A 72,089-nucleotide genomic window follows, 5' to 3' on the forward strand; every position below is an offset into this window, starting at 1 on the left:
GTTCATCGGTAAACCGTGAATTCTGCCCAGTACATCATCACCGACGTGAGATCGGGCGCGTTTATACTAAGGTTCGATGAGTTATGACGACTTGCAGCTCACTTTAATTTTACATGTACGCTGTGAATTTTCATTGTTTAGAAAACCATTGCTTTCGAAAACATCTGGCGTCGTTCGTTAAGCAGCTGGCATCTTTTCGTTTTGCTTTAGAAACATCTGGCGTCTTTTCGTTTTGCTTTTAAAAAAACATCTGGCGTCTTTCGTTGGTTTATTTCATCAATCAACGGCGTTTTGAACAAAATTTTTATTGTTTAATCACGCACAGGAGAAATCTCACCAGGCACTACCTTGGAGGTAAACAATGGCTGCTAATGGGAATGAGAGACAGAAGAAGTCGGCTTTTAGCTAACACTTACACTTCTACTTCTACTAACGTTTCCTACTAGAACATGCCAATGGCTGCTAATGGGGAATGAGAGACAGAAGAATTCAGCTTTCAGTTAACGCGCACGCTCCGAATTTTTTATTGTTCAACAACGCACACTAAAAATCTCCCACCGGCACCACCTTGGAGGTCAAAGCGTAAGACTGGTTACGCACTACGACTACTACGACTACGACTACGACTACGAGGGACGAACGGGTGCCGCCATAAGGAGCTTCGCCTCTAAAAACGAACATGTATTCTCATGCTGTATTGCTTCGGGATTGCAAATGCATAAAATGGAAACAATCCTGCACATCGGCTGGTTATTAATGATGCGTAGATACGCAGTGTGCGTATTTTGCGTAGTTTTTCTTCCATGTTATACGTTAAGTGAAATGATAGTGGGCAGAAGTGTGGTAAGGAGACAGTCATTGCCACCGTATACTGCATTCTATAAGGATATATGAGTGTAAAAATTGAGATGCGTATAGCGTAACGCTCTTTTTTAGAGCGCAGCTCTTAGGCGCCTGTTCCTGCGTCGTGCGGTGTCGCCGTTGCCATCGGTGGCGTAACCGATAGACATGAAAAAGTAACCGATAAACACGGAAAAAATAAAATGAGCCAAGAATACCCCGGATCAAATTACATTTGAACCCGGGCCCTCTGCGTGGGAGTCGAGTATTCGACCACAGAGCCACGCTGGTGCTTGCAACTCATTTTCAAAAAGGCCCTATACACGCGCCATATCGTGTAAGGAATCGCGTTAACCTGCGGAATATAGTTTGGTAACCCTATACTCCACAGGTTAGGAACCAGTACCCCCCCACACACACACACACAATAACAACCAGTCCCCACGCAATGGCAATTGTGCAACTAGTGTGCGGTTTAATGCTTCCCACCCACTGCAAAGTGCTCAACCATAATTCTTCAGCCTCATCCGCCACATGTAACATCAACAAAGGGCACATAATACCTTACAGATGCGTAGCGGGTACCTTGCTCATCCACAGAAAAAAAATAATGGCGTAGTGGGTGCTGTCCTACCTCACAAAAATTATGATTTATGGCATAGTCGACACCATGCGAAGTCTAAAACTTCAAACACAGTTGGCCTTGCCCCAACAGGAAGCTGCCCTGAGAATTCGCATTAGGCAGTATTGTAAACGCCGGTGCATTTTTTTTTCTTTGTGTGAGCATTGTGATTCTCATATCTGAAATGACAGTAAGATAAAGCGCCAAGAAAAGGAGACCATGAAATGGTAGGGAGGCAGGTCGGGCCAGATGTGATAGGCAGAATTGATGCGAATCTTCGTTGATGTGAAGCGAATACAAGGGATTAAGCGTTAATTGTTATAATAGACAACTTGTTGATATGAGGACCCCTCTGGATATTTTATAAGTGAGCATTCAGATTACTAAGGCGAGATCAGGTGCCTTTTTGAGAGTTAAACATAGTCTTATCATCATAATTGCACAGGAAAGACAATTACATAATTATTCATTATCAAATGTAAAGAAAATAAGTGGCCCCCGGACATAGGCTTAGAGTACGCAAATATCAGTGGTTAGATACCTGAAATAAACGTTGGAAATAGAACATGAACACGGTCATATAAACATGTTTTCAGAACTGAGTGATAGGACCACAAATGCGAACTGCGTTGAGCTTAGGGAATGTGATATTAAGATTTATGCTATGAAATGTCTATTTATTTATTTATTTATTTATTTATTTATTTATTTATTTATTTATTTATTTATTTATTTATTTATTTGTAAATAGCGCAGGCATGATGGAAACTGCGCCTACGCAGTTAATGTCGTGCCTAATGACTCACGTTCCGGCGCCGACGCCGGAACGTGATGTCATGCGCTTAAATCAAGGCAACAATGAAATTTGGCAACGTGAAAGGACATGTGACCTCGAGAAGAGATCAGATTGTCATATTAGAAACGCTTGATCGCGGACAAGCGCAGGATCGACACAGCATTAATTAGAAAACAGCGCATACAAATATGCACCTACAAGGGCCGCATTTCTGTACGCTGAAAGAATGAAATCGTAACGGTGGCCTCACCAGGTTTATTTCGTACGACAACGCCGCCATCGAAACGTGTAACTCATAACGAGCCTCGCTCGAATATTAAATTCTTGATGGATTTGCCAAAAATACAATGTGACCGCGAACCACATGGTAGGGCTGTACTCGAGATTACTTTGTCCACGAATGAAACCGTGAGTGTCATTCAATTATTAAAGAAAAAACGGATACGTAGATAAATATTTCACCATCTCCCACTAAAGGGAACTAAGGGGGAATGCGAAGGAGTGCATGGGTCGACTTAAAGTTCCGTTCAACACCGGCGCCTTGCTCGATGTTAACGCGCCCTTGCCTGTGGAGCACACCATGAATTCACTGTAGTTTCTCTTGCTGTTACTTGTCCCGAACTCTTGTTGGAGCACGCCACGCGGGTTTATCGCGCGTCCGCAGAATCTCGTTTCCCGACGCCATCACGTGATTGCTGAGAGAGTGTAAGGGGGGAGAGTCCACGGTGTCTTACCCAGCCCCTTACACAGGCCCGAACGCGCTAGCGCACGCCAGCACACGTGGTTTTGTCTGCGTTACGCCAAGCGCGGGCAGCATACGGCAGCCCGGGCTCCTAAAATGCTCTGCACGTATCATCATCAAGGCGGTCGAAGAACGAGACGAAGAAGACTTCTCCTTGGCGCGAGCGTGCGCTCAATATGTTACACATGGCTATGGTAGGTTATAGAAAGCGGACGGTCGCCAATAGAACTACGGACAATGCCCAGCGTAAAAGCTGCTTCGCATCTAATAATTGTTTTTTTTTCTTCTTCCCTTCAGGTATTTTTCTCGCCCTTTCTCTCCTGCGTAAATTCTACGGCGGCACTGCTAATATAACTAATTTTTACTACCTCCACATGTAGGTGGAACCTAGCGGCACAAAAGTACGGAGCAGCCGCGCAAGGGAAACGCACGTGTGGCAGACTCTGCTGCAAACGACCATCAGCAACAACGGGTGCCATGCAGCAGTCGTGCAGTCACGTAATAGCTCTGAGTTCGGGTCATTACTTGTTCTACTCAAGACTTTTTCAAGAACTCAATAACTGTCCAGTGTTACCGGAGTAGTCTATTTCCCTCCTTGATGCGACAGTCCTTCTTTTCTACTATCTCTCTCTCTCCGCAAATGTGAAAAAATATGGTAGAGGGTAACCTGGCTACATAAGTCACGATCCATTAGTTGGGTCTTGTGAATCTATAGCAAAAACGAGAAAAAAAAATGCAAGCATCTCCACGAAGTGAATGATGACGAGCTAGTGGGCGAAGCTCTGGGTATCGTATGCGTGAGTAACCGTACGCTACCCGAGCGTTGCCCCATAGAATGTAAATTGAGTGAGATAAAGTGATCTAAAGAGTCGACGACAAAGCTAGGCCCTAAGATGCATAATGTCTACGTTGAAGTAGCCGACTAGTACAGATGCTTTGTGCTTGTGGGTGTTTTATATTGTTTTGTCACAATTATGATTGATATTCGTCTGTTGTAAACCTTTTTTTTTTACTCAAATGCACTCATATATTTCGACTAAAGCAACGGTTTTCTATATGCCGTGACAGCGGACAGTGAGAGTCAACGACAAATCTAGGTCCTAATGTACCCAATGCGTGCGTTGAATTTGCCGAATAGTTTAGTGTTTGTGCTGGTAAGTGTTTCATATTGTTTTGTCACAAGTATGAGTGACTTTAGTTTATAGTTAAACCTGATGTTTCGATTTTACAAGGTGCTGTGCCGTGCGCACGGACGCCATAGAGACAAGCCTTGGCCTTAAGATGCTTCGCCCCTAAAGAAAAATATGCATCTCAGAGCTTCTATTGGGAATGTCTCACGTTCTGACCACCTCTCGTAGTTTTTGAAGCGCGCGGCGTCCTGGCTTCACACTGTACGTGTTGGCCGCTTTGTGGACCTATGCTTGAGATTATTAGTCACAGGTGGGCATCGTACTGCGCGGGAATAAAACGTCTAGAGCTGTGATGGCTATTTGTTGGCATAGCATATTACAATAGAAATGTTAAAGGTTATAATTGCATGAAGTGCACACCGAGATGCTTTCGCAGGTCACCGCCATAAGGCAGCTTATTGTTGATGCAAATGGAGGCCGTGTTTCAAGCAATGTAGGGATAGGATTATGCTATTTCTTTATTTTCAGTAAGAACAAATTATGTTAAATTTGTATTCGATACGGTTTGTTGTGATGGTCATTGCGTGTGTGAACGACCACTCGAACACCTATAAAATTTTGAGATGTTCATATAACATCTGGGCAATGTATGTGTGCTTCAACAAAAATATGCCATTTCATTTCTTGTTGTACTCGTAAAAGCAGAAGTCTGAAAATGTCATTGATGTGGCGTAAACTAAAAATTTCCCGGAATAGAAATTATGAATGTTTAATAAAAAAAATAACGTAGCTTCCACCGGAGGTGCTATGCAAAAGAGACAGCGGAGCTGATGGCCAACTAGGTAGACCTGGCTGTTGCTGTGTTGTTATGTTTTGCAAATTTTCCCTCTCTATCTTTTTCTATCTTCTCTCTGTTTGCTTTGTACGTAATTTTCGTCTTTGTTTATTGCTATTTCTTTTTTTTCTCTCTCTCATTTGCTTTATTGGTCTTTTATTCTTTATTTTTCTCTCTTCCCTCTCTCTCTCTGTATTTCTCGCTTCCTTCTTTTTCGATTTCTTTCTCTCCCTCTATCTTTCTTTCCTCCTGTTTATTTGATTCTCATTCTTTCCGTCCTTTTATTTCCGCCCTTAGGCCTCTCTATCTCTTTCTTACTCGTTCACTGCGATGCATTACTCTCTGCCTCCTCCTTCCTGTCCTCCTCTGGCTCACCTACGTTGCCTACTCCCTTGCTATACTATACAACGCTATGCTATGCTCTTCTAGCGTGCCTGGATAGCCGAGTGCTTGACACGAATGTTCGGGTATTCGATACCTTCAGGCATCGAATCTCGCCTAGCGAAGAAATTGTCCGTATATTTATCTATCTTTATTTCTCTTTATATATATATATATATATATATATATATATATATATATATATATATATATATATATATATATATATATATATATATATATCACTGTCTCTTTCATTCGCGATCTCTCCCGCGGCGGAAAATTCTGCGCCATAAAATCGGTGCACGTGTTCCGGGAGCAAAGCAGTAGATAAAGCAGAGGGACTAAGAGAGCGCGTGCCGCGAGGTGCTCCTCGGCGGTATTGTGCGGACACCAAAGTTTTTACGGCCGGCATAAACAGCTCTGCTGTTAAAACCGAGCAGACGAAATTGAGCGTATGCTGGCAGTTACTAAAACACCTTTATTGAGTTGACGTCGTAGGTCGCAGTGCAAATTCTTATGACACAAAGTACAGTAACAGCAACCAGAAAGACGATTGAGATTTAGTGGGAAACAGTTGGTCCTTCGCAGGTGAATGATGTAAGTTCGCGCACCTTCGTCCAGGGAACATCAGTGATCGCGGCAGTACAGACGTCCTTGATAGTCTGAAAAGAAAAAAATAAAGAGTGCGATAGCGGCTTAACCATTTTTTCTATACATAATCAACGAACTATTAATATTTTCCTGTGTCAGGTGCACGAAGTGTGTGGGAAAAAGGCTGTTAATCTCAACCGCGATGGGCTTCTTCAACTAGTCTGTCTAAATATCTAACTTCGTCTTGCCCTGCCTTTCCCCTGCCTGTATAGCAGGCTTAAGTCAAGATGGCAGGTCTACTTTAACACAGCAAATAAAAGCGTGGGCTGTCTCAGTTGCATTACAAGCAGACCGCTTTGAAATGGAGGAGTGTTTCAGGGTGAGAGAAGAGTTCATGGTAATTGTCAATAATTATCATCTTACACGAAGATTACCATCATTCCCCAGCGAAGAGAGCCCAAAGCGGCGACCGCGGTTACTCCAAAAGTGAAAGCGACCGTAATTGAGATCTTCCGAATATTGTGTCGTTGTCACTTTATAGCAGGCTTATACTTAGAGTAAGTTGCCGAAACCACTCCGCAAGATGTCATTATGTGGCACTTGTAACGAATGAATCTGCTTCCAGCCACGGCGACTGTCCTGCATAAAATTTGCTGGTTCTGAACTGATGCGATGATGCTGCTCCTGCGGCGCCCTTCTAGTCAATCCACACATTTTCTAGGGAATATAGCATGTTAGGCAAAGCTAATGCGCAAGAGCGAGCGCAGCACACCTGGTACCTGTTAGTAGCCGTAGAATTTAGAATAATAACCTCTTTTCCACCTAGTATCTTGTACTCCACCATTTGCATATACGCGTGCCATCACGTTGCACCGAACTGTTATTCTAACATAACAAACAATTACATTGTGTGTAAATTTTACATCAGCCTGTCACATTACATCATAATAACTACGACCAATACAGGTAGCAACCATTTTTTTAATTAACATCCGTAAACCTACGTACTATAAACATTCTTTAAACGTTAATAACGACCAGTACCATTACCTCGTCTGCTTGGTGCGTCATTACGTTCTTTTTTTTAAGAACGGAAAGCGCCAGCAGCAGCATAAAGAAAACTAAGTACAGAAAGACACCTGAATGCGTTGTGCTAATAATTTTGGACTTTTGTTTGTATTTTCTAGTGCTAGTCTCGTAATTTTTTTTGAGGCAAGCTTGTAGAATTGAGGAGTGCTCTTTCTTGGGCGAGTTGGAAATTCATACTTGGAAGGGTAGCGCTAGTAGACACGGACTAGAGGAAGACACACGGACACACAAACGGAACCGTTTGTGTGTCTGTCTTCCTCTAGTCCGTGTCTACTAGCGCTACCCTTCCAAGTATGATTGTAGAATTGACAATTTGAAATTTTGCTATTACGCAGCCTCCTATGTTGCTGCTGCCTAATTAAGAAAATCTCCTTTACAACTTAAGCAGTGGTTATGGTATACTCTTCATATCCACTCGCGTTGTGATCGCATCGCTAAAGTGCCTATAAATGATCTTTTTTTTTTACTTTTGTAGCAACCGTGAATAGTCAGTATTTCATGAAGTATCTGCAGGACATCAAACACCATTAGTCGCTCCCAGTATACAAAATTATTCTAATAAGTTTTGAACCCTAAGTTAAATTTGTGCGCCATGCGACATTTAGTCGTGCTGCGATGCATTTCTCGAGAGCTGTGATAAGCGATACATTTGTAGACTCGAATTTCTATTGTTCATCACTTCAGGTATTCAATTAAGTAAGACGGACATACCACAGCTGCGAATCAATAATAATAATAATAATAATAATAATAATAATAATAATAATAATAATAATAATAATAATAATAATAATCAATCAATCAAACGTTTATTAATGTGCCCAGGAACAACCGTAAGGTCTTTGTACTGGCGCACGAAAAAAAAGAAAAAAACAAACAAAGGAAACATTCATAATAAAATATCAAGGATAAAAAACGTTATAAAATTGCACATATATAACTATGCGCAGGCAGAAACAAAAATATCAACAGTGTACGAGGCTATGTAAGTACAGAGCAAAGCTCGGAGCAGAACAACGAATGGGAGCTGTGAAAAACATCGAGCTCCAAAAAGTAAGCATTGTAAAGACGTTGTATCCTGCCAATGGTCGAATGTTCACAGAGGCAGGCGGTTACATGAAAAGGTCTATTCTCTCTGGTCAGCTTACGTGGAATTCGGAAATTAAGACAGTTGAGCAGTACAGGGCAGGATATGATACCATGCACAAGCTTGTAAAGAAATAACAGATCAGCGCGATTTCGTCGGCAGCAAAGTGATGGCAATGATAATAATCCAGCAGCGTTAGAACGAGATCCAGAGTCATTTCTAGCGAAACGATGGTTGTAAATGCTCAGGAATTTTTTCTGGACTCGCTCAATGGCGTTGCTGCTGGAAGTAGGAATGCCATTCCAGATCACAGATGCATACTCTAGTTGAGGAAGACATAGCGCGGTGTACAATTTTCGGAAGGGCACAGGAGAACGGAATTCTCTAGACATTCTGCAAACACAGCCTAGGGTGCGAAGACCCCGCAAAGCAACACGCTTAGCGTGAGCACAAAAGTGTAAGGTGCTATCAAAAAGAACACCTAGATCATTGATCTCACATACCTTACACAACGACACAGAATTGACAGAATATAAAAATGGCACACTAGATGTTTTTCGAGTGAAACTCATTACCTTGGTTTTTGAAATATTTAGGGAGAGGTTATTGCTCCTGCACCATTCAGAAAAAGAACACAAATCAGATTGCAGCAAGCGACAATCGATAACTGAATGAATTTCCTTAAATATCTTTATGTCATCGGCATACAAAAGGAAAGAATTCCGAATGACAGAAGAAACATCATTAACATCAATTAAAAAGAGGAGTGCGCCAAGTACCGACCCTTGAGGAACCCCACTAGTAGCTTTATACAAAGAGGACGTTTGGCCATTAACGGCAACGTAACATAATCTATCAAGAAGATAGCTATGGAGGAGATTCACAATTGAAGAATCAACATCAAAATGTGCAAGTTTATCCACAAGCAGCGAATGACTGACAACATCAAAAGCTTTGCTAAGGTCACAGTAAATAGCGTCAACCTGTCCTCTCTGCGAAATAGGCGTGGAGACTTGCATCATGAAACTGGCAAGATTAGTGACAGTTGAGCGGCCAGCGAGAAACCCATGCTGATTCACAATCAATGAATTTTTTACATCAGAAGACAATATTTTGTGAAGAGCGAGCTCAAAGATTTTAGATGCGGCGCAAAGAAGGGAAATAGGGCGGTAGTTCGAGACGTCACTTTTACAGCCAGACTTAAACACTGGGAAAACACGAGCAGTTTTCCACATGCTAGGAAATGTTGAAGCATGCAGACACTTATTAAATATGGTAGTCAATACTGGTACAAGTATACTGCCATAGGCTTTTAGTATGGCAGAGGGGATGCCATCTGGGCCAGCTGAAAAGGATGGTTTCAATCGCTTAATGCATTCTGAAATGGAATCTTCATCTAGCGACACAGCATCAGCTGTGCCAACTGCCTTAACCTGTCGAGCGTTACTAGCTACAGAGGCTGGAGACTTATAGACAGATGAAAAATGCATGGCAAAACAGTCAGCGACGGCTTGAACTTCTACTCCATTTGGGTCCAGTATCCTGAAGGACTCGCCATTTTTGCTCGACCGTTTGCGCACATACTTCCAAAACGCAGCCGGCCTGTCAGACGCGCTTTTTTCTAAAAATGAAATATATAGACTGTGATCCCGTTTATAAAGGAGTTTACAAAGAGTACGAAAACGATAGAATTCTTCCTTCAAATGAGTTGATGCAGAACGTTTATACTTCCTGTGTGCACGATCTTTATGTTTCAGTGCACTTATAAGTTCTGATGAGAACCAGGAGGGATATTTACAATGATGAGGTGTATACTGGGGAATGAACTTGCGCATGCTGGTCAAGATAAGCTCCGTAAACTGATCGACTTGATCAATAATAATAATAATAATAATAATAATAATAATAATAATAATAATAATAATAATAATAATAATAATAATAATAATAATAATAATAATAATAATATTAATAATAATAATTCTATTTCTGCCTCAAGAAAATACATGGAGAGGGGAGCTGCAGAAAAAGCTGTAATAGACAGCTTGACAGAGCCACAGCCCCAAAATACGAGACAACAGCGAAGGCAGTTGAAAAGGTAGTTGAAAGCAAAAACCGTCGCATACACAGAACTACAAAAACACTGCATATCAAAGCAGCCAAGAAAATGAACAGACAGTGTTATCTACACTTTCTACACACAGCATCAATTGCTTTCTCAAAGTAATGATAATAATAATTGTAATAACAATAATAACACATTCCGAAGACCTTCATGTATCAAATAAGAGCACAAATAACGATACGGATAGAGAGGAAGGAAGAATTTGAATTTTACGAAACATAACTATATGTGGGGCTACACCTTATACATAGAACGAAGTTTTTTTTGATGATTGATGATACATATAACAATTATCTTTCTGGCAGAACTCGCGGGAGTTCTAATATCTCCACTGCCTCCACCGTTTTTCATCAGGTAGAGCCATCTACGAAGCGTCTGATACATGGACGCCTTAGTGGAGTCCTAAATAAAAGCACGAAGAAAGCCTCACTGGTTAGTAACGGCAGACGTAACTAGCTTTACTTGCTCTCCACAAGTAAAGAGATGCCGCGAAGGTACTAAAATTCACTCGGTACTAGTAAATACATGGATTTACTAACTGTTTACTGAGCTGTATTTTGAGTGTGTAAGGTGTATAAGTGCCATCTGAATGGAAACATGTGACTTGCACATATGAAAACAAAGCAGAAGCATTTTTGTTAGTGTGATTTGCGTGACAACTTTGCACCCTTTGTCATGACGCAAACGTGTGCTCATTCTCTTGGAAGCATTTGCGTTCACTGGCAGAAAATATGTAGAATAATTTTTCGGATATTTTTTTTCGGCAACGCGAATGCACTTCCCGGTTATTTTCATCAAAGCATATCAGTGCCTACAAAGCGCTTACCTCTCGGGACTTGGGTAGACACGTCGCCTTGTTGTAAGCAGCCGTGATGGGGCAAGTCGATTCCGTAATCTTGAACTTGATACGGTAGTTCGTGCCAGCTACCGTCTGTTTGATCAAAAACAGGAAGACATAACAAAACATTGTTTACGAGGGCATATTCTATGGGACTGCGAGAGAAAATTCAGTCAAACAGAATATTCAGTCAATCAAAGATTCCTATATCTCTTACTACACGCAGCGATTCCATGGTCCCGAGCGTGGTTCCGAGTAAAGCTAAATGCAGACTAAGACACCTTCATAATGGCACCCTGATGATAACTACTCTGTTAGTAAGAAGAATAAAGAAACAAAGGTCTACTCATTTAGGCATACAGAAGACGTAAATAATGCATTGAAGTGGATTTGGCCGCAGAAACTTCATGTTAACTCCGGATACTAAGTCAAAAAAGCTCGCGATCGGCAGCCATGCTGCAGCAGTTCTAATAGAATTTGCGCAGCAACTTTTTTTCTTCTTTTCGTTTAACCATTGCATCGTTCAAACACCGCTTCTTTTTCTAAATGCAGGAGCAGATAGATAATTTGCGCGAACAGGCGACGTATATCTACGTTGAGCGAAGGCTGTGATAATGCATGTTTTTACTATTTATTATGGACATGTTCTTGCTGAGCGAGACAATTTGGCATAAATAAGGCTCTGCATGGCCCCATGGGTTACGACATTGTGTTGTCAAAGAGAGTTGTACGAGGTGGAGGGGGGTACACAAACCAAACTGACTGAGGATTCAGTAATACGCTCACAAATTAAAAATATATGTGTCCTACCTGCGAGAAGCATTTGTGACTTTTAGCAAGGTTTACGTATATTGTATTTCTCAAACAAAATGCAAACCCAAATCAGAGCTGCTCATGTACGCGGCCGAGAAAGGGCCAGTGTATTTCTCCGTTTCGATTCCCCCCCCCCCCCCCCACATCCTCCCCGTAACGGAAGCCTCTTTGCGCACGTAATTTTTCTTGCTTTACCATTATACCTTACCACATACCTTCCACGTCTTTCCGCAAACAGATGTCCAAATGAGCGCGAAATGAGGGTGTACGCAGACAGCACTTCTGGCATTATTTCGACTCCTTCTTTGTAGTATGTGCGCAACGTGACAAGGTTTTAAATGCAAGACAATGAAGACCGTATTTTCTTCCACAGAAAAACAGAGCGTCTCAAGATCGCGGCGTGTCTAAATACTTTGTAGGGGAGTTGCAAGCGATTCTTCGGTGATTCTAAAAAAGGAACCAATTATCAAGGACGCTTACAGTTTAAAAAGTATTCCTTTGCTGAAGGTTGGGCATTGTCTTGACCACCGCATCCAACCTAATTTGCGTTTCCTTTGTATTCGACCACTTGCGCAAAATATTTTTGTGGTATGCGAAACATTTGTGTTATAAATATTCCTTTTCTTTCCTACATCACCTCTGTCTATGTGTCGCTATTCGATGTGGTAAATGCACGCATTGTATTTTCTGTGAGAATATAATTAGCGTTTCTTGCGAGGCAGTGACGTCAATAGGGCTCATACTTTGAAACACGGTTCTTTTTCAATAGGACCTTTCAGGATGTTCAACATCATGTAGCTTCTCTTCATTTTGAAGAAGAATACGTACTTGGCTCTCTACATCAACAATCTCGAGCACGGTGTCGAAAAACTCCCGGTTTTCCACCTGCTTGGAGACGGCAAAGTGTGCCAGCTCCTCGTAGATGGCATCGTCGCTCACGTTGTGCTTCTGCCAGCCGCCAAGCACTGGTATCTGCTCTTCTGCGCTGCAGGCGATAACGGCCAACGCAGCCACCACAAGCCCATGGAGGGCGATTTTAGAGGAAACCATGGTCACCTGCAGATGTGTCTTTTGCGGAAAAAAAGAGTTAATTGCTTTAGACATGTCAGCGGTCCTATCAAATCGATCGAATTCACGAAGGGCACCATTTTTGTTCAAGAGCTTTGTAAAATAGCTAGTAAAATTTCGACTTCCTCTATTCGGTTTGCATAAAACGATCGCTTAAGGTGCATTTAGCCGCAGGTGTTACTCAAATTGCAAGATCACACCTATGGAAATATTTGTTCAGTGGATCGGCAACTCAAGTTGGCATAGTAGAACGACACTGGTTGAAGTAATCCATCAGTTATCTTCTTTCGGATCTTGTTTTCCGCATGAATAACATATACATGGCGTGCGAAGTGGTGCACGGTACGTAAATCTGCGCGTGCACACTGTCGTTTATTTGGAAGACTAGCTATAAGGAATAATAAATGCTATACGAACATGTGCTGTTAGGGCCTCCTGGAGGCTTCCAGAAAACCGCCAGAAGAAACTCTAGCCAAACAGCAAAAAAAATTATATTGCAAAAAATTTACACAATTTCTTTTATATTTGGCGCTTTTGCCACTGGCCCGAGAGGTGCAACAGTTAGTTTATCAACACGATCATTCGCCTTGAGCTGAACATTGCCAAACAAGAAAAGTGAAGCAAAAAAGGTATTGCACCTTACGAGCGCTTATAACAAATAGCTCATCGTATAGCCTAATTCCATGTAACATGGTGGAGTTCTCTCTTTCCTGGTGGTAGTAGTAGTAGTAGTAGTAGTAGTAGTAGTAGTAGTAGTAGTAGTAGTAGTAGTAGTAGTAGAAGAAAAACTTTATTATGCACAGAAACCACAAAGGCTAGAACCCCAGCGCCCAGCAGGGAATATTGGAGTGAAAAGCCTAGTGTGTCCGGCAGGGTGGTGCCCCTATTCCAAGGCCCCACTGGCACAAGCCATACGTTCAGCTCTTTGGATCAGTGGTAGCCGATCTCTCAGGGCCGGGCTAGACAGCAGCGCCTAGCCCGGCCTTGAAATATGTATTTCAATGCCCCGAACCTGCAATTATACAATATAATAAATTTGTTAGTGGAGAGACAGTCTACCAGCAATATTACTGAACATCAATTTAGGATTGGAGCTAGATTTCGGATTATTTCTGCGGTCTCTTTACAGTTGCCTTTGTAACATCAAATTCAAGCCTGCATAGGCTAAACTTTTCATTCATTCAGGGGTGTATTTTCTAGGGCTAATAAGCTTTCCCTTTTCTTATCTGTTTGTTTTGAGAGATTATTATGTGCTGCTATTGTATAGCTAATCAACCATACCAACAAAGATCTCTGCGTTTTTTATAAAAGTTTCAGGATTGCGCACCCACTAAATTATTCTTCCTATTCAAACTCTACGAGTTCTAGTTCTTATGGCTCAGGCTAGCTACGGAAGAAACCGCTCAGGCTAGCTACGGAAGAAATTCGCTCAGGCTAGCTACGGAAGAAACCAGCGGTATTTAAAGACATCGAAATGTATAACAGAAGCTTCAAAGGGGGATGCTTTTCAACAGATAGGTCGTAGTTGGCCGTTAGGGTATATCCTTTGGTTCATGCTCTCATGGTTTGAATGCGGCATGGACATAGTGGTCCACCTTTTATAGCGCCGTTTACAGGAACCCAATGAACGCATAACAAAAACAATTGTCCCGATATTGATTGCACATGGTTTACATAAAAAATGTAAGGAACCTAGGCGCGATAAAATGGGGCAGCGACAATATTTTACAGCTAACTCATCATGAATGAAGCTACGCAGCGTTTTCTTTTTGTGTGTTTTAGGGAGCTCTAAGTAGCCAATTTTCCTACAAGAGAAATATTTTGCGAGAAAATAAATGGCAGACGTACATCGACAGCTCCAGAACTGAAAGTGGAAGCCTCAGCGATAAGACTAATAAAAAACATAATATAGCGAGAGGCTTCTTCAATCGCTAAAAACTTTAGGCAGTGGCTGGCCTTCTCTTGTCTTTTTTTAGTAAGATACATCATAATGGACAAATTTGCCGATGAGATAACTGCTGCACCAATTTGAATGTTCTGGTGCACCGGGATCTTACAAATCTAAAATTATAGCAGCTCGATATAACAGTGTTCTTATTCAGAATAGCCAAACTATCTTACTACCTAAGTTAAAAAAATTGAGAAGTATAAAATTAATTGAATACCAATGCTTGATATGCGTAGTTGCAAAAAATGGACAATGCAGTTGTAAATTGCGTATGCTACAAGATCGCAAAGTACAGTTCTTTTTCAAGAGTCATGTAATACCGTTGAGATTTCTTGAGCGGGTTTTCCTCACTACTGAGAAACTAGTGCAAAATATCATATCTGCGTTTACAACACCGCCACCTTACATGCCTTAGATTTCATGGGAAGTTTTCTCCGGGAGTGCAAAAGTGATTGTTGGGAGTAGAATTCTGCATCCCTTCTTATATCTTACCTGACGGAAACATCCATTACACTCGCTCAGCATTCAAGTATCCGCTATGACGGATAGACAAATGAAGCTTTAATTATAATACAACTATTTACCGCAAGAAGTAACGCAGAAAGTTGAAGAAACTCACCGTTTCTTCTAGCGTCACCAACCGGAAAGCTTTCTCGGCTATGTTGCTGAGAAAAACAGAGTGATGTTTGAGTTTCCGCGGTAAATATACTACGACGTCCCCTCTGTTTTCGTTTTCTTTTTATACTTACTGCCTACAGCCAGGTGGGTGGGGAGGAAAACCCTCACAAAACCGGATAGAAATGGCCACCTCAGCTTTATGCGCCTCTATGCACTCGCAACTTTTATTTTCATGCAGCGGCCAAGTATCACGGCCATCACGGTGCCAGCTTGTTTCTCGATCGCGAAAGGCTCGCATGTAAGACGATGGATGATTACTCCCGCCGGGTAAACTGGTTGCCACCTGTTGTCGCCATGTGGATTCCTAATGGCTCTAGACAGGTGAAGGTCTTCTGCCGCACGTTGGTATAGCGAATTCCGCAGTGTGCCTATATTAAGACATTGAAGCAGGAGAAAAAGACATAAAAATGTAACCACCTTAAATAGCGCGCATGTTCTGCTGGCGCCACAGCCTTGACAGAGCATATTCATACCTTAAGTGGGTAGCCTGGCTATTTATTTTTCGATAGTCCAACATATCGTTCGAAAGTGACCGCTAAAGGCCAAGAAAAATTTCCGCTATAAGACTCACAGCCCAAATCAAAATTTTATTATTGAAATCTTGCTCATATTACGAATATTAATGCGCGAAATGAGGACCCATAGTCAAGATTTTAGCAGGGCATCAGCGTCTCCTGTAGAAAAAGACAATTGTGGCAGTTCATAAGCTAAAGAACGGCCGCGCTTAATAAAGCAGCACTCAAGCAAAAATGAAAGAAACATTAAACGGCAGAAGATGCGCTTAGACGCATAGAATTGCACGATTTTGGCATATCACATAGAAGCATCAAATGTATGAGGAGAAAAAAAGTACAAAGACTAGAAAAAAGAACAGTTTATTTGCATTGTTCTAAGAACACTGAAAGGTAAAAAAAAGATACAGTAAGCACTCTCGTTAGTCTTCTCGAAGTAAGTGCTTTTTAAGATAACTTTTAAATTAGTCTAAAGACCTTCCAGTTTTAATTGTGAGAGTAAGAGTGTTGCATATATAAAGTGAAGTGAATTGTTTAGCTTGTCGCCAAAATCATTGCGGTGCTTTGTTAAATGAAGATGGTTATTGAACACAGCATTTGTAGCTTTATAGATCGTCACGTTAGATGGTGGAAATGTGATAAGCGGTGGCTAATTATTCATATATCTCTCGAAAAATATACCTAGATTGTACTTACGGTGTAAGAAATAGAACAAAAATTGGGGGACGCTTAAGCTTCGCCTTTAAGAGTTGAACGCGATAGCAATATCCTGCCCTAGTGCGCGCTTCGAACAGTACGAGTGTTTAACAGAATGCGCACAATAAGGCGTGTGCCTTATGTAATGGGTAGCATGCTTTAAACCAGGAGCAATTATGCGCGAGAACCTTTTTCGAAGCTGCGATGCACCCACTACGTGGTCTTAAGGGAATACGCGCTGTAATGTGTGTGCCTTTTGTAATGGGTGGCTGTCTTTAAACCACCAAGTCGTTATGATATTGACGTGGTGTGACGCCCGATGGCAATGTACGCTTGTACCACGCAATATTACTGCCATATTACATCTCGTACTGCGACACCTGTATACAGGACGCGTATCTTTGGGAATCATCAAAGTTACTTTCAGTGCAGCTCCGAGCAGAGGCGTGGCTGTGTGGTAGAACACCTGCTTGCCACGCAGACGGCCTGGTTCGATTCTCAAAACATATATTCTCATGCATTAGGGCTTCAGGATTGCGAATGCATGAAATGGAAATAATCCTGCACATGGCTTGGTTATTAATTATGCGTATATACGCAGTGTGCGTATTTTGCGTATTTTTTCTTCCTTGTTATAGGTTAAGTGAAATGATAGTGGACAGAAGTTCGGTAAGGAGGCGGTTATTGCCATCGTATACTGCATTCTATAAGCATATAAGAATGTAAAAATTGAGATGCGTGTAGCGTAAGGCTCTTTTTTAGAGCGCAGCCCTTAGGCGCCTGTTCCTGCGTCGTTGCCGTCGGTCGTGTAACCGATAGACATGAAAAAGTAACCGATAAACACGGAAAAAATAAAATGAGCAAAAAATACCCCGGACCAAATTGCATTTGAACCCGGGCCCTCTGCGTGGGAGTCGATTATTCTACCACAGAGCCACACTGGTGCTTGCAACTCTTTTTCAAAAAGACCCTATACACGCGCCATGTTGGGTAAGGAATCGCGTTAACCTGTGCAATATACCGTGGCAACCATATATTCCACAGGTTAACAACCAGTCCCCGCACACATACAAAATAACAACCAGTCCCCATACAATGATAATTGCGCAACTAGTGTGTGGTTTAATGCTTCCCACCCAAAGCAAAGTGCTCAACCGTAATTCTTCATGCTCATCCGCCACATGTAGCATCAACAAAGGGCACATAATACCTTAAATATGTGTAGCGGGTACCTCGCTCATGCACAGAAAAAAAAATAATCGCGTAGTGGGTGCTGTCCTACCTCACAAAAATTATGATTCATGGCTTAGTCGACACCTTGCAAAGTCTAAAACTTCAAACACAGTTGGCCTTGCCCCAACAGGAAGCTGCCTTGAGGATTCGCATTAGACAGTATCGTAAACGGCGATGTATTTTATTTTTCTTTGTGTGAGCATTTTGATTCTCATATCTCAAATTACAGTAAGACAAAGCGTCACGAAAGGAAGACCATGAACTTGTAGGGAGACAGGTCGGGCCAGAACTAATAGGTGGAATTGATGCGAACTTTCGCTGACGCGAAGTGAATACAAAAGGTTAAGCCTCACGTGGAATGATAGACAACTTGTTGATATGCGGACACCTCTGAATATTTTATACGTGAGCCTTCAGATTGTTAAGGCGAGATGAGGTGCCTTTTTGAGAGTCAAACATGGTATTATCATCATATTTGCACACGAAAGACTGATCTTTTGAGTACATTGATAATCGATCATTATCGAATATAAAGAAAAGAGGGGGACCCCGGATAGAGGCTAATAGTACGGTAATATCAGTGGTTCGATGCTTGAAATAAACGTTCGAAATAGAAACAACGTGAACATGGTCTTATAAGGATGTTTTTAGAACTGAGTGGTAGGACCACAAATGCGAACTGCGTTGAGCTTAGGGAATGTGATTTTAAGATTTATGTTATGAAATGTCTATTTATTTATTTATTTATTTATTTATTAATTTATTTATTTATGTATTTATTTATTTATTTATTGCGTAGGCATGATGCCAACTGCGCCTACGCAGTTAATGTCGTGCCTAATGACTCACGTTCCAGCGACGACGCCGGAACGTGATGACATGCGTTCAAATCGAGGCAACAATGAAATTTGACAACGTGAAAGGACGTGAGACCTCGAGAAGAGATCATATTGGCATATTAGAAACGCTTCATCGCGGACAAGCCCACGATCGACACAGCATCAATTATTACTATACACATGTGCATGTGACCGCATCACACGAGGGTCGCGTTTCTGTACGCTGAAATAATCAATTCGTAACGGTGGCTCCGCCAGGCTTATCGCGTACGACAACGCCGCCACCTAAATGTGTAACTCATGACAAGTTTCGCTTGAATATTAAGTTCTTGATTGATTTGCCAAACCCGCAATGTGACCGAGAGGCATATGGCGGGACTACAGTTGGGATTACGTTGTCCACGAAGGAAACAGTGAGTGCCATTCAATAATTAAAAAAAAGAGATACGTAGATAAATAAGTGTTTGTTTTTCTTTTTCCCTTTCTATATTTTTCTCGCCCTTTATCTCCGGTGTAAACTTCACGGTGGCGCTACCAATATAAATTATTTCTACTATCTGCACAAGTAAGTGGAAACTAGTGGCACAAACGTACGAAGCAGCCGCGCTAGGGAAGTGCACGTGTGGCAGACTCTGCTGCAAACCACCGTTAGCAACAACGGCTGCTATGCAGCAGTCATACAGCCACGTAAGACCTCTGAGTTCGGGTAATTTCTTGTTCTGCTCAGGACCTACAGCAAAAACGAGAAAAAAATGCATTCATCTGAAAACTTGTATTTCGAATGCCTTACGTTCCGACCACTTGTAGATTTTATAGCGCGCGGCCCCCTGGGTCCACACTGTACGTATTGGTCGATTTGTGGACATACACTTGAGATTATCAGTCACAGGTGGCCATCGTACTGTGTGGAAGTAAAACATCGAGCATTATGACGGCAGTATGCAGGAATGTTGCCGTGGTATTCTTGTCAAGCTGTTCACGCAAGCACGAAGCGGAGGAAGCACCAGCCGTGGTGTTCCATAGACGATCTTGCGTAAAACATATGGGTGCCGCCACATCGGGCTGTTAAACGAGTGTTTTGTTATTTTTGCATATCGCGACGTGAATTGACAAGGTCATGAAATGTCGAATTCACTAATCCGACCGTTTTTATGCGTATACGTTCACCGTAGGGTGATTCCACGAGAGATCGAACATGCCTGTGCGGTCGATATTGTTGTCTTATCTGGGATTTTTATATGTTATGTGGGCACATTCAAAGTGCACGGAACCAAACATTTTATTTCTGTAAAACGCTCAAGCGCGCGAAAAAAATATTCGAAAGTGGCGGGGCGGGGCGTCCTGTTCTTGCTCACTGCAATATTTTCGGATTTCACGGCCGAATTTAACGCGAACTATAAATGTAGTGTAGAAACTTTTTTGTGCTGGTTTTAATACGCATTACTGTTAATTACATCCATTCTTTTTATGCCGTCCTGAAAAGGAAAAAAAATGTGATAAATATGGCAAACACGGCCCAAATAAAAAAAGTTTGCTAAGTTTGATGCGCCTTGGCCCCTTTCGTGTTACAAAGAGGGACTTCAAAACAGTGTGAAATATTGATAAGAGCCATTGCAACATTTCTGCGCAAGGTCGTTTTCCTACAGGCAGTGTCAAATAAGAAAAAATAGTTAAATAAGCGAGTTTTTTTTAAAAAAAAAGCTCTTTAAAAAAATTAAAAAACTCCGGTCTCAATGTTGACGTCAATTTTCTATCGAAGAGGGCTTATGCCAGTGAAAACACGGTTTAGTATTACATATCCTCATTTGCTTTCTTCACGAAATATAACGGGCCAAAATGGCCCTTGCTGTGTGTGCTCACTTTAGTGCGATTGATGGTTGTTATCGGCTTTCATTTTGCGTAAATCTACATTTTTAATAAATGTGCTGCACGAAAACTTTGCTCTGGTGGCTTGTCGTAAAGAGCAATGTATTCTGAGATTTTATTTGTTTCTAGCGTGTGCGGGGGTGGGCTGCGGCCGCTCTCTAAAGGGCTAACGCGTACGCAGTTTGCAGCCTACAACCTGAGCTTACCCTGCCATTATTTGCTAATCAGGAGCACGCGAGACACCGCGAGCACATAGTTTAGATCACTTTGCCAAAACTCCTCTTGGGCACCAAACAAAGCATCTGTACGCAGCGACAGGCCAGCTTAATCTGTAACTAAATGCCATAGTCAGCAGGCGCGATGTTACGGAGGTGCTTTCTCACTGCCGGATTGCTTCCATTCCATACGTGCATTGTACACTCTAACCATCTTTCCCATTCGACGCACACTGTGCCTGAGTAGAACAAAAAGAATAATATTGAGGGAAAGCGAACGGGTCTGGGAGTTTGATGGTTCGGGGCACTATGTCCAAGGCTCCACTGGCTTGTGCCGCCAGCCGGACATTGTTGTGCCAGAGCACCTGACCGAACGGGGAGACGTCAACACCTGCTGCCTAAAAGGCTGGTCAGCACCAAAAGGGGAAACGTCAACACCTGCTGCCTAAAAGGCTGGTCAACACCAAAAGGGGAAACGTCAACACCTGCTGCCTAAAAGGCTGGTCAGCACCAAAAGGGGAAGCGTCAACACCTGCGACCTAAAGGACTGCCCGACAGACTAAGGGGACGTCAACACCTGGGACCAAAGAGCCACCCTGTCAACAATGGACTGGTCCCCTATTTAAGACCGGCCTGGTCCGTTGTTAGAGAGACGCTCCAGCCGACTTGGTCGTGCTGGCAGGCTCTGTCCTGCTATAACCTGCTATAACCTGCTATAACCTGCTATTACCTACTATACCTGCTATAAACGTTGTTACGTTTTTCATAAACGTTTGGCTTCCTTGCTCTGCTCCTCAGCGATAACTCCGATCCTCGGCTACATCGGCTCGCCAGCCTCTCGGCTTTCATCGTCACGAAAAACACCACTTTGTAACAACATGGTCCAGGAGCGCTAGTTGCACCTCCGGGTCCGAGCTAGCGAGGAGTTACTTCCATTGTTCCAAAGCGTTTTCTATGCTGTACTTATGCTGTAGGCAGTTGAAGTTATTTCGCCTTTTACTGCAAGCCCATGAGATACGGTACAGGGTTTGTGGCGAGTCCCGACACCACGGACAATCACGCCCATACAACGTCGGAAAAATTTAGTGTAATTGCAGCAAATTTGGATAGACCTTCGTTTGAATACTAGGGAGGTCCATTGCGCCTTTCCCTTTAGGAGATTTGTGGGGGGGCGCCATATTTCTGCCGTGTGCATCGCTGATGATTAAGAAGCTCTCACGGAGCCATCCGAGCAGGTTCACTGTCTTCCTCCTCGCGAAGGCCATCGTGTGTAGTGTGGGGTGGTGGTAACTGGGAGGGAGGCTAGTTCTCCACTCAGTTCGTGAGCGTTCGAGCTTGAGCGTCCGCCGTCTCGTTGCCCTCTATGCCTGCATTTCCTGGGCACCAGACCAACCTAGAAGTGTTTTTGAATTTGTTTCCCAAGAGCTTGCAAATCTTTAATGGGAGACGGTCTCTCGTAAACTGTCGCTACGCCTCTTGCGAATGCGAGATTATGGTGAGTACGCCTGCCCGACATTTTGCTCTCGAATTTTAATCGCCAATGCGATGGCGATACACTCGGCCTTGGCGATCGAAGAGGTGTACGGAGATGCGCTGGACACCATGCTTCTCGTGTATATTATTGTGACTACTGAGCGGTTCCAATTATATCTGGAAGCATCCACGTAGAGCACGTTCTCATTGCCTCTGACTAATTTTCTGATCCATTTTATGCGCTCATCTCTCCTTCATTTATGTCGTTCTTTGGTCATGTTCCCTAGGGATTGAAGCGATCGAGATATGCCTTCGGACTGGTTCTGGTATTTCACCCAGCCCTTCGTCCAAGTTTTGCGGGTGCGGTGGAATGCCCTGCCTTATCAGGATCTCCCTTCCCGACTACGTCTGGCTGAGACGGTTCCTCTGAGAGATGAATCTAGCTGCCTTCAGCTCGGCGTACGTGTTACGCACGCCCATCTCGAGCAGCCTCTCTGTCGGAGTGCCCATTGGTAAGCCCATTGCCGCCTTGTAAGCCCCTCTGATAATAGAGTCCACTTGCCCTTCCTCGCTCCTGCTGAGCGTGTGGTATGGCAAGCTGTAAGTCAACTTGCTCATTACGAGCGCCTGCACTAAACGCAGTGTCGCTTTCCTTCATGCCCTTTTTGTGGAAGGTGATCCTCTGAATCATCCTAGCCACTTGTTTGGTTGCCGATATAAGGACACCGATAGTGTACGTGATTTGCCCTACCGTTGCTCTGAACCCAGTAGTCCAGGAGACGAGCGACGGTTACCTCTTTATTGTTCTGAATTTCGATTCCAGTTTCTATTGTCCTGTTACTTTTGTAGCTTTTGCTTTGTATTCGGATCACCTCCGACTTTTCGGGGGTGCCACTGAGACCGCTGGTTCTGGCAAAGATTTCTACGGCCAGTGCCGCCTCCTGCAGAGTCTGCTCCTTGCTGGCCAGAGACCCCCGCGTGGCCCACATGGTGATGTCATCCGCATACAGGGTATAACCCAGCTGCGGGACACAGTCCAAGGCCTGCGCGATAACAAGCTGATAACAACCATCAATCGCACTGTGGGCGCACACAGCAAGGGTCATTTTGGCTCGTTGTATCTCGTGAACAAAGCAAATGAGGACATCAGATATTAAAAATTGGGGAACCCTTAAGCTTCGCCTTTAAGAGTTGAACGCGATATCGAAATCCTGCCCCTAGTGCGCACTTCAACCACTAAGTGTATACCTATTAATGTGTATTGTTACACACACATGCCCGCGCGCGCGCTGTGTATCCATAGTAATGGTACAGGTTTTCGATCTAAAGCGCTTCCATGTGCAACAGTCGAGACATATTTCTCACAATGCCTCACAGATGGCAGCACATTATCTAGCGTTTGCTGTTTGCTTGATCAACGCCTCCTCCAGAAAGCAGGCGTTGGCTTGATATGTTTTCCGCTAGATGGACATAGTTGTCCATTTTTAGAGCTGTTTGAAAGTCCGTGTGTGTTTTTAGCGGCGATGGCTGCACTATCCCGGCTTTTTTCAAAGCATCGCGTCGCGCAAAAAACGTAGTTTGATGGCCTGGCCAATGCGCCTACAAATCACCGAATGGGCTCATTTTCTACGTGACACCTGCCGAACAAAATGCGCTAAGGAGACTCCTTCCACTACATGGCATTTTTGTGGTGTTTTTTTCCGAAGCAGCTGCAAGTATCATCGTGGCTTTGTGGTAGGACATCTGCTTGCCACGCAAACGGCCCGGGTTCGATCCTCAATGGGACCGAAGATTTTTATTGTTTATTTTATGTGCATCGTTCTTAATTTCTCGCTCACAAGCGTCGGTAGCGACGCCGACACCGTCGCCGACAGCGGAATTACTGCGACACGAGCTCTCTAACGCTATCGCGTTAAAACGGTGTTTTCACTGATATGAGTCATTGAAAAATTGACAAAATTGAGACCGGGGTTCTTTATTTTATTTTTTGAAAATAAGCTTTTTCGAAAAAACTCGCTTATTTAACTATTTTTTTCCTCCTTTCGCGCTGCCCGTAGGAAACAGACCTTCCGCAGAAATGTTGCAAAGGCTCTTTTCTATAATTGACACTGTTTGGAAGTTCCTGTGAGAAATAGGAAAGGCGCCAAGGCGCATCAAACTTAGCAAACTTCTTTTTATTTGGGCCGTGTTTGCCATTTTTTCAAATTTTGTTGCTTTTGACGACAGCATAAAAAAAGCGTGAATGTAATTCACAGTAATACGTATTAAAAGCAGCACAAAAAAGTTCGACACAACACTTATAGTTCGCGTTAAATTCGGCCGTGAAATCCGAAAATATTGCAGTGAGAAAAAACAGGACGCCCGCGCGGCCACCTTCAAATATTTTTTTTGGCGCGCTAGACGCGTTTGTGGGAAATAAAATTTTCGGTCCCGTGCGCTTTGAATGTGGCCACATAAGATATAAAAAACCCAGGCAAAGCCAAAATATTGATTGGACAGGCATGTTTGATCTCTCGTGGAATCACCCCGTAGCACTCTTGGTTTAGTGGTTGAGGAGACTGACAAGGTTAACAACCCAGTATGGCGGCATCCGAAACCCGTACCGTGAGGTAGCCTAACCAGGGTACCTTATAAATGCGACTCGAAGGTAAAAGCTTTCCGGTTTGGCTGGTTCATCGTGGACTTTATGTCACATCAAAGCCCTTTCGTTTTAATTTTTCAAGTCATGCAAATGCCGCAAAGACGAAGGGAACGCCCGTGGAGCCACGCTTGAGATGCAAGCAGTTTGTTTTTATTTATTTATTTAGTCATGCGAACTCCGGAAAGATGACGTGAACAAGAAGCTCGTGCAGTCACGTGGTATTTGCGCTTTTACTTTCTTTAGTCACTCGAACGTCGCAGAGAAGTCGTTTGCTTGTTTCTCAGAAGCTAGCGCGCAACACGCGATCGCTTATCTATTTTTGCTTCATTTCGCTCTCGCCGGTTTTCCTTCTAGGGTTCGCGAGAGCCATATAAGGCTTTCGCCTTAATGATCCTGTCCTGGTGTTCGCAGGGAGAACGCGCGACAATTTGTTATATGCGAGGTCAAGTCCACTTTACGCACGCTCTTGGGCATTATCAAAATTTCACAACTAGATTTATAAGATTATGCGCTCATGGCGACGGTGTAGAAATGTAAGTGGTCTGCACTCCCCCGGCCTCACCCCTTGAACCTACGTCTTTGCTTCAGTGCGAATTTGACATATGCGTGGTTGTAGGAGGAAAAATGTCTCGAAAGATGCCACATAAATTACTGATGCTACTATGATGGAGAGACGCGCAGACATGTCTGCTAATACGCCATCAATCGCCTCAACTGGCAAGGAGGCATAAACAGCTTGATAGTAATACGTGTAGCGGATATGGCGCAGAACTAACTTTTGCACCATGAGATGACAGTAGTGGGCATGTGCTTGAATATTCGTTGTAAAAGGCATATGAGTATCTTCACGGTGATTGCAAATCGAATTCGATGCAACGCTGCCTATGTCCCTGCCACCACTTTCGTGTGTCCCTGGACCGTTTTTGTTGCAAGGACACACGAAAGTGGAGACATAGGCAGCGCGTGCATCGAATTCGATCTAACGATGATTCCTAATCGCCACAGGAGCATGCTTGAAGCGGACACTCGACGTCTTGTCCAAGCATTTTGCCACTGTAAAATGACTTATTGCCGCCCTTATCTGCACCTTTCATTTCTCTAGAGAGATCATGTAGATCGCCTTATCCGCACAGCATATAAAAAGCGCTATGCATCATCCACCCCGGTCGCTTATGTGGATTCCGCAGAATACTCCCATACTCCCAGACTGCGTTCGCTCTGGCAGTCTCAGATAAAGCCCAGAAGCTACTTTGTTGCGCCAATTTCGACCGAGTCGCTCAACCAATCGGGGCGGAAGAAGCTGCGATTGCTTTAGCGATTGTTCACACCCAGGCGGAGTATATATTCTCGTTCTCAAACACGGCCATTCGTAAGTTTACTATGCGTCGAAATCATGCACCTGCCTACAGTATCCTACATTTCGTTGCATCTACTAAACCAATAATCCCTATTTTGCGGGTTACAGCGCAATGTGGACATCCCGGGAATACAGCCGCCCATGAGCAAGCCCGAGCACGCGTCAACCGGGATAGTGGACGGTCTGCCTTCCTTTCGCGGGCGGGAATGCTTACTCACCTATCGTGAAATTACTTTACATTACTGTAATTCCCGCATGGTCTACCCACCAGCCCATAAATCGCCATCGCAGGCTGAGCAAATCGTTTGACGCCGACTCCAAACGGCCACCTTCATTTCCCACTTCATCAGTTCCCAAATTCATAGGGGAGACGCTTTACCCCATTGTCCTCTCTGCTTGAGTCCTCGAGCCGACTTTAATCACCTGTATCGTCAACGTCCAAACAAACCAAATCCCCCCTTTGCGGGAGCTGAGAGACACGAACGATGGGATGCTGCTTTGCGCAGTTCACGACCGGAGGACCAACTCCGGATCGTGTGCCGTGCCATGGGGGTCGCAGAAGCGAAATGACTTTCGGCCACCTACAGTGGCCCGAGGGCCCTTCGGCTTCCTCTTCCCTGGACCCCCCCCCCCACTCCCAGCCCCAAACACCTGACCCATTTCATGGCGTTGTATTCTCCTCTCCATCCACTTTCGTAAGCATGAAACCTTGCTCTGCATGCATGGTGGAAGATGGAACTCCGACCAGTCCAAACCTCTACATTGTGCACCAATACAATGCAATATTGTGAGGAAACTATTGCACCGAATGACCGGTTGGTTCGTTTGTCGGTTGCGAAACTTTATTCAGGTCCTGCCATGGGAGACTTGAGCCCGGGCCGTTAATCTGCCGGGCAAACAATAAATTTCTTCCATCCATCCATCCTGCAAGGCGTGCGTTAGCGGGCAGCGGGCGACTCCCACGTCGGGACCGTCAGGCCAAGCATGTCGGCCGCTCCGCGGGCCTGCATGACCGGTGATCTAAATATTTATGTGTGTGAATTGGTGATGAATGTAGAATGGTGGAAAGAGGAGCACATGCTTCGGGCATTGCTTTTGACATGGGTGAACGGCAACCAACCACCCACAGCGACGTGGTCAGACATTTTTTACAACGAAGCTCTTTAGCAAATTGTTCCTTTTATCTCGTATCACGTAACTATCATCATTATAAATGGGTATGTGCCACAGAAATTGAGTAAATCCTGCTAGTCACAACTGGTTCATTAAAAATGAACAAAACTATCGTCATCGAATGGGTATGTGCCCCTGTGCGGCCCGCCAGAAAATTATCATCATCATAAACGGGTATGTGCCACATAAATTGGGTAAGTCCCTCTACTCACCCCTGGCCCACTAAAAATGCATAGGGCCACAGTAAGCCCAACAGAAGGCTGCGAAGCGACTGCGGCGAACCGAAGACCCCGAGTACCTACAACGAGAGAATACTTAGGAAAGCGAAAGGCAACGGCGGCTGCAAGACCCCGAAGCGATGGAAGGCCTACGCCAACGATGACGTGCCCTTAGATCTATGAGAGCTGCGAACTCTTGGTTTCAGCGCGAGGTTCTGTCTCTGGAGTCTGGACATCCGTGTCGGGCCTGTGACTGTCTGTGGTTTATCTCGAACCCCTCTGCGCTCAGACTCAACGTAGAAACAACCTAGCATCTCCTAGCTAAAGCCTAGCGAAGACCTTGAAGCAACCGAGAAATAACCTACATCACCAAGCTAAGGACTTCAAGATCAAGAAAGGAGCCGACAGATGGATACACGGAGTGGGATAGGTTTCAAACAGCAGAAAGTGCGTTTCTCCTGTTTGAAACCTATCCCACTCCTAGCTAAGGACTTCAAACTTCCTAGAAGCAACCAAATTATAGTCTTCAGAATCGTCCAGTTTCGCTGTTTCATGCCTTGCACGGCTTAGTGCAAGCTATGCCAATTTTTTTTTTTCGGGGAACTGCTCCCCTCTTTTATGCTTGTTCTTGCGTGCGTTTGCACTCATGCAAACGCACGCATGCATAACTACAGATACATAGCATAAATACTTCGGGGCGCGGGGTGGTTGAATCCCCTAGGCAACCCCCATGACTAGGTTATTGCTCACTTACATAAAAGAGACAGTAGAAACATCATCGAGCGCCAAACCATCGCCGTTCTTGCTCTATAACAAGTTTGCACAAAAACACGATGTCTTATTACTGCGCCCCATGTGCTTGTTTTAGAGTACTCCTCAGGCAACGGCTTTCTGGAACGCGCTTCCAAAAAAAGTAAGTATTGTGTTATAAAGAACAGCTTTCGTTAAGCATAGTACTCTGCTTAACAGATAATTGATGCCAAAAACAGCGCTGAGTGATCGTCGACTGTCTATGCCGTGCAGCGGCGCGAGCCACTACACGGCATCGACTGTCGACGATGACTGTTGGCATAGACTGTCGATGCCACTACACGACCAACTGCCGTGTAGCGGCGCGAGCCAGCAGGACGATACATGTGCGAATGACGCTGGCGTCGCTTCAAGGGCACCGTAATGATTTCGACGTTAGTGTTCCTTGCTATCGTCATCGTCTTGCGCGGATTAACAATTATACCGTGGTCGAGATACGCGCAAAAACTTCCATTGCATACTGTAGGTGAGCATAGGGACACCGCCATGTTTTAGCGTGTGCGTGAGGCGACTGACGCCATACTAAACCTTTCTAATAAAACATAACTGTTATGCCTAGGTCCAGGCGAAAAGGGTGGCAGGAAACACACTGGCCGTCTAGCTAGCAACTAAAAAGGGCAGCGAACAAAAGGAAGCGTTTCGAATGCTTACACACGGAGACTCTGTCGCCGTTATATCCTTAATGTGGCAGCCGGGCGAACGTAGCCACACGAACGCGAGAGCCAGTATATAATGGATGTGTTATAAACGGTATGATGTTGATCTTTCACCGCCGTCGTGCATGCAGACGCGATGAACGTTCGCGGAATTCCTCCAGCGCACGTGTCGTACATTATGGCTATCATTGAACTATAACCCCTGACGCCACCGGCCTTCTTTAGCCCTTGTTTCTGGCTTTATTCGCAAACATTTCCTTATGGAGAAAGGAGGGCGTAGACTTTTAACGTATGTGTCAGCTTATACGAATAGAAGCTGGTACTTTAGTAGCAAATTGCGTGCAAGACTGCATGACATAGGGCGAAAAACAAGATGCAATGGGCACTTTTCATGCGGCCAGACTAGACATAATGCCTCTTTTGAGCAATGTGACTTCTTCAGCGACGAGTCTGCGATTGTTTGCTTTATTGGTTATACTTTCTTAAGGCAGACGACGCTGAGGGGCTACGGCTCAGGGTGCTTTCTAAGAAGCGATTTCATTCCTCAAAACATACAGCTCCATCATACCTCGATTATAATATTCGAAGCTGTGTATGATTTGTATTTGATGCGCTCAATGCACGGAATGTTGTGTGCCTTTGTACAATGGAATTGATGTGTCGCCCAAACGTTGTGCTATCCTTTCATGAATACACAACGACATGCTGCAGTTAGTAATCTAAATGTATTTTCCAATACTCTACATGTTATTCATGACCATGGCTGCTTTGTTCTTTTCTTTATTCGATCAATTTTGGGGTGATTTGAAGCAGCCAGCAAACGAGTGTCGCGACGTCAAGAGAGAGGTCGTAACGCACAGATCAAGAGAAGAACAGCAGATCGGAGTTTTTAATACCGCGCGCAGCGAGCTGTTCTTCTTTCTTCCTTTCTATCTTCTGCGCGCAGCGTATGCCCATTTGTGTAGTCGTCGTCTTTGTTATTGCATGCACGTGGCATTTGCTTCCCTCCGAAAGAGGCATCGTCCCAATGCGCAACCTATTTCGCGCTGGAAAATAGCGCTCGTACATGGTACGAAAACAGGGAGGCCACTTTCCAAACTTGGGGACAATTTTCGCCAGAAGCTGCTCGACTCTTGTTAAGAGCAGGGAGACTGAAATGCGCCCTTAAGGAGTCAAGGTGCCAACCCATTAATGACTTCTCATTTTAATCGCTCGCTGCATCAACTGGCGTTTTCAAACTGGAAATGTAAATCCTGAAATGTATCTTTCAATAGTAGGCGTTCTAATTTTGCATTCTTTTTCAACAAGTAGTCGGGTCGCAGGTAACTGCAGTTAATAGTGGAATCGCTTATGCAACTCACAGCCGTAATGTTCAAAAGTACCGCGGCAGCGTGTGAAAGTGGTGGTCTTTCTGTCTCGCGTAACTATGCCACATAAAAAAAAAGTGCGTGTATGCCATAACTTAGCAGAACTCGCGCAGTATTTTTGTTCCAGCCACTCTCTTTCGGTCGCCGCATATGCACGTACTATGATGTCCGCCTTTCCACATGTCTTAGACATGAAATGCATTTGAAGATATATACTGTGCATTGAAGGCTAATTACGCCGTACCGTTTGTTTAGTGAGATTTATTAGCGAAACGGCGACTCGGGCTATGCAGCGCTTTATAGCTTTCAGTGACGCATGTTTACCCACAATAATGTAAATTTTGTGTTCAGTGTAAGCGCGGCGGCTGGCTCTCAAAACAATGTTTTGTGAATTACAAAACCTAGGACATGTTATACTCCATAGAAACACACTTCACCTCACCCAAGGTATGGTACCGTTTTCTTTTTGCAAAGACATTTCCGACGCTCCCGTTTGACTGCCGTGACGGGCATCACGGTGTTCTTTAGTGTGGCATTTATTGCAGAATGAGATACCAGTCTCGGTTTTTAGCAGCTATATACACTGTGTCTGTGGCCAGTGTGATGCTAAATCTGCCACATCGTCTCTTCAGAGGAAAAACATAAGGAAAACAGGCATGTGCAAAGCAAGTTAGGTGTATAAGGAATATTGCCAGAATCCTGAACTTTTCTCTACCTAGTGAACTTCCGCGGAAGTGGGTCGTCCTTGCCATGGCATTATGCATGCGCAAGCAATCAGAGTACCGGAAAGAACAGAACCTAAATAAGCACGTTCATATAAAGTAACAGACAATAAAAACACCAAGGAAGAGTGCAAGAGAACGTTTTTTTAAAATATTTTTCGGATGTAGAAACATAATGCGAATAACGTGAGTAAGCTGAACTAAAGGTTGAGCTTACTCAAACCTCTGTCTTAACTGGGTATTTCGTTAAAACCAACACATTTGTACAGATGGTGAACAGTTCCAATGGCGAACATTTCATTCTTAATAGTACACCGTGTATTCAACAAAACACTTTCTGGCTTTTGGCTGATGTCGCCGTGAAACAGCCAAATTTATAAAACAAGGGCTGTCTACAATTTACTCTATACTTGCGTTAGAATACATAGAAAGCAACGCTTTAGCTGGATGAACACTGCTAAACTGTCGACATATCAGGCCACCCTCTTCCTCTAGGTGGATGCGCTGCTTCCTTCGCAGGTGAAAGACGACACAGATCGCTCATTCAGCCAGGGCACGTCGTATATGACTGCTGTACAGGTATCCTTGACCGTCTGCAGATATTAAACAAATTGAAAGAAGGGAATCACAATAGAGAAGTAATGATACAACTCAAGGTAAATGCACATATTTCTGTTATGCGAACAACTGTCACTTGCGCCGAAAAGTGAGCACTTGAAAATGACTTTCGGGGAATGCGAACCGGAAAGTGGTGTTAATGTTCTTTTTGCGCGAAAAATTAGTCTATCTTTCTCCCATAAACAGTAACTAAGGGGGATTCCTTGCCTCATAATTCAATGTTCCCAGCTCAGTGCTTCCGTACAGTACAAACGCTTGCTGCGTTGCTCTAATTTTCCCTTAAAATCTCCCTTTCTAAATATTATATGCATTTCCTGAATAATCATGTACCCTGTTAATATTGCCACTGATTATGTCTGCTTTTTACTAAAAAGCTTCACTTCTCGATCACGCGAAGAATTAGGTTAGAGATGTACTGACACGAAACTTAAATATTTTCGGCTCGTTGCTCTAATTAAAAGCACGGCTGTCGAGAACCCTAAAAACAGTGTCGTAGTACTTGGAAATTCATTTAATATATTTTTAATGCCGCTATCTTAAAAAAAAAAAAAAGCTCTTTCGGTTTAGGTATCAAGGGGATGGCTTCGCAGCGACGTGCTAACACAAGTCGACATCGCGGAAAGACTGCTACTCAAGAAATAATAGCACCAGGGGTGCTATCCTCAACAGTGTCACATTCCTCCATCTTGTAAAATTTCGTAACGGCGGCATTTTAAGCCAATCGGAGAGGCCACAGCAGCCCTCCGGGCCAATCAGACTAGACCAATGGCGGAATTCGACAATTTCCAGAATAGCACCCCAGCTCTGTCATTTGCTTTCAGTCACACGTGGTTCCCTAAACAACGATGAGTGAAACGTCGTCCAGCGACTCCGAGAGCGATTTCTGCGATTTAGGCTGCATGCAGGTCGCAGATTTCGCAAACCCAGTGAACTGTGTTGACTCGTCGTGATAATGTTCATTGCGCTTGGGCTGGCTTGCATATGCTAGGTGACGAAAACTTTAACATCAAAGCAAAACATTTAAACGAGTTATCTGGCTCCGGTGTGTGGAGAGCGTTGATAGTGCACACCATGTCAAAGAAAAAATGTCCTTTTTGGGGTGCCTCAAAAATCATTTCAGTATTTCTTTAAATGTCTTGTGATCCGAGTGGCGTGTGTGTTATTTCCCACTTTATGTTTTCGCCTCCCTGAACGTCGCAACATATTTTTATCTCCTTGCTATACAAAAGTATTTCTTGTAAAACTGTACTCGCCTCTGGCCAAATCCTGTAATAATAATATCTGGGGTTTAACGTCCCAAAACCACCATATGATTACGAGAGAAGCCGTAGTGGAGGGCTCCGGAAATTTTGACCACCTGGGGTTCTTTAACGTGCACCTAAATCTAAGTACACGGGCCTCAGACATTTTCGCCTCCATCGAAATTGCAGCCGCCGCGGCCGAGATTCGATCCCGCGACCTTCGGGTCAGCAGTCGAGCGCCATAACCACTAGACCACCGTGGCGGGGCCCAAATCCTGTAAGTTTTCCCGTTTCCATGTTTAAAGATGACTGGTGACTCATGTCGTACTTTTATTGCGATAGCAATTATATGGACAGTCTCGGCTGGAAAATGTCCGTCCCCGTCGCCGTCATTCACTGTATATGTATAAGTATGTATATATATATAGAAAAGCCATAAAGAAAATAATTCAGAAATTATTTCCGACGCGCGGAATCGAACGGGCGACCTCTCGATTTGCAGCCCGCCGCGTTAGACGTTAGGCCACGACAACACCGTCTCTCAGCCTGCTAACGGCGAGCTATTTATATACACCATGCAATTCAGCATGCTTTCTTAGTGGCCACATAGATGGCGCGACGTGCGCGCGTGTGGCGCGCTTTAAAGATCGTCGCCCCGCTCCGATAACGCCGTTGCTCTTCGCTCTACAGGGCGTGGTCGCTTTCGTGCGCTTATCTCGAGGAAAGAAGGGGCGGCTGGTGGGGTGCTTCGCTTCGCTCGCTGCAGCGGCCGCGTTTGCGAAAGGAGCGCGCTGTTCAAACAGAAATAAGTAACAACTGTGACAATTAGTTCGCGCTCGTCTTGTGTGTACCTGTTCGTTCGTTTCGTGCGTCCTGCTTTATGTTTGAGCAGTGCGCTTCAAGTGCCGAGCTGTGACGCATTAGTTCGCGCTCGTCCTGTGTGCGTTCTTTTCGTGCGACCTTTGGGCTCGAGCGACGCGCTGGCAATTTCGAGCTGCTTTCCGTTATTCGCGTTACATTACAATTTATTGCTATCGCATTCATTGCTTCGCCGTTGCGGCGAAACTGTGACTTTTTTACTCCAACACCATGATTGACAAAACGCACTCATGTTTCGTAAAATAAACGTGAATAAAAAGAACTTAAAAAAACCGGCAAAGCGTCTCCGCGGGCACACCAAGCCTTGCGCACGTTATATGATTCGATCAACAGTCTGAAAGTTCGGACTTGTATTAATTAGACCCTTGCATAAAACTATCCATTTCATGAAATCTGAGCGAAAATAGGGAATTCACAATATTACTTCGCCGCCTGCGGTTTGGTACAGCATTTCCGCGACACTTCCTATACAGGATGAAATGTGCGTCGAGTCCTCAGTTCTCTTGCGGCCACCGAGACGAAGATGTACATTATCTACTCCTCGAGTGCGAGAACTATGATTGAGCGCGAAAGATATTACGAGCAAGTTTGTTGCCTTTAGATAGGAGACCATTCACTGTAAAAAAAAAAAAAAAGTAGGTCCATGGTCGATAGCGGCCTTCAGTAAAGAGCGCTGATCGCCTTCAAGAACTTTCTCGAAGAATCAAATATTTTATGCAAATATTAACACACTTTATACTGAAAGCAAATGCGTAACAATAATATTGGTTTTCCTGCGTTTGTCAAGCCATGCACAACATATCTGCGTTTGGACGAGTACATGGGAACTTTATTTAGCTATTAGAACTTGTACTCGACTACTTAAGACTCATATGTGTTCGATTGCACTGCATTTGCCCATCTTGTGTTCGACTGTATAATATTTTGTGCCCCTCTTCTCGTTATTTTTTATTGCGTATTTTGTCTGCTAAGCGAGAAGGAATAGCTGGTGCCACCATAAAGGCATCAACCTCTCCTGTCCATCCGTGCAATAAAAAATTGTTTAAGTGATTTGCGTGCGCACTTGTGACCAAACAGCACGAGGGCTTCAAGTTTACAACAGCGATTTTCCATTGCTGCTGCTTCAAACAATCTGGTTGAACGCACCGAAATGTACAGCATACTAAGGCGCAAATTCGAAAGAGCCTCTTCGAAGAAAACAAAAAAGACACATGGCATAAATTACGGTTTTCTTCATCGTATCACAAGTCTCAATAACTATTCGTTTGATAAATTTGTTTATGTCACCATTGCTGTCTATAGCACCGAATGGTTGAATTTACATGCAACCATGCGGCGTTTTAGTAGATACCTGAATTTCAACCAGAACACTTACCTCCCTGGATTGTGGAACACAAGCCTCTTTGGTGTATGTTTCTGTTACCCTGCATGTAGATTCACCCACCTTGAACTTGATTCGGTAGTTTGTACCGGCCACAACCTGTCACCATGCAGACGAGAAAGAAGGCACCATTAAGTTAGACAGAACATTTGTGAGAGTAGAGACGTTCTTTCTTCATCTGCAACAACAAAAATATAAGTGCCCTTACCCAAAGCACCAATCCAACAAGGATGCCCATTTAAATTGGTTTACATGAAACGCCGGACTCTACGCTGTGATGTGGTGTTTGGAAGCTCCTGTTTTAAATATGCAGTCTTGCGAGCCCTCCGAAAATATTTTTCGTAATTACCTTAGACTGTTGGCCTCTCTGAAATGCTCGTAGAATTTAGGGTCCGGTAATGATGCGTACAAACTACACATTTATTCCTACAGATGAATTCTAGGCCCGTACCGTAGTTTTCCATCTTAAAAATTATTCAATGCATCACAATGTCGCGGTCATCATCACGTCGTTTATGCCGCCGTATTTCATAAGTATTCTTCTCCGGTCAACGCGGTCAGGCGTGTATTATTTTAAACAGCTACCTGTAGTGGCTACAGAGTTATCGATTCGTCACTGAGACACCGGAATCAACGTCGCATTTCGCCCTGACATAATATCATCGTGTTTGATCACAATGCGAAAGTGATAGAGTAATGCTCCTCTTTCTTGATGAAGTCACAGTGCTTACGGGGAGCTCTTCGAGAAGCCTCTTCACAACAATTGGATTTTTCACAGCATTGTTGAAAATTATCAGAGGTTCGTAGTCAGTCGCGCAGACGGCGTTAATTAATCGGTGCTGTCATCGTAAGTGTCGATCAATTAAAAAAATGGCGAGTGATCTTTGCTAGGACTCTCAACTAGCGTTTCGCATTTTGCATGTCGACTCCCTCATGTGTCTGTAGAAAACAAATGAAGGGTTATTAAGGTTTAGATCAGCATGTCAACGCAACGCAATTACTGTTCGTGAAATAACGACAAGGCCGTGCTTTATCTTTGAGCTTAGATATATTTCTTGTCGTTTTAAGTTTAACAAATGCGAAGCTTCTAAAGAGCGGTGCGCATCAACAGTTTTTGCAATGCGCCGCTAAATGAAGGCCAGCGCACCTTTTCTAATAATTACAATGTTCTTTAAGTCTAGCGTTTAAACAGCGTCCTATATGGCCTACGTATACACGATTCCATGAAAGAGGTGTCGAGTATGCGACATTGGATATACAATATACATAATTATGTGCATGCCTGATATGGCATTTACCCTGCGGGAAAGCTTGCCGATTCGCCACACGGCGGTCTACCTCAGCACATACAGTGGCTAACTTGTTCTTTGTAGAAATACCATGCGGACATCATAACGAGATGCAGCCTTCCCTAGGCTCTGGGTGAAACCCTGTACATATGGAAGAACTCAGATTTCTTGCGCTGTGTCTTTTCAGCCGAGACACAAGTTTGCACCACTCTTTTGTGACACCTCGGTGTTGTTTGGACATAAATATCAAAGAGCACGCGAGCTTGCTGGGGCTGCGCATGTACATGGATGGATGGATGGATGAACAACTTTACTTTAGTCCTTCGGTACGCGCGATTCGCGCGCAGCGGGCCGCTCCCACGTCGGGACAGAGAGGCCTTGCCCCTCCGCCGCGTCGCGGGCCCGATGGACAGCCCAGAGCTGTGCTTCAAGGTCCGAGCTGCGTAGAGCTCGGTCCCACTCTTCCTTGGTGGTCCTGGCCCCCGGTGCCAGGGGGCAACCCCAGAGCATGTGAGCAAGACTGGCTATTTCTTTACAAAAGAGGCACGCATTGTCAAGATGCGCGTCCGGAAAAATATTGTGCAGGAACGCCGGGCATGGGTAGGTGCCCGCCTGAAGTCGTCTGTAGGCGACTTCTTGTGCTTTATTGAGTGCTTTGTGCGGTAGCGGCATGATTGACCTATAGTACTGGGTGAGATCATTGTAAGTGACGAGGGGGTCGCGCTCGCTCTCCCATCCTGCCGAGAGGGAGTCTGGGCGGCTCGCACGGTGAGATAGATCTCGTGCGGCCGCATGTACATAAGAATTCTTCATTTATTTGTTTATTTGTTTCGTTCCCAGCCGTGTGTTTGAAAGTGACACTATTGATTTGTTGCTCTCAGGTATGTGGCCAAGTAGCAAGCGAGAGTTCGGATCGAAGCTGGCGGTCGCGTCTGCATGTGAGCTGCCATGCTGATTTGTAAGCACGGTTACTGGCAGTTACTGATACGACAAATAAAGGTATACGATGTAAATGCAAAGTGCAATAGGCATTATGACGTATCGATGTGGTGTAGTACATGCCAAAGAAACGCAGATGTCCCTTGTCAACTTTTAGGCAACTACATATACAACTACGTTTTGCTGCGCAAGCATATCACTTGCTTACGCCCTTCTGCAGCCTGCTTGTGTGGCACGGCGACAGCCGCTTCGCAGGCCCAAGGCCGCTGACGATCACGTGATCAAACATGGCGGCGCCCGCGTGCCGCTGCGGAAAATCCTCTACAGCAGACTTATCCTAGTTTTGAAACAATGTTTACATATTATGCAACAACGGTATTTCTTATTGTTCTCCTTTTTATTGCTTATAGTTACCTTGGCAATTTAGTCATCACTCAGCCCCCGTTACTCAATAAACAAATGGGTTAGTGCCGTATAAAGCACTCTTGTGAGCGCTTTGGAGCCCCCTTCCCATAAAAACATGGGTCCCTAATCTTCAAGAAAATTATTGGCAATTCGGAACACGTGGGCTGCATTAGAGCAGAGTCGCGTTGCATAATTCTTTCAGAGAATAGCACGCGCACATGATAAGGTTCATTTTTCTTTGATACATCACTTACGTTGCCCCAGCTCCTACGTACCTGACTCTCCACATCGACCAGTTCGAGCACGGTGTCGAAGTACTCCCGGTCACCAACCTGTCGCGATATAGCGAAGTGCGCCAGTTCCTCGAACAGGGTGTTGTCGCCGACGCTGTGCCTATGCCATCCGCCAGGCAGCCCAGGTTGAGCGGCGCCAAACTGGCAGATGGCAATCAGGACTGCGAACCCGCACGTGGCGATCCTCAAAGAAGCCATGGTCGCCTGCGATTTTTATGGGCTAAGGTCAACAAGACTTTGAAGCAGGCTTGTTTATTGATATATTGCCCCGTGTCCTAAATTCTAAACTTCCCATACTTGCATTAGTAAAACTTCGGGTATTGCATTGACTCGTATGCATACGCCATTTTCTTAGCAGTATGTAGTTGCGCCATACGCTCGTCTCTGCGGTTCTCTCCTTGCTACTGATACGTGGGCTATACTCTTGTACGTACATTTTATATGAGTGTAAAGGGCGTATTTATTGCAGAAGCTTTTATAGCGCCATAAATTGGAGGGGCCAGTGCGTCTTCCTGTCTCGTTTGAGTATGCATGTACAGTAAAGCAAGAAGCAGTACGAATTGCGCAGTCGACGAAACGGCTGCATATTTCAACGGCATCCAGCCCTGTTTGCTTTTCCTGAATGTGCTTAAGCATAAGCAGAGAGCGCAATATCGTATGATTTTATTTATTGTTTACGCAATACTTGTATATTACTACTAGTAACCTTCACATACGGGGTAGAATATTGTATAATACGATAAAGCTCGATAATTTAATCAGGAAACGTGTGACCAAGCGGAAGAGACCGGCGTAAGATCAACAGATAGAAATACAGCAGAGGGAATGGGAGAACAAGCAGAGGTTGCTGACGCGCTAGCTGGCATTAAGAGAGAAACAAAGGACCTGGGCAGCTGACGCCATGAAACAGGCTAATAACCAATGGTCAAGTAGAGCGACGGAATGGCTACCAAGAGATTGGAGACGTGGCTGAGCAGTGGACATAATATGAGCTTACTGACACTATTATTATTATTTTTAATATTATCAATATTCAGTTAGCCCAAAAAGTGTGTGAACATTAAGCGCTTTGACATATCCTGCGCACCGACACATTCTGTGATTGGCTGTTCATGGTTTCCCCTCTACTGTCACACGCAACATCAAGTCATAGTCGTTGCGACACTCCGCTTCAATGTAATTGGCTGTTCATACTTTCCACTATTCTGCTACAGCCAATATAAATTTATAGTACTTGTGACACTTGAGCTCAATCTCGCAGGGCTACTTGTTTTTTTTTTTATACGATTTCTCATTCTTTTATGCTAGCACTGAACGCCTGGCGCATTATGCCAGTTTTAAGCGTCACCTAGGCATTCGTCATACCCACAATAATCCTCCGTTGTGGGAAGCGCCAGGACACCCGGGAATGAGGTACCGGTTATTCTGAAAGAACTGTTGCATACCTTTACCTTATAAATAGTATAGCTGGGGCTATAGTACCAGCTAATACAGCATTTCCACTTCCAGAGCCACGCTCATGAATAACACAATATATGCGTGGGAAAGCCTGCTGCCGAAATTTCGCATAAACCGTATTATGTTCGAACAAATGTCCAATGTTGTCATGGTACCTTTCTTTGGTGTAACTTTTCTATTTAACGTGACATTATTTGTTCCTCCCACAGCAAATAGCATGTGAGTGCTTCAAGCAGACAGTTGATTAAATTTCTGCGGAATAAAAATAATTAAAATTTTCTCTGTGATGAAGTGTCCGATGGTAGTCTGCAGAGAAGGAATGTAGGACGCCTAATGTGTACGAATACAGTTATAGCCAGCCTTTATTGCTCAGTCTGCCGGGTATCCTGCCACCTCATTTTGGATTTCGTGTCTTTTGACCAGCAACATATAAAACTCAACATCAACGTACACCCTAAGAATTTGAAAGATCTTGCCCGGAAAACATCAACGCTAGCCAACCGTTTTCCTTTTTTTTAACATGCTGCAATTGCCACACTGCATATCAGGACATGAAGACGCACGTGCAATCCGCATTAATCAATATTGAGCGCACCTTCCTTCTCAATAACTTTACAAAAACTATTTGTACTAGATATAACCTCTATGACACCTTTATGTTATTTCATTCCTTCTTTTAACTTTCTCGTTCAGCGTCGCTGTGGGTGGATACCGCTGCTCACGTTGCTCAAATTTATGCTTTTTTATTGTAAATGTTTCTGTTATGTTGTTGATGGCGCTCTGACAATCAGTATTTGGCCATCTGCAAATATGAAAAATATATCACGAAAAACAAGGGCCAAACTGTTCTCAAAGATATAAGATCCCTGCAGGACATCGTATATCTACAGTGGTTCTTGCCGCAGCCGCGCCAATTGCGCACGTAAGATAACGTTTACCACCGATAATATCTCGTAATTATATCGATCTTGACAGTGATGCTGCGTTTTTCTTAATGAAGATTTCTCCAAGATTTTTATGGGTTAGTTGAACCATGCTAACAGCCTATCGATTGTAAAAACATTTATAGTGTATTCTACCGCGTAAATATACGTAATAATAGCAGGAATATCAGCATGTTTCAAGAGTGAACTTCGTTTCAAGGATGCATCGTGTGACATTAAGGCGTGAATATTCTCATAGAGGAATGCTGCTCTAATCGCCTGTGGCTACCTTATCTAAACTTATGTTCAGATAGTATGTCTTCATCTAAATCTCTGGATTCGGGACTATACTCAAAGACTATAGCGAAAGCGTGCGTAACGTGCCAGCAACGCGAGTAGTGTGCAATAAAGCAAAGGCTGCACAAAGCGTTTTGTTTTTACTTTTGCACAGTCATCTAATCATATAACTTTTACATATCCGTGACAGCAAGGACAAAGCGGTCATAAATACCGTAAACATTTTAAGTGACCATAATGCTTAACTGGGTGTGTCCAAGAAAGAAGGGCGCAGGTTATGCGCTTTACACCTGACCACCCTTTTCACTGTTTTTATATCGCTTGCTAAGGCTCTAAACTCACAGCAAATAGTGCGAATTACTTAACCCGAAGTCAGTAGTCGTGGGGTGTCAATATGTCTGCTAGTGGGCTATTTCATCTGGTACGCCATGAAATCGAGAGCAACTTACTCTGAGAATTTCAGGGGTGTAGGCTGACAGCAACAGTGTTCCACTTCAGCTTACGCAGAGACTACTGGAAATACTGATGCCAAGACCGCCAGTTTAAGAGGCAGCAATGGCCGTTGGGTGAGCCGCTGTCAAGTGCCAGGCGCCGAATCTAAGAACGGTGTCGTCTTCGAGTGCTCCCCAAAGATAGGCCACAGCGTCGTGCCACATTTTCTTTTGCTAGTTCGTGAAAATGAAATGGAATAAATAAAAAGAAAAAAAAGATAATGGAGATGTCGGATGACCGGGGCGCTGCGCACACTTGAAGTACTGCAGGTCACAGTCGTTGCCATTCACACTGTTTTCAGCTAGGCTGATATATCACGAGAAAGGCTTGTGCGAATGAAAAGATATTAATTGAATAAGGCACCAACGTTAGGGTACCGTTTCCAAGGTGAAACTTGCGCGAATAATTGTTGCTAATTAAAATCAATTCAGCTGCTCCAAATTGCAGGCGGACTATTTTGTTCTTTATTGTGACGGGATTCTTTTTTTTTTCTCTCTTTCTTTTTTTAGGAGGGAGTATTATTTGCAAGAAGGTGCGAGGCGAGAGTCTGAGGGGATTCTGACAGATTATTCCTCAAATTATTCATTGGCTTATTCTTATAGATGTCGATGAAACCGTACAATTAACGTATATTACATGCCTTTATGGTAAAGCAGCGACGTTGACACTTAGTTAACGACATCCTACCCAGTCGGCATGGCATAAGGCAAGAGTCTGAATCTCACTGCACATAGCAGGCCGCAGTCAATAAATGCAGTCCCTCAAGGGCCAGGGCCGTAAAAGAGGTTGTAGCGGGAGTGGTGTGTGTGAGGGGCATGAACAAGATGTCAGCTAATGCTGGTGTTTTAAAGAAGGTCTCTTCTCATGCATGGGTCATTTCTGAAGAGGATTAGGATTGAGCATTTGGGCAAACTCAATACCGATCTTTATAATGGCATAAATGTGGACGCCGATTCTTAAATAAAAAGTTTTTGTTCCACGGTTGTTTCAGCACACGGCGACCACGTGGGATGCATTCACGAAAATAATGCTTGAGACCATTCATGTCTGTATAGCTCACGAACATATTTATTAAGAACATGAAAAACTATAGCACGAAGACAACCATGCGCGGGCCGGGCCGCTAGAGAAAGGTTCGTGGGCCGCATAGGGGAGTACTGTGGGATGTTTGATATCGTGGGATGTACTGTGGGATGTTTACACCCCTGGCGTAGAGGAATAACGTGGGATTTTTGGTATCGAGCACATGAATGTCAACCTCTTTTCCTCTTAAGGTTACCGTGCAGGTGGCCGCAGGAAAGCTGCCAGCATGCACGTTGTGTTCTTCGTTGCCTGCCGCTTATGTACACCTCTGTATTTCTCTTTTTAGGGGCGAAGCTCCTTAAGGCGGCACCCGTTCGTCCCTCGTAGTCGTAGTCGTAGTCCGTAACCAGTCTTACGCTTCGACCTCCAAGGTGGTGCCGGTGGGAGATTTTTCCTGTGCGTTGTTGAACAATAAAAAATTCGCAGCGGTAGCTAAAAGCCGACTTCTTCTGTCTCTCATTCCCATTAGCAGCCATTCGTTACCTCCAAGGTAGTGCCTGGTGAGATTTCTCCTGTGCGTGATTAATCAATAACAATTTTGTTCAAAACGCTGTTGATTGATGAAATAAACCAACGAAAGACGCCAGATGTTTTGTAAAAGCAAAACGGAAGAACGCCAGATGTTTCTAAAGCAAGAGGAAAAGACGCCAGCTGCTTAACGAAAGACGCCAGATGTTTTCTAAAGCAATGGTTTTCTAAACAATGAAAATTCACACCGTACATGTAAAATTAAAGTGAGCTGCAAGTAGTCATAACTCATCGAACCTTTAGTATAAACGCGCCCTATCTCACGTCGGTGATGATGTACTGGGCAGAATTCACGGAAGATTCACGGTTTACCGATGAACCTCCGCAGCTTCGCCCACTCATCATCATTCACTCCGTGGATATGCTGTGATTTTTTTTAAAGAATTGAATGTATAATTTCGGGATATCTGAGTGTAAATGACGCTTGTTAAGCGGTTTTATTTAGCTGTTACTAGCTCTGAAGCTTCGGTATCACATGTGGCGGGTTCCTGGATGTTTGCATCACTCTGTCTTTGTGTGCGTTTCGTCAACATTTTGCAAAATAGTTCACAAAACCGGGAATATGCGAACGCTCGTGGGTTTCCGCTTAGAGGAATAAGAAATAATTTTGGTTACACGAATTTCTGACTACGCGTGCTTGCATGCTTTCAACTAACGTTCGACCCGCCACGGGGAGTGCGCTTAACTGGGCTGGTTGGTACATGATTAAGAAGAGAGCAAACAGTGCTAAACACAGTCTGTCGTTCTTCTCCGTCCCGTGTTCAGCGCTGTTTGCTCTCGTCTTAGGCGGACTAGTGGTGACGGTGCTAGACTGCTGACTCGCAGGTCACGGGATCGAATCGCAGCCGCGGAGGCCGCATTTTCGGTGGAGGCAAAAATGCTTGACGCCCGTGTACCAAGATTTAGGTGCACATTAACAAACCCCAGGTGTTCGAAAATTTCCGGAGCCCTCCAGTACGGCGTCTCTCATAATCATATCGTGTTTCTGGAACGTTAAACCCCAAGAATTGTTATTACATATTCAAGTAACATGGACTGGTAACAGCCTATAGATCATGGATATGCTCATACAGGGTGTTCAAAATTAAGCTTTCTCGTTTTCTTACAAGTCAGCAATGGGAGGAGCGTGACAACCACATTTGCAGATAAGTTCTTTTTTTTTTATCTGGGGGGACCCAAAGTGAGACAATAAATACCACTGTCAGCCGCCCAAGTAACTAAGATTGAATAATGAACTTTTTAATGTGTGCAGCAAGCGGTCATGTTGGTACTGAAAAGTTGGAGGTAGTCGCATTTAAACACAGTTCCACTTGAAAGAATTCTTTTAGCTTGCTTGTGTCGCGAGATATCTCGCTGCAAAGTTTAATTTCGGTTTGCATGATTACGCATGCAAGACAGGGAGCACTGGCGCAAAGCTCCTCCTCGATGTGCTGCCGCAGTTGCGTGCGGCGCTTAAAGGGACACTAAAGGCAAATATTAAGTCCACGTTGATCGTTGAAATAGCGGTCCAGAAACCTCGCAGTGCTACCTTTGTGCCTAGGAAATGCTTATTTGAAAATAAAATCACGCTTTAGTGGTCCGCATCGTGTTAGCGCACTACAAATCACCCACATGAAAGCGGTCTTTCTCACATCACTGTTGCTGTGCCCAACGTTGCCCGCCTTTAATGCGCGGCAGCGTGAACTGGCGGCACGCACCATTCGGGCATCCGGCAACATCACATGCATGCGGCATTTTGTCGAACTTTCTGTCAGAGCGACTTTCACGAGCGCGCAAAACACACGCGGCAGTACGCGATACCGAAATTACCACTGAGACGCGACCGCGTGAGCGAAGCAGGCGCCGGGCGAAGCGCAGTTCGGCGAAAACGGAGCATTTGAACCTACGCGCGCCGTTCCCCATGGCAACGCCAAAGAGGTTCTTTTTTCCATGAATCAAACAGAAGCGATCAAGCAGCATATTATTACGTCTCTTGATACACGGAAGGTTCTTTTTTTTATCGCAGCTAGCTTGATTACGAGTGATTAATTGTAGTCGGACTCTCTCACGTCATCGAAATGACCCGCTCGTCGCGCTCATCGTGTGATACATTTAGCTTAATTCCTCGGTAAGTAGGGCACTGCTGTTGATAATATTGTCCTTTTAGACGTTGTCATACATTAAGCTTTCACTACAAATTGTAATTTTCCTTTAGTGTCGCTTTAATCTGACAACGGGTCGAAGGCATAGGAAACCATGATAACGGTTGCCCTTTTGCTACCGGCTGGCGATAGCAAGCAATCTGCTCATCACATCAGGGAGGAACATTGCGCCGATCCTTACCGTCTTGCATGCGTTATCAGGCAAACCGCAATTAAACTGCAGCGGGATATCTCGGGGCGCAGACAAGCTAGATGAATTGTTCCAAGTGAAATGTATAGAAATGCGACAGCCTCCAGCTTTTCAATACAAAAATGCCCGCTTGCGGCACTCAATAAAAGTTCATTATTCAATCTTAATGAACTGGGAGTGTGACAGAAACAATTATTGTCTCAATTTGTGTCCCCCTGGATACATAACTTATCCGCAAAGGTGGTTTTCACGTTATTCCCAGTGCTGCATTTTAACATAAGCATAAAGCTTAACTTTCAAATAGAAGTAAGTTTACAGCGCAAGCGCAAATACGCACTACAAGAGGCAAGGCGGTGTCGTCGCCTCTAGACGACGACACCGCCTTGCCAACGAAGATGACTGTGAGAGGGAGGTGTGAGAGAAATAAGACGCGCTTGTAAAGACACGTGCATGTGCGTCGTATGTGTAATGGGAAGAACGTCGGGCACTTGTCGTCGCAGGCCCAGAGGTCGTGGGTTTAAAGTTTGAAGTTTATTTTTTTTTCTTTCTGATACAGAGAGAGGAGTAATAGCTAAAGGCCATATTGCCTGACAGAGGCTCCTACTCCTATGCGCATTCGGCATGCATGTACACGTTTTCGAAGCGAGTACAAACAATGGAGCAACCAGAGAAATCAAAAGTGCATGTGCATAATTATCACCGCAAATAAAGCAATTCAGGTAGACATCATACATGAAAACGCTTCATGATACTTCATGAAAAACAAACATATCATACAAACACATCAAGAACATATACATATACGCATTAAATTGTGAAATTTCAAATTTCAACTCAAACCGGAAAAAAAAAACATGTGTATGCGGTGTACATAAAAAAAGATTAGTGAGATATATTTTATTGATAAGTTATCGTGGAATGTAACAGGAAGTTTTTTACAAATTGTTTAAAGCGGGGGGCGTGAAAATCTATGTGATTCTCAACAATGTTTGATAGCCGGGGTACTTGATACTCTAGGTCCTGACGCCCGTAGTTAGTTCGCACGAGTGGCGGCATTTTCATTTGGTGGCGTAATTTATATCGAGGGGAAGAAATGGGTAGGTTACTAACATGGAGCCTGTGCTTTTTTATGTGCATAAGTAATCGATTCCCAGGTCATCTAGACGAACGAAACTTTTCCTTGTGGTTCTTATTTGTCGTCTGTCCGTGTAGGTTTTACGATGCCACTTCCGTGACGAAAATTGGGCCAGTGAAGTCTTCGTGGACCCCGTGTAAAACACTTTAGTGTTACTAGAGTGCTTGTTAGGGCCGGTCGGTACATTTTCAACGATACCAGAAAGAGCGCGAAACACGGGACAGTGAATGAAACGGACCCAGCGCTGTGGTCCGTCTCATTCACTGTCTCGTGTGTCGCGCTGTTTCTCCCATCTTTGACTGTCGTGTTAAAAGCTGTGAGGTCATCATGCAGCAACCCCTTGTAAACAACGTACGCTACGAGTTCTGGCCAGGGGACCGGTAAGGTGCATGAGATGGACAACGCTGGTAGCGACACCTGATGGAGAAGAGCTTAACCAGAGACCGACAAACATAACGTTGATGCGATTCACCGGCCTAATGACTCCGTATAAAGCATTCGCAGTGAAATAATTATCAACACACAGTGTTGTCGTTATTTTTTTTTTCGACAAGAGCGACACGATTGAACTTTATTTATGTCCTTGCGCGCGTTTGTATCCGTGTGTGTAATATATACGTATAAAACCTGAATAATTTCGGGGAAGGGGCTTTGAACCCCCCGCCCTTGGCTATACCAGTCTCTTAGCTTTATGGACATGGGTAATCGTTTTGTTGATATGTGGTTAACAGCAATATGTTCCGCGAGCAACCACACTCGCATTTCACCTACCATCATTTATTAGCCATTTCAATAATCGACCTATATTTAATGAGTGTATGCACCTTCTCTGTAATTAAACTGTTTTGTTCTCATTGTCATCAACGTTGTTCCTGTTGTGCTTTATTTATTTTGTATAGATGAACAGTTTATGTTTTCATTCTCCTTACTTCTACTTCACTGTATGGCTTCTTGACACATGCTCTAACCAGAGCCTATAAGGTATGCTAAATGAATTGTCGGCTTTCAGCGACAGGTTATCGCTGGACGCGAGGGCCGCGCCTGAATAATCGCAACATTCTGGAACGTTTTCGATCGTTATAGTAAGGTTGTTAGGGTTGAGGCTTGAACTGGTTGGTTTGTGGTTGCGGCAAGGGAAAGAAGAGCGCAAAAGTTTGATGAAACACAAGACGAAGGTTCAGAAGCGTTGACCGCCGGGCCAATTGGTACATCAATGTGAACTCGTTGAGTCACACAAAACACAGAACAGGAGGAAATGTTGAGGACAGGATGTGCGCTCACTTACAACTCGCGAGTTTATCAGTGAGCGTCTCCCTTTCCACAAAGTTTATTCCTGTACTGTGTTTTGTGTCGCTCACCGATTTCACAAGGTGAAGAACGGACGACGACAGCGCTGTTGCCGTCGCTTCTTCTTCTTGTGTTCTGTCAACATTTTGCGCTCTTCCTGTCCCCGTTGCGATTGTTTTAATCAGACTGCGCTAAAGACTGGAACAGTACCCACCGCGGTGGTTTTGTGATTATGGTGCTCGACTGCTGATCCGAAGATCGCGAGAGCAAATTCCGGCCGCGGCATTGTGCATTCTTGCTAAAAGAATTTCGGGAAAGGTATTTAAAGTAGTGACTGCAACAAGTGACATATGTGGACTCCAGGAAAAAGCCGATTGATAACTTCTGATTCGGAAGCCAAGTTCGTAATTTTGGATTGTGTTGCGGCCTTGCACAAGCTATTAGACTTGATGTAGTTTTGAATAATATTTTTGCAAAATGCCTCAGTGAAGTGTAAGACAGCGTAAAAGAATGTTTTGTATATGTTTAAACGACAGGAGGGGACTTCTTTGTTAGACAAAACCGTAATGAATACCTTCAGACAATGAAGCCTAGGAAAGTATAAGGGACAATATTTGTAGTCCCTTAGCTGTATTGTAGTATTCAGATAAATGTGAAGATATGTAAGCTTAGATAGTCTAATGTTGGAGCATCATATCACGACGTATTGCTACCTTCGTCTGAGGCTAGACGTTTTTCTGCTGAAAGAAAAAAACGTTTCCTTTAAAAAGTGTGATGAATGTAGGAATTTCGCAATATCTTGCAAAACTATTGCTCATATACCAAAAACTAAAGTCCTGATTCTCCACTGAGTCTCATTAGCCCAATGTGCCCTACGGTAAATTATTGCGTAGGTGTTAACGGAAGAAGCTGTTGAAAAATTTATTTATTTATTTATCTATTTATTTATTTATTTATTTATTTATTTATTTATTTATTTATTTATTTATTTATTTATTTATTTATTTGATTTGCTAACATAGATGCACAAGGACACCTAGAAAAGAGGGAGAGAGCAAGCTGGCAACTGCCACCAAGAGGGGCACAACGCCTGCCTGCTCTTTCGGGAGGAGAGAAGAGGCAGAGGAAAGGAAGTTAGGAGGAGAAAAAGAGGAAAGGAGATAGGAAAGTAAAGGAAAAAAAAATGACGTGTTGAGGACTTGAACAAAACACGATCGCTCGGCAGATCACACCACGTACACGCGGTTGCGATTGTCGATAGTCTAAGATAAGATTCAGGCTTGCGAAAATCGCACCGGCGTCTACATGCATTACTGGGAACTATAAGCACAACAAAAATCAAGAAGATATTGTGGTCGCGTACGCGTACGCACGCGCACAGCACATAAACGTTGAGTTTCAGGGCCATGAGGCTACATCAATCGCATAAAGAGCAGAAGGACTTAACGGAGCGCCTGCGCAGCGAGACGTGCTTTCTTTAAATAGCCACCTGTTATAGCCACGAAAGGTGAGGTCGAGGTGACTCCACCTAAGAGGACACGTGTGGCTCCACCTAAGAGGACTCCGTCGGCCCTCCTTCACAGCTGCCGCTGTCTATTGAGCAAAAGAGCGGCAGCTCGCGTGAGTGTTTCTTTGGCATAGTGCCAGATATGAAGCACTCAAAGGGTGTTTCCGAGCATTCTCAACATCGATTCTTGCAAAACGATTCTAGAAAAACTGCAGCTACAGAGCCTATAAAATGCGCATCGCATTGGGTAGTGGCCAGGAGCCGCTGTTTGAGCAGCCTAATAATAAGGTGTGACAAAAGATTTCATTGCCAGGCCGCAATTATTATTCCCTTCAGGCATGGTGTCCACACTCAGTGCCGTCGCTTATGTTTCGAAATTATGTCCAGCAGTGGCCAAAGAAAAGAATGCGCCATTTAGCCTCACATCAGTAGGGCCTCGCGCATAATTATTGTTTCTTGATGTGACGGCGATGCGCATAAGTGTCTTAATTTATCATAAGTGTGCTTCGTAATTCTCACGGCGGTCGCTTCGCAGAAGTCACCAGCATCATCCACGAGTCCTTCGACGCGTTGCGTTCCGGCAGCGGCGTCACACGTGTGTTTCTTCACTTAAAACATTGCGCATACTTAGAGCCTCATATTCGATCCTTTTTATGCGAAAATGCAACATGACTTGGTAGTAATACATGCATAATTACGCTACATTGGCATTGATCGCTAAAACGCGCAAATAAACAAAGTACTTCTCTCGATTTTTTGCAAAAGAATATTGAGTGCCTTGGAATAAAGTTGCCTTTATATAACACATTGACAGTCTATCGTGAATGGCGTCTTTAGGTGTTAAACAGGGTTTCTCAAAACTATTGTGCGAGCTTTTCCAATAATTGCGAGATACAATAAAGAATCGACAACCAATTTCTCCGTCGTTCTCTTTCGCCGTTCATGTTTCTCATAGGGAAACAAGAAAACGTATTTCCCTAAAAATATATATAATTTTGGCCGCACAAAAAAACAACACATTCCGCCAATTTCGCTAATTATGAACTTTGAGTGCACAAAACAAGGAAAGGGTGAATTTCATGGTCACAATAATTATCCCCATTAAAGAACAAATGGAATGCAATCATGTGAGTATTTTATTTGCCTTTTCCTGTTGAACGGCTTTTCAGGAAATAATCACAAACATGGCAACGTACACAACATGCCTGTATTTCAGGAATTTATTGTTGCGAAGAAGTTAAACTGGGGAAACTAACACTGCATTCAGTTAGAGAACTGGTCTTTAAAAAAATGCGTGACTTTCGTAGTCACCGTTATTCTTCAGAAGTGTGCTGAATCTAATCTGGTATACTGGAAACGCCGAACTGTGAAAATTGTTTCACAAGACGGCCACTTTTAATTTTTTAACCCCTCTGATTGAAGTGAAGAAGGTCGTCTACCATTCTACGTAAAATAAACATTGCATTATTTCAGGTGCTAACAAATTATAATGCGTCAAATTTGACCAACTCATCCTAGTGGCCGCGCCATTCTTTATAGCGTGCAAATCGAATACAAGATCTTCAAAATGATTGTGCACGGTATTATAATGAAGGAGCTGTTCCAAACGAACAAGTGCGAACCAGGTTGTATGGTAGAGCAAGCTTTCCCTTGTGATGAGCCGCTTGCCAAACTTGAGTGGACGACACGCAGGGCTCACATTGCGCCATGCGAAAATCACCACGTAGCATGTACGTTCCCACACAAAATTGAATCGGTCGTTTTGGAATGCGTTCTACACCGCAAGGAAACGCACATGGTCCTAAAGTGAACATCAGTAATTCGCATAAGCATTCTTAATTAATATTAAACACGATATCAAAATGTCCTAACGTGCACCGGATTGCTGTAAATCATACGTCATTGGATTAATTGAGTTGCGATCAACCATTTCTTAGAGCGCAGCTCTTTCGCGCCCGCTTCTGCGTTGAGCGGCGTCGCCGTCGGAGTCGGCGTCACTAATAGACATGAAAAAATAAAATCAGCAAAAGTATCCAGGATCGAGTTGGATTTGAAACCGGGCCCTCTGAGTGGCAGTCGAGTATTCAGCCACAGAGGCACGCTACCCTAGCGAAAAAACCCGGTGGCACTGTCCCAGTGCCATACACGATTATTGGACAAGTGTGGCGCTGGGTGCTGGGACGCTTGCACGCTGCCAGAGGCACGCTGCACGCTGGACGCTGGCACGCTGCACAGTGGGACACCCGTTACGGGCTGAAATCGGGCTTTTAAATTGTTGTTAAAAACTGTGGTCATGCCCAGATCGTAACTAGGACTGAAACACGAGCACTGCGACAAAAAAACACCTAAAAAAATCACGAGCGAGAGTCGAACCCTCCACCTCGACGCACCGTGCGTCCTGGGTCTGCCACGTTACCGCTACGCCACACCTAGAAGACGAAAGTCAGTTTCTTCTTTCTTCATGTTATAACTACTTCCGGTAGCGAGTATTTTTATTTCTCTCGTTTAGAAACAGAGATTTCTGTCTCTTTGTGCTCGCGAGAACCTAACGGAAGATAGCTAATTTGTTTGTTATGTGCTGCCTAGGATCAGAACGTCTATCTGGTGCGTTTTGCCGCAAAAAAAAAAAAAAAAAAAAATCGTAATCAAGCTAGCTGCAATAAAAGAAAGAACCTTCCGTGCATCAAGAGACGTAATATATGCTGCTTGTTCGTTTCTGTTTTATTCACGGAAAAAAGAACCTCATTGGCGTTGCCTTGGGGAACGGCGCGCGTGGTTCAAAGGTTCCGTTTTCGCCGAACTGCGCTTCGCCCGGCGCCTGCTTCGCTCACGCGGTCGCGTCTCAGTGGTAATTTCGGTATCGCGTACTGCCGCGTGTGTTTTGCGCGCTCGTGAAAGTCGCTCTGACAGAAAGTTCGACAAAATGCCGCATGCATGTGATGTTGCCGGATGCCCGAATGGTGCGCGCCGCTAGTTCACGCTGCCGCGCATTAAAGGCGGGCAACGTTGGGCACAGCAACAGTGATGTGAGAAAGACCGCTTTCATGTGGGTGATTTGTAGTGCGCTAACACGATGCGGACCACTAAAACTTGATTTTATTTTCAAATAAGCACTTCCTTGGCACAAAAGTAGCACTGCGAGGTTTCTGGACCGCTATTTCAACGATCAACGTGGACTTAATATTTGCCTTTAGTGTCCCTTTAAGCGCCGCACGCAACTGCGGCAGCACATCGAGGAGGAGCTTTGCGCCAGTGCTCCCTGTCTTGCATGCGTAATCATGCAAACCGAAATTAAACTTTGCAGCGAGATATCTCGCGACACAAGCAAGCTAAAAGAATTCTTCCAAGTGGAACTGTGTTTAAATGCGACTGCCTCCAACTTTTCAGTACCAACATGACCGCTCAATCTTAGTTACTTCGGCGGCTGACAGTGGTATTTATTGTCTCACTTTGGCTCCTCCCCAAATAAAAAAAAAACTTATCTGCAAAGGTGGTTGTCACGCTCCTCCCAGTGCTGACTTGTAAAAAAAAACCAGAAAACTTAATTTTGAACACCCTTTTATAGGCTGTTACCCGTCCATGTTACTTGAATATGTAATAACAATTCTTGGGGTTTAACGTTCCAGAAACACGATATGATTATGAGAGACGCCGTACTGGAGGGCTCCGGAAATTTTCGAACACCTGCGGTTCGTTAACGTGCACCAAAATCTTGGTACACGGGCGTCAAGCATTTTTGCCTCCACCGAAAATGCGGCCTCCGCGGCTGCGATTCGATCCCGTGACCTGCGAGTCAGCAGTCTAGCACCGTCACCACTAGTCCGCCTAAGACGAGAGCAAACAGCGCTGAACACGGGACGGAGAAGAACGACAGACTGTGTTTAGCACTGTTTGCTCTCGTCTTAATCATGTACCAACCAGCCCAGTTAAGCGCACTCCCCGTGGCGGGTCGAACGTTAGTTGAAAGCATGCAAGCACGCGTAGTCAGAAATTCGTGTAACCAAAAATTGGGGGGACGCTTAAGCTTCGCCTTTAAGAGTTGAACGCGATAGGGATATCCTGCCCCTAGTGCGCACTTCGAACACTACGAGTGTTTAACAGAATGCGCGCACTAAGGTGCGTGCCTTATGTAATGGGTAGCATGCTTTAAACCAGGAGCAATTATGCGCGAGAAACTTTTTCGAAGTTGCGATGCACCCACTACGTGGTCTTAAAGGAATACGCGCAGTAATGTGGCTTCTGTAATGGGTGGCTGTCTTTAAACCACAAAGTCTTTATGATAATGACATGGTGTGACGCCCGATGGCAATGTACGCTTATACCACGCAATATTACTGCGATATTGAATCTCGTACTGTGACACCTGTATACAGGACGCGTATTTTTGGGAAGCATCAAAGTTACTTTCAGTGCAGCTCCAAGCAGAGGCGTGGCTGTGTGGTAGAACACCTGCTTGCCACGCCGACGGCCTGGGTTCGATTCTCACCCGGACCCAATATTTTTATTATTTATTTTATTTGCAGCTTTTTCGATTTTTCGGTCACGGACAAGATGATGATTTTTCGCTCACAACCAACGGTGCCGACGCCGACGGCGGAATTTCTGCGATACGGGCTCTTTAACGCTATCGCGTTAATATTAGCGTATCCGCGTATGTGTTGCGGCGACCGCACTGATTCGCTACGCAGTTAGTCATACCTATGTTGAAAATAATGTTTATCTGAACTGCACACTGAACACTTTAGTTTTCGTCACCCGCTTGAACATATTTTCCGTCTTTTTTGTTTATGTTCCGCTTAATATACAGCCGCAGTAGTTCACGCTAGCCGAACCGACCGCTAGGCTTAGAGCTGTACTCCTTGCGCCACGATGACTGTGAAGAAGGCGGATATTCAGTTACGAAGAATCTAATAACCGTTCCAATGTAGTTTCGATGACACCTAACTGAAGCAGGGCCATATATTCACCTTCGATTACACGAACCAGAAGCTAAAAAACGCGGCGATTGAGCGTTACATTGGCTCACTGCTGGCGGCGATGTGCGGGCATGGTGCGGCTTTCAGCGGTACGAGCCCATATGGAAGGACTGACTGGTAGAGTAGGTTGGTGTTATAACCAGACTAATACTAATGTCATAATGTGTTGAGAATGATAACTTCTTTCGATGAAGTTATCTGTAATACATTGATGACACTCGATCACACACTTCAGAGAAAGCGCGAGCGCTCGACAGATGATTGCTTTAGCGTATACGTACGTCCATCGTTTACCTAAAGCTAAAGCTAGATATGTGTAGGACACAGAATAGAATAATATTTTCAAAATATTCGATAAGTTTTTCTTCCGACTTCTCGCGACCCAATACCAAACTTTATACGAATTCCATCCAGCGCGCCCAGTTTTTAACACGAAAGTGTTTTATGCCGGGGTCCACCAAGACTTCAGTGACGTATTTCCGTACGGAAATGACGTCGAAAAAATAGACACAATCAGATGGCAAAGAAAAAACAGGTACCGTCAATGGGCATCGAACCTACGACCGCTCAGTCCGCAACAACAGATGCCGGGCACGCTATCCACTGCGCCACGGTCACAGACTCTGGAGGCTTTACGAGCGCGCCTTTTATATCTACCACTCTCGCGGTCGGCTGGGTGGTGCTGACCTCTGGGAGTGGTAAGGTAAAGTAATTCGTCATTGCTGTGGCCTCCGCGACTAGCACCTGCAACGCGCTACGCGTCCGTCCCATTCGGCGCGTTTTCAATATGATTTGAATTTTGTCAATGCCTTAACACACCGCGAGGTGGCGACCTTTGCCCAAGCGTCGTAAAAGCGTCGGCCTCGGTCAGCATCACGCTAATACAAACCAAAAATAGCTCTGCGACGCGAGCCTGCGTCACCTGGCTGTAACACCGCGTTCCATGCTCACGCACTCGCCCCGAGAAAAATCGCGGCCGGGCTACCGGGGCGGCACGACGCGATTTGCGTTTCCCTCTAGTCCGGCTGTGGTGTTCACATTGTAACATGCCGCGGGATGGCGACCAAGTTCTGCGTCCAATATGCGACGCTCTTCTGGCTATCACACCTCGTTCTCTGATTACGCTTTCACCGTTAACTGCTACAGCTACCACGAGGGTTTGTTTAATCATTTAACATGGAAGTTAGTCGTCGGGATGAAGATGTACCACCAATCATCAAAGTGGGTGCATACACGTTAAACGGCGCCGCTAGGTGCCAGACGCCAATATACATTGTGCAAGCTCTATTATGTCAATGTACAGTAAAAATTCAGTTACTTCTGCGAGGGCACGCTTTACTTTCGTGTTGTTCCGATTCCTATGACGGAGGGATCAACCGTGATTTTTTTGCAATGTACTGCCAGTGTTCCCAGTGCTCGGGCAGACACTGTATAGCGTGGCCAGTGTCTCCCAGTGCGCTGTAAGACACTGGGCCATACTGTACAGTATTTCCAGCGTCTTTCAGCTCACTGGGCGGCACTGGCCACGCTTTACAGTTTCTCCCAGTGCCACCCAGTGCGCTGAAAAGCACTGGGAGGCACTGGAAGCGCTGTTTTTTCCGATAGGGTAGTGCTTGAAACTCATTTTTTAAAGGCCCTACACAGGCGTCATGTCCGGCAAGGAATCGCATTAACCTATGTAACATAAAGTGGCAGAAGAATAAAGTAACAACCACACATCACACAGCTCTAATTGCGCAACTAGTGTGTGGTTTTATGCTTCCCACCCACTGCAAAGTGCGCAGCCATAATTCTTCATCGTCATGAGCCACATCCAGCATCAATAAAATGCACGTAATACCTTACAGATGTTTAACGGGTACCTCGCTTATCGCCAGAAAGACGAATAATGGCGTTGTGGGTGCTGTCCTACTTCACAAAGATTATGATCTATGGCATAGTGGATATCTTCCATGTGTACTTGTATTAGTTGCCACAAGACAGTTCAGAACGAGCTCTAGAAAGGCCGCTCTTACAGTTTTCGCTGGGTCTGTGCGGCGCGTTCCGCGCAGTCCTGGCGTTTTAGAACGCAGCTCTTAGGTTCGTTCCTGCGTTGAGCGGCATCCCCAATGGCGTCGGCGTAACCGATAGAGTGAACGAGGACAAAAGAAAGCGAACGCAGAGTCTGTGGATATCACGGGCCACTGGCCTCTAACCTCGCTTTCGTCCTCCGTCACGCGTGGTCGGAGCTCATGCGCTAGCAGGGCTCGCTACATTGTTACAACCGCGGAAAGCCAAAACATCAAACACAGTTGGCGTTGCCCCAACAAGAAGCTGCACTCAGAATTCGCACTAAGCACTAGCGTAAATTGTCCTTGAATTTTGTACTGGCATGAGCACCAAATGACACCCTTATATGCCTTCCAGACACTTCCGATCTATCACCTCGGTATTTTTGGATATTCGCGAAAAGTCCTCTAAAAATAGAAATCGATGATTCTGCTTGAAGTTCAGAGTTACTTTGTGTTTCGATACTTATGATATCGGAGCATGACATTACTTGAGAGGTCCCGCTAATTTTCTTGGGCCCCGTCATTGCTCCCGTGCCAATGTCGTCACATTATCGAAATCGAAAGCGTGTCGTTTTGTCAGGCAGTGGTACACTAATTCACACTTAGCACGTGGAGCAGGTGTTGTTTTTTTAACGTCTCTTGCGTGTTCCTTCAGGCGAGTACAACATCGCCGCCCCGTCTCACCGGTGTAGCTGGCATCACAGTCTATGCAGTTGACCTTGAACACAACTCTGCCTTGTTAGTCCGGGTGAATGCGGTCCTTTGGTTTCGGGAACACATTTGCCGGTGTGTGGATGGGTTTCAACACAGTTGGAAAACCCAACGATCGCAAGGTCCTACGCACTGGTTCTGATGCTCCGCGAACATAAGGTATGCACTCAAGGGAAATGGCCTGATCCGTGCTGTTCTCGCGAAGTCTGTGAATGCGGCGTCGCGTATCGTTAACCAAACGCTGAGGGTAGCTCCGTTTATTCAATACAGTAGCAAAATTAGTTTCCTCATTGCTCCTCATGGCCTGCGTCGACGACAGCTCCTTAAGTGCAATTGTAAAAACCTTCTCAAGAAAACAGATCTTGTGGGTAAAATTCATGTGTGCTTTTAATGGCAGACATTTCTCAGCGAACCAAAGCCGCTTTGACATTCTATCTATCTATCTATCTATCTATCTATCTATCTATCTATCTATCTATCTATCTATCTATCTATCTATCTATCTATCTATCTATCTATCTATCTATCTATCTATCTATCTATCATCTATCTATCTATCTATCTATCTATCTATCTATCTATCTATCTATCTATCTATCTATCCGCCTACGTCCGGGTGCTCTCGTGGTGGTCTCGTTAACATGGCATGCGCGCCTACAAAAATTGGCAGAGGAGGACATGAATGTAAGACGAACACAGTTAACAGGTTATGGCATGAATACATGATATGCCTAACGCATATGTCACGAAACCTTTTCCCTCAGTTAGATATGGCGTTTACCCGCATAACAAGGCCCGCCCTAGATACGCGTGTATGCGCCAATAGTGATTCACAGTCTCTAGCAACCCAGGAACGGCGTAAATAGGCTTTGGAATTCCTAAAGCGATAGCATTAAGGAGCTCATGTCACAGGAAATCTGGTGCCGCCGTCCGCAGTTTCGCCGATGAGCGAAAATCCTCAGAGGAACAGCCAATAAAAATGATGCTTGGAGCCGGAATCGAAGCAAAGTGTTCTGCGTGGCAGTCGAGTATATTCTGCCGATTTCCATATTGCTTGGGATCTTCCGGAATGTGTTCATTTCTTCACTGGTGTTCGTTAGTGATTCGAGTGGTATTTGATTCGGAAGCTTGCAAGACTTGGAGCGATATGCTTGACTTGCGCAGCAGCATTATTCTCAATAGTATTATGCTGAACATCAAAAACGTCTATGCGTAGTACGAGTATCTCCAAGGTAAAAAAGTATTACAGTATTTATATTCGTGTGTTTGTATTCTGCGATAATTTTTTTCTTCTTTTTGCAAACGTATCTGGGAAATATCCTGTCACGTCACAGAAAATTGTTTCTGAGTGTCCCTGCTTTAGGCTTCTAGCGCATGTATTTTGAGATGTGTATTCCGGAATACTTTCCAGAGTATTTCAGCCCAATTCTGGTGTACGTGAATGTTCAGCTCTACTGACGTCGACTTCGAAAGCATCACGCAAGTGCTCCGAGACGGTACACTCCGTTTTCACGGCTGATGGTGTAGGCCTATAAAAGTTGAAGACTTAAATTGCATTTTGAGTGCTACAACAACAAAGTGCCTCGTTAGCATAGGACGCTCGATTTCAACGTAGCACCCATATATTGCAACTTACAATAGATGTGACGAACCTAAAGCCTAGAATCAAGAAGCTCTGTATCTTGCGGCCAGTCTCGCTCGTCGCTGCACCCACACAATATCGTGAAAACTGCGAATAATGTGCAAGTGAGAGGTTGAAGCGAGACGGTTGGTGGACCGATGCGCGCCGTCCGCCCTCCTGTAGGAGCAAGAAAAGGTGTACGGGTGAGGAGGTGAGACATGTGAACGCGCATGTTCGCTTCTCTTGTAGTCCGACCGCGGTTGCAGAGTTTAGTCGATGCAGCGCGGTTGACGCACTCTCACATGAGAGGCAGTTGATGCCCTCAATCCACACCACTCACCTTCTCTAAAAATAACATGAAGATAACAGCGAAAAGCGTCAAGCTTAAAGAGATAACCGCACGCGCTCTCTTTGGACGGAGCAGCACTTAGAGGCAGTGTTAAGCAGAAATATAAGAAATGCCTCAATAAAAAACGCCCTTCTTGCAATGTCACCTGCCACGGTATGTGACAACGGTTGTCATCAAATCCCGAATGCGCAATGGCGCCTCACCACTGGTTCACTCTCTTGGTGAACCAGTAGTGAGTAGTGGGATTTCCTCTTCCTTTCCCTGCTCCTCACCATAACATCTGTCCTCCTCACGCGCACTTCCCTTTCTCATCCACTTGTTACACTATACTATACAAGGCTATGCTATGCTCTGCTAGCATGCCCTGGATAGCCGACTGGTTAGGGCGCTCGCGTTCGGATCGAGTCTATAAGGATTCTTCCGCCTATATATTTCTTTCCGCATCTCTACTTGTTTCTCTCTTTCTTGCTTTCTGTCTCTTTCTCTCTCTGTTCTCGTTCTCAGGGTTATTACAGGCCACGCCGCAGCGCTGAATAGTGGGATGTGCCCAAATTTTGTGGCACATACCCTTTCATGATGATGATAGCTTTCTGATGGGCTGCACACACAAATTACGGCTAGCTTAAATAGCTTCGCTGTTAAAAAAAAGCAGGCCGTGCATTTCTTGGGAACTTTCATTGGACCCCCGGCTGCGGCCATTGTAGAAGTCAGGAAGATATTACGCTTACGAAGGTAGTCTACTTAACCCTCAATTGCACAGTGTGCCAAATTCGGCGCATAGTTATTCTCATTTTTTTTAACGTATTGCATGAAAGCTTGCTAACAAACGGGCGCACCCAGTGCAATGCATATAGCCTTCCCGATCTCTAATAAAAGGTGCAGTGCCATCTACTGAAAGCGTTCCTTGATGTAAAATATGATTGCATAGAAAAAAACAAATAAATATTTTCCGCATGATTTAATAATCGGTAGAGGGCTAAAGGGGGAAATGGTCTTGGTCGACATTGCCGCTCTGCTATAAAAATCGTGGTAACGGGGCAACCCAATTTATTCCTGAATTCTCTCCAAGAATACATAAATTATAATGCTTATTTCAGTATGAACCTCAGTCTAACCGAAATTTGTAGCTCCAGCTGGCGAAAGGCTGTTTTTGAAACACTGGAAATCTATCGAAACGCATTTTACGAAAAACGAGACTTGTACACTTGTTGCACCAAATTTATTTTGAATTTTAAAGGGAGCATTAAGTCACAGAAGATTCAGCACAGTTTCTGTTTTTCTACTTTGACGTATTTGTTCCTTCGCAGTTGAAAGATGTCAGCGAGCGCTCGCTGAGCCAAGGCACATCGTAGATGACAGCAGTGCAAGTGTCCTTGACCGTCTGCGGAACAAAAAAGAATGCGTAAATATTAGCACGCCTTTCTGTTTTAGTGAGAACTTCAGTTTAGAAATGATTACTGCAATTACCGACAAATCTGCACCTAATTTCTGCAAATCCGTTGGCATGGTGAAAACAATAAGAAAATGCGCTAAGGAGCTAATTACTATGTCTGCGTAAATTGCCTAATTACTATGTCTGCCTAATTACCTACCGGTTTCTTGCTATCGCATTAACAGCGCTTGACGTTAACCCCAGCCTTTTCACAGTTGCTCGTTGCGATGCTCATCAACAGGAACGAACGTATTTGTCACTAAAATGCGCGTCTAGGTGCCTGAATCGCTGAGCGAGGAGAATACGACAAAACGCTTCCGAGATTGGAAAGGCAGCGACTGCAACGTGGAGACCAGCGTAAACACTAGAAAGGAGGCGAAAAAAGACACACATGCAAAGCCACTTTTTTATTTTTGACGATACGCCATCTGCAGCCAGCAAGTTTTATTTCTCTAACCGTTTTGACACTCCGAGCAAGTTCTGTATAATTACAATGCTGTCGTGCACGCCTACAATGGTGAATTAAACGTAGATAGCAAATCCGTTGTTGAGTATTTATAGGTAGCTGTTGAGTATTTATACGTAGAATTGAAAATTTGCCACCTAACTAAATAATATCGATAAATATTTAGGCAGGCGAAGAAGCGTTCCATAGCTGAGGTGTCAGAGACTGTGCAGGTTTGATAAGAACCATGAAACATGGTTATGATCAGTACACATTGCTGGTGTTCAATATTTTGCCTCTTTACAGCTGTAAAAAGCTCGTAAACCTAAAACGAGCGTTAAACGTTGAGAGAAATCAGCGTCTTGCGTTTTCTCTCCGTATGATCGCTGGCCTCACGCACCTGCAATTTTCAAAAGTTTGGCGGTCTCCAATCGTCTCTAAATTTTTAAATCAGATAATATGTTACTTGTTTAACACAGGCTGTGCTTTGCACTAACGTTTTTGGAGATTTGAACCTAGAGAAGAATATACACACTCTATTAGGTACGTGTGCTTTGCTTTGAAGGAGGGGAAGGAATTTTTCGAAGGCTCCTTTCTTCGTTTGGCTCAGCCTTAACGAAAACCAGCAGATAATGAAACCAAGGATAGTATAGTGGACGTTAATTTTACTGTTTTGAGAGTAGTGTAATAATTGTGTTATAGACGTGCCGAAAGTAAAGTGGACGAAAAGACAAACCGACGAGTCGAAGGATTCGAACCTTCGAATTCTTCGAATTCGAAGGTCGCAGGTTCGGCCACTGCCGGCGGCAAATTGTCTTTTTGTCCACTATACCTTCTTAACATCTATATCACAATTATTACACTATACTCAAAACAGTACAATTAACGTCCTACTATCCTTGGCTTCATTATCTGCTGGTTTTCATCTAGGATGTGCTGTGCTTTGATATAGGTACATCACTGCTAGAAAAGAGGCCCAAAATACTTTTTCTGGTGCCTTAACTTCACTTTCGCCGTATTGTTGCCTGATGGCCTCTTTTATCACAGTATTTTTCATCTGCTTATATACAGAAGTTGAAATGAAATAGCGCGAAAGAGCAGGTACATCGGCGAAATTTATGGCAGCAGGAGAAAATAGTGAACCTATCACAGAGTTTAGGTAAGCGGTCATAGACTGCTTTACGTTAAACATTACGAAAGGCTGCAAAAACTAAAGACAGCAAAGGAGTAACTAAATTACTCCAGGGTGAGGTGAAATTTTTCAATTAACAAACTTAAAACTTATTACACACGTGTCGAAGTCATAGCCTCTATCACAATACTATGCGTCTTTGTGTATATTTATAAATTGTGCCGTCATTTCTTCTTCGTGTCTGCTTACGCTTAACCAGGCCTCAGTTAATATGTACAAATGTGCCCACATTGCCACATTTCCCACATTATTGCACCTTAACGGAAACGAGGTGCTTGTATACTGAGAATAAGCAGATATTTGATGGTCTTTTCTTCTGGTATTCCTACTAAATGAGAGGCAGATGGTGAAATGCTCTTAAACTGCCAGCGAAGCTTTACAAGAGATGTGCTGCTATTCTTAGGGTAAGATTATCGCGCGCGCAACAATTTGTTAGCGCGTCTAGTCGCTCTGCCTTATCTTACAGAATGAACTAACCAAGCGAGTTTCCTAAACAGACAATGCTCCCTCAAAACGAACGATTCGAAGCTGCTGAAAGCTAACAGCCGTAAAATATACGTCTGTTGATGTATATTAGTGTTGTATTTGTGTTCTGTAGTAAAATAGATGTAGAGGAATGAAGGACTAGGAGTGCAAATGTATGGTCACATAATGTTTGTGCTATACCACTTCTATAGCCCTGGTTTCTGCTTACACTCAGACTTAGTGGGTACTGGCGCACAAGTATGACTGAATATTTGCGTTTGGACATTTTGATATTTGAATATCGGGAACAGGTTTGTAGGTTTTGGGATAAGAATGTTTTTTTTTTATCTTGAGAGCCTGACATAAAGGTTTTCGTTTGTCTTAACATCTTTGAAAACAGACAGTGAGAACAAAAAAAAATAGTTTGCGGAGTTTGATATGCGCTTGTCTACTATAGTGCACTGCAACTAATATTTCGGAAAGAGAATAAAATATTCTGCCATTTTTAATCGTGTATTATATCTACACAGGTACCTAGTGTACTATGTTGTTTTCCTCAAATGTCTTGCTTTGATTTCATGGCATTCTTTCAAGAGACACATCTGGAGACAGCGTTTTTTGATTGATACCAATGACTTCCATTATAGAAAGAAATTGCTGACCTCTCTAGTTCGTGGAAGGCAGACCTCCTTGTTGTATACTTCACCCACCCTGCAGGTTGACTCGGCTGTCTTGAACTTGATTCGGTAGTTTGTGCCGGCGACAGTCTGCACGAAGTTCATACAGAGCGGAACATTTTTATTTCAGTTGGTTGTCGGAGCCTGTGTTCAATTTTCATGAGCATGAGAAAGCTGCTATTTAGCAATCTCATTAGAATAGTTAAGCGATTGACTAAGGCGGACTTCACGCATGTGTAAAAATGTGCTTAAAGTGAAAATTTTATTGACGTTTGCTGTAATACCTAAACTGAATCTCTGACTCCCTTCTGCGTATAGCTTGAATATTCTTTTCTCATGACACGTCCTGCCTGTGATTTTCTTCGCTGAAATGTGTTTCCAATCGACTGCCTTTGAGCCCCATTCTTCACTTCGCTATTGCGGACCTTTAGTTTTCTATTTGCAAACTTCCAAATTTCTGGCCCTTGTTCTGCTCGTCTATTCGAGCACCTGTCAAGTGCCACACACAAATAGTGGGTTATCGGCAAAGAATGTTCATATATTCGGGGCTCCGTGGCCGATCATACGTACGGTGTGGTCCAAGTTGACTAATCGGGCACCATACCTAGCCGCACATATGCAGTGCCGAATTACTCTTATTACCAGGTAGCGCGAAGTGCAGAGACGGAAGGAAAAATGTGTATTTTAAGATATCAACCGTAACGAAATACTAAGCACCAACATCTTTTTGAAGTTGGCTGAGGAACCTTACACGAATTATTTTTTTCAAGAGGATCATGACACAAATTCAAGCTAGTTTTTAGGCGTTTGCCTATGGAAGTAGCCTCATCCCAGACAATATAGCAGGCGCGCAGACGACTAGGATGAATTTTACGACCATATATGGATTACGTACTGTTTGGTGAAAACGTCCTTGACAGAAAAATGATTTCAATTGACGCATTTCTTAGTATCGCAATGCGTAATTATTGCTTGCTCATGATGGAAATGCATTTTTGTGCACAGTAAGGCGCACATTAACGAATAACTTATCCTTGGTCCCACATATGAGGACAGCGAAAAGATGGTTCATACACGTTTGCAGGCACGCGTCACAATGTAGTAGATAATTTCAAGCATAATTTAAACAACCAGAACTTGCGCATTCTGTTTCTTAACTATCAAACAAGTAACAAAGCGGAAATATATAAAGAATTGTGTGCACGGATGTCGATGTGCCATAAGTGTTCCGGATTGCACCTAAACAAACAAAAAACCTGTAAACCCGACCAAGCTAAGAATGAAAAAGCGAAACGCCGTCCTACTCAAACTAAGACAATTACATATAAGAAAATATCACATCAGTGAAAATATACTTAAACGAGTTCTGTGCCTAATATAAAAAAAAGAACGGGATAAAGTTTAACGATGGATGCGCTGCAGCTGCTTGGCCGATCTTCACGGTAAAACCAAACACGCTTTATACACCGGCGTTGATGGCGCCACGTCCTGCACGTACGGCATATTTTGTGCTTTTGTAAGGACATGTCGGAACACACAGTGACGTTCCAGGCCTTTGACATTTGCCTAAGGTTTTTATTTGTTGACACACGGTTTTCAACTTGAAATTTTTACATTTTTGGTGACTTTTTCTGCTAGTGTGCTTGCCGTGGGTTTTCATATTCCACGTTATTTTGTTTTGTCATTGCCATAAAAGAACCATCTGGCGAGCAATAACTGCTTGCTGAATTATTCACGTTAAGTTTATTATGCTTGAAAAAAGTAGGATGCATTTTTTTGCGCAGAAAATACATAAACCAGCATGTTTCACATATAACAGTATTATGAAGAACTAATGGCAGTTACAAATGAGCAACAAGTGATTTAGCACACAAAAAGCTAGCCCTTCAGAAATACTAGTTCACAGAAGTGCTATATACGTTGGCGCAAGTATAACTGTTTCACTTGTTGCACTTGTTCAAACTATATAATGTACGCACTTGGGTCTCTACTTCGACCAGCTCAAGCACTGTGTCAAAGAACTCTCTGTCGCTGACTTGTTGGGATATGGCGTAATGTGCCAACTCGTCGAATATCGCATCCTCCCCCACTTGCTTCCTCTTCCAGCCTCCTCTCAGGGTTGGCGACTCAGATGCGCTGAGCACGAAGGTTGCGACTAGGAACATCCCGATGCCAAATGGACCAATCCGAGAAGGAACCATCGCTGTCTTTGAACTTCGTCTGAAGGAAACGAAAAGGTATTTTCAAACATTATTTTACCATGTATTATGACAGAGTTCGTTATATTCCAACAGAGTGAAAATATCACAAGATTAGCGCTGCTTGTTTGGTTGGTTTATGTGTTTTCTTCAGTAGGGGCGAGGCTGGCTATTTCGGTCACCAATTAGCCTGCCCATTTGTGTTATTTCTTTGTTAATGAAAGTCCCACCAATATCGCAGGGCGTATATTGTTAGTGCGACATTAATTACATGGACACTCTCGACGGGCTTTTACCGCCAACGTTGCCATGCCTTCCCGCGTATATGTATATACATAGTTAAATAAACACGTAAAGCCAACAAACGAAAATAAAGCCCGAAGGGATTATTTTGTCCGAAACGCACGACAGGGGATTCAAACCTGAGATTCGCAGCTCCGCAGCGCGACGCATTACACTGCTCACCCACAAAGCCATATATCCTCCACTATAGTAAAAGCGAGTTATTTACATACACCATTTACCGTTGGGGGTACGCAGCTCTCTGAGATACTTCAGCGTGGTAGATGGTTGTTCACTTATAATCCACGAGATGGCGCAAAGTGCCAAAGAGCGTGCTTTGATGGGCGTTGCCCAGCTCGTCTTTCGCTGAAGTGGAAATGCGTGTCTCCGGTCCTGTACTTTGGCCATCAGGGCGTGATCGCTGTTTGTTGCTATCGCACTCATTGCTTCACCCGTCCGGTGAAACTGTGACTTTTTTGTTGACCCAGCCCTCCACCGTGCTCGCCGTTCATGCCGCCAGCTGCTTATTTCGTTGTGGTTAGCGAGAGTAGCGGTTGAGTTTCGAAGAATGGGGGCCACGCGGGTATTTTGGTGCATGATTGTATCGTAGGAAGCCTTGCACATATAAATTTTGAAAGGGAACGACGATATGTCGTTCGATATGCTCCTTCCTCTTGGCAATGCCCCGAGACTCGAGCATTGCAAATAACTTCGAGGACCACAAAAGCCTGACACAGCAGTATTATAGCATGTTTTATGTGCCGGTATATATCCACACCAGCTCTTTCACACTGTCATTTTTTGAAGTTTACTACTGCAATTGATTTCTCTGAAATGACAAAAATGCGCGGAATAATCCGCTTGACCATTTTTGAATGAGATTAAGTAAATCAGTGCTATACAGAACATCTACTGCGACATCGAGGTACAGAGGGCAAGTCTGCCACTCGCACCCACTTCCATGAAAACTGTGGCCGACAAGGATGGGGACCCTTTTGTCCCCATGTATTTGTGCCTTCCTAGGCACAAATATATGGGGCACAAATAGGCACAAATATAAATGCTATTAAAAGTTAGCTGGTGCATCGAGTAATATTGCCAGCAAGATAGTTATAATGACTACAGCCAGCCGCAATCAGTAAGCGAAGAATGCCATCCTTTCATCGATGAGAGCCATCCTTTCATCATTAAAATATTGCTATGGCATGTTACCCTAGTGTGCTGATACAAAATCGCGTTGCAAAACATCTTACCATGTGCTAGTCGACCCTACAATTGTGGTGAAACGCGGACACCTTCAATTCGGCATGTTTGCCATTGGAAGCCTCCCTATAATATAAAGGCAACTAAATGTCATAAAACGTTTCGGCGCACAGCGCTCAAGCTGCACCCTCACCTACACTATTCGACTCTCCGTGTTCTGTCGTCAGGTAAAGACGTTGCCTGGAGCTGCTTTACGGCTACGTCGTGCCCTAGGCTTTTAGGAGGGGAATTATATCTTAATGCATCATGAAGAATTTACTAGGTCATGAACCTACGCTGTACTTTAGGAAACAAACATATCTGCCTCTGCGAATCCAACGTTTCCCTGGTAATTTATTATTCTAGCCTACCAACGCGAGCTTGTTGCCCTTTGATGCAGGGTGCCCCAGCTATCTTTAGCCAGAGTTTAAAAATAGGCCGACAAACTCAATGATGACGTGGTTGCTGAATGTTGCCTGGAGTACGTCGGAGTATTTTTCGTGTTCTGATTAATTGCTTATTTTTTGTATAGAACGGGCATGTGCAGTAAGCGAAAATGCACTAATGTTTTTAGAAAGTTGGATAGAAAGTAAAAAACTTTGTAGTCGGACGTTTTGCATACTGATCTACAACTTTCTCATTGGAACTTTTTGCCCAGTTTTGCTGCTTCAAAGTTTAGTTTATTAAAGTTGCCTAATTAAGCAATTAATCAAAACAAAAAAAAAGTTGTCTGACACACTCTATGCAATAGTCAGCAACGTGCATTTGGTCACGTCGTCATTGAGTCCGTCGACGTTTTTTTAAACTTTGGCTAATGATAGCTGGGGCACCATGTATAATACGTGTACTTACTGAAGTGGCTTATGCACAAGACGGGATCATGAAGCTGAAAACTTACCGTCGCTTTCAAAGCACAGGTAAACTTCCACAAGTCGGATAATGAAGAGCCGCCGCGGTAGTGCAGGTGTGACGGCCGAGGGATGGGGAGAGAGTTCGGCTGAAGCAAACGCGCTGAGAGAACGTCTCCAGAAATCGGCACGACCTTCGGGTGGTCGCGGAAAATATAGTACCGAGCTTCGTCTCTCTTTTCTGTTGTGTTTTGTTTGAAAAAAAAAAACTGTTCGGCGATGAAGAGGCGGCACCGAGGGTGTTTCGTCAGATAAGCGGCTATTCAGTTGTCACGCGTTTTTAGATGTTCATCATCTTAGGCCGGATATCTCTCCTGTACTCTCTTCCTGGAAGGACGAGCGCTTCGGCAAGCGACAACGTTTGCGTCGCAATCGCTACACGTGCTTCAGCACTCCAAAGAGGCTTACGTGCTTATGCCGTAAGTGAGTACTTCCAAAAATATGTCGGAGCCACTAGCTTTATTGTGGTCGCCCATGGAGGCTTCTATTTTCAGTGCTTTAGAAGAAGAAGGTGCAATGCCCTAGTAAATATATAAATGTGCTTGCCTTGCATCACCTCAAACCTGTCCCCTGCACTCGCAATAAATACGTAAGCTGGAGTTTTCACCAGCACAGCTGTTTAAGCCGACCGTAAGAACTTTGGTGAGTACAAATGTGTACAAAAAACTATTATCATCATGAAGGGCTATGCACCACAGAAATTGCGCAAATCCCACTACCCAACGCTGGTCCACTAAAAATGACGAAGGCAATAGACGGGCGCCAAATACGAATTGAGGTTTCGAGACAGACGAAGTCAGTAATTCAAAAAAAGGTTTAATAAACTGTCGCGATTAACACAGTGATAAACAGCGTGGCGCACATTCCACCTCAGATGAAGCATCTGTACGGAGTGCTTCAGCGGTACGTACAACGAGAGAATGCTAGGGAACGGGAAAGGCAACGGGCGACTGCAAGAAGACCCCGAAGCGATGGAAGCCCTACGAGAACGACAACATGCCTCTAGATCTATGGGAGGTGCGAAGGCTCGGTTTCAGCGCGAGTTTCTGTCTCTCGGGTTTGGACGCCCGTGTCGTGTCTGTGACTATCTGAGGTTTAACTCGAACCTCTCTGCGCTGAGAAACAACCTAGAAACTACCTAACACCACCTAGCTGAAGCCTAGCAACAACCCAGAAGCAACAAAATCATACTCCAGAATCGTCCAGATTCGCTGTTTCAAGCCTTGCGCGACTTAGTGCAAGCTTCGTCATTGTTCTTTTCTCGCTCACATCATGTGTTTGCCGTAAGGTTCAAAATTAAAGCGAACATTAGCATCACCTAATCTATCCTTATTCCAACTTCCCGAAAAATAAAAGCTTTGTCTGCAGGTCTGTTGCTCAGGTGAACAGAGAAAAATAGTCTTTCTGGGTTTTTACATAACATTTTTGAGGTAGTTGGGGCAGACGTTCGTGCCACGCCAGATGCAAATACTTTTTAGCATTGTTAGTGAAAACATTCAAATTGGAAAACCGAATATCATTTATGGCAGAGTACATAAGCTGTGCGGATCGATATTCTTCGGAGCAATCTGCGGAGTACTGGTTAAGCTGTATTGTACAGTCGCGCTCAATATGACTTTCAACACGGGAGCGCGTGGCCTCAAGAGTTAAAGACTGCTCTTGGCTTCCACTAGCCCTTATCTCCATAACTAAATGCTGTTCTCGCACTCGGGGATGACTCCAAACAAGAAAATACCATTTAGTTGCTGAAATGAAAACAGGTTGAACCCATGCACAATCTTTGAACTCATGAGGCCACGCGCTTCCGTGTTGCAAGTCATATTGAGCGCGACTGTGCATCTACATGGCGTAGCTTCACGGTGCAGCGCGTCCTCGTTCTAGCATATCCGCTCTCGCCTTTTTACCGACGTTTTCTGGTATATAAGCACTCATTCTTATTCCTCATCGCTCGGCATCTACGCCGGCGGAGGTAAAATTACACCATTTCCCGCTAAAGGGGACCATGAGGCGATGCGAAGCCGGAGCACTTTCACGATCGCGTTCCGTTGGCGTTCTTTGGGTATGCTACCGACCTCGCGTCGTGGAATGCGAAGAGGAACGCTACGCGCGTCCTGTCTTCCCTCTAGCCTGGCCGTTAATACTCACAGGGCGAGCGGGGAACGCAGTCGGCAGGCGTGCGAGAGGGGGAGGGGACGCGCATGCGCTGGTGCTCATCGCGGCGTTGCGCAGGAGAGAATCTCGGCATGTCTAGCCCGCGTTTAAGAGGAAGAGTGGAAAGGGGAGGGGTGAGGAAATGTGGAGAAGGGGAGAGGAGAGGGAAAGTGGTAAGGGGGAGGGGAGAGTGAAATGAGAGAGGGGATGCGGAGAGAGGGAGGGGAGAGGGTATACGCAAGCGCAGTAAGGGTGGTCACGCCGCATACCACCACCACCACCGGATTGAACCCCGCCATAAGATACTTCGCATATAATAAACCGAAGCGCCCAAGTCTGCATGTGACAGATCTCAGCACCGTCTGGACTATGACGCCGAGAGACGCAAGGCGACGATAAGCCCGCTGAAATGTGGATGAGCGGCAACACTGAATGAGGACGACAGTGGATGGAGAACGCAGTGACAGCGATTGCCACAGGATCCTTACATGTTGTAGTTTATGCCATTGATGTCAACATGCGCATTCTATATACATGTCTAGATATCGCACGTTAATTCATATTAATTGACGCGTATTGAAATTCGCTGATATGACATGTTATGGCATCATATGTGATGTGATAGCGTTTCAACGAGATAAGGGAAATTTTAGGGGCTCGTTTTTCTTTCTGAGACAGAACATTATTGAGAACTAACAGACAATTTGTCTTGGTTGACTGTTCGTCTCATTAACGTCGTCATAAAGTTCTCATGAGTGATAGCCTTTGGTGTCATTTATGTTCTGCAACATGTGTCGTGTATTGAAGTTAGGAGATGCATGGTTGTTATGACAAACCATGTCAATATTGCTAAGTCATGCATGCTTGTTACTACGTGTAGTGGCATCACATCATCACTGGCCACGTCAGTCCTGCTATGTAATGCATGTATATAATGACATGTCGTTTCTCGTAAGGCATGCATGTATGACGTTATTTGCGCTAGTTACTCATGGATGTCACGATTTGGATGTTCATGTCATTATATATTATTCATATTACGTAATTAACGCAAATGTTTAGAGACAGTCATGTGAGCACATGCGCGTATTTTAGGAAATTCCTACCATGAAAGCCGTAACGTGTTATTGGCGTCGCTATTTGTTATTAACGGCATGTCAGGCATGTACGAACACAACCCAAAAGATGGTTACAGAAAGACCATATGGGCACGCCCTCTTGTAAGCTTCATCCCCTTCTCCACTTTCTTCATAAGCATTAACTTGAGCCACAGACCGGAGATCGTGGCCACCTGTTTTTTGTGAATGTACCGTTGTACACTCTTCCCAGACTTTTACTAAGCTTTTTGAATTGACTGATGTTATGTATGCAATTAGTGGCGAGACATGCATGCCATGGCATTTATCTTAAGGTGTTAGGTCCCATCATCTTGGTCGTGGATGGCAAAAAAAAAATAAAACGTGGAGGAGGCTTCAACTTCGCCTTGGAGTAGAACGCAATAGCGTTATCGGATCCTGTTTGAATCGCTTTTACAATCACTATAGGTTGGTTTCGCTTCTCACTGGACACCCAAACCGTGCCGCAAGGAAAGGAACGTCTGTGCGCCTGTAACTCAGCCCTTCCAAGCTATCCTAGAATGCCTACTGCAAGCAGAGTTGCGAAGTGCCCAATACAACACAATTCTTACTTTTGCTAGTTGGCGCGGTACCCACTACGGGTCCGTAAAGCAAGACGCGCCCCTGCCCAGCTGCACACGTTTTTGATGCTGTCGTTGACAATCATACTTAATTATGCCTGTGCACTTTGTAATGGATGGGTCTTTAAACCAAGCAGTCGGCGTGCAATAACGTTTTCGCGCCTGGTGTGACTCTACACTTTTTCCGCGCAATATTATTCGTGTTAAACACTCTCCTCTCACTACAAAACATTCATATAGCTT

The 72,089-nt window shown here is 44.3% G+C and overlaps 3 protein-coding genes across 3 annotated transcripts; all 3 read right to left on the reverse strand.

Annotated features, from left to right (window-relative positions):
- Nucleotides 1-5,786: 5,786 nt before the first annotated feature.
- Nucleotides 5,787-15,658, reverse strand: LOC119373465 (salivary cystatin-L2-like). Its single transcript, XM_037643495.2, has 4 exons — nt 15,528-15,658; nt 12,721-12,948; nt 11,068-11,172; nt 5,787-6,011 (listed from the first exon to the last, which is right to left on the reverse strand). Exons 2-4 carry the CDS (start codon nt 12,940-12,942, stop codon nt 5,910-5,912), a joined length of 429 nt encoding a protein of 142 aa, XP_037499423.1. The 5' UTR covers nt 12,943-12,948; nt 15,528-15,658; the 3' UTR covers nt 5,787-5,909.
- A 16,195-nt stretch (nt 15,659-31,853) lies between these two features.
- LOC119375505 (salivary cystatin-L2) lies at nt 31,854-41,555 on the reverse strand. The gene is made up of 4 exons (XM_037645688.2): nt 41,537-41,555; nt 38,392-38,613; nt 35,478-35,582; nt 31,854-31,957 (listed from the first exon to the last, which is right to left on the reverse strand). The coding sequence occupies exons 2-4, from the start codon at nt 38,605-38,607 to the stop codon at nt 31,856-31,858; spliced, it is 423 nt and encodes a 140-aa protein (XP_037501616.1). The 5' UTR covers nt 38,608-38,613; nt 41,537-41,555; the 3' UTR covers nt 31,854-31,855.
- An 18,800-nt stretch (nt 41,556-60,355) lies between these two features.
- On the reverse strand, nt 60,356-68,130 carry LOC119375504 (salivary cystatin-L2). Its single transcript, XM_037645687.2, has 4 exons — nt 67,990-68,130; nt 65,349-65,589; nt 63,355-63,459; nt 60,356-60,539 (listed from the first exon to the last, which is right to left on the reverse strand). The coding sequence occupies exons 2-4, from the start codon at nt 65,568-65,570 to the stop codon at nt 60,438-60,440; spliced, it is 429 nt and encodes a 142-aa protein (XP_037501615.1). The 5' UTR covers nt 65,571-65,589; nt 67,990-68,130; the 3' UTR covers nt 60,356-60,437.
- Nucleotides 68,131-72,089: the final 3,959 nt, after the last annotated feature.

Source organism: Rhipicephalus sanguineus, chromosome 11 (genome assembly GCF_013339695.2).
Source record: "Rhipicephalus sanguineus isolate Rsan-2018 chromosome 11, BIME_Rsan_1.4, whole genome shotgun sequence".
NCBI lineage: Eukaryota > Metazoa > Arthropoda > Arachnida > Ixodida > Ixodidae > Rhipicephalus > Rhipicephalus sanguineus.

Excerpts from the sequence above, each read along its gene's own strand:
- LOC119373465 (XM_037643495.2), bottom strand. The coding sequence starts at position 12,942 with ATGGTTTCCTCTAAAATCGCCCTCCATGGGCTTGTGGTGGCTGCGTTG. Across the intron at positions 11,173-12,720 it reads TTGTTGATGTAGAGAGCCAA|ACGGTAGCTGGCACGAACTA; the intron begins GTACGTATTCTT and ends TTGATCAAACAG. Across the intron at positions 6,012-11,067 it reads GTCTACCCAAGTCCCGAGAG|ACTATCAAGGACGTCTGTAC; the intron begins GTAAGCGCTTTG and ends TTTTCTTTTCAG.
- LOC119375505 (XM_037645688.2), bottom strand. The coding sequence starts at position 38,607 with ATGGCTTCTTTGAGGATCGCCACGTGCGGGTTCGCAGTCCTGATTGCC. Across the intron at positions 35,583-38,391 it reads TGGTCGATGTGGAGAGTCAG|GTTGTGGCCGGTACAAACTA; the intron begins GTACGTAGGAGC and ends GCATGGTGACAG. Across the intron at positions 31,958-35,477 it reads GTGTTCCACAATCCAGGGAG|ACGGTCAAGGATACCTGTAC; the intron begins GTAAGTGTTCTG and ends TAATATCTGCAG.
- LOC119375504 (XM_037645687.2), bottom strand. The coding sequence starts at position 65,570 with ATGGTTCCTTCTCGGATTGGTCCATTTGGCATCGGGATGTTCCTAGTC. Across the intron at positions 63,460-65,348 it reads TGGTCGAAGTAGAGACCCAA|ACTGTCGCCGGCACAAACTA; the intron begins GTGCGTACATTA and ends AACTTCGTGCAG. Across the intron at positions 60,540-63,354 it reads GCCTTCCACGAACTAGAGAG|ACGGTCAAGGACACTTGCAC; the intron begins GTCAGCAATTTC and ends TTTGTTCCGCAG.